The sequence below is a fragment of the Hypanus sabinus genome, chromosome 7 (genome assembly GCF_030144855.1).
Source record: "Hypanus sabinus isolate sHypSab1 chromosome 7, sHypSab1.hap1, whole genome shotgun sequence".
In the NCBI taxonomy this organism is placed as follows: domain Eukaryota; kingdom Metazoa; phylum Chordata; class Chondrichthyes; order Myliobatiformes; family Dasyatidae; genus Hypanus; species Hypanus sabinus.
In genome coordinates, this window is record NC_082712.1 from 139,790,730 (window position 1) to 139,862,818 (window position 72,089).

A 72,089-nucleotide genomic window follows, 5' to 3' on the forward strand; every position below is an offset into this window, starting at 1 on the left:
ATGGCCTACTCCTGCACCTACTTTCTATGTTTCTATGTGTCCTTTCCCCTTAACTTCCTTTATATTTTCTTCTTCCTTCTGACTACTTAACTGCTGCAATGCAATTGTTGGCCATATTAGTGGTAATAGGGGTTCAACCCTCATGATGGGAAACCTATGTACCATTCAGCAGCCCCACACTAATACTAGATTTTCTCTGTCCTATCCAACAGTCTTCATCCAGGAGCAGGAAGCTCTTACTTAGTTTCATCAATGATTTGACCTAACACACTTTATATTGTAACATGATAACCAAACCATTGTAACCACATCTACATTAAAATCATGAACAGTATTGGCATTAGATTTCCCTTGTCTTTGCACTGATACTCCTTGGTTTGTCATGGTGAAGCACCACAAAATGAGGGCATCATGACTCCAGTCTGGATGTAGTACTAATTTGTGTGGTATTCTGGGCTTGCTCAGGTCAGTTGTGCTCAAAGTAGTGGTCTCTGTTTGTTTTGTGATATATCCCCAGGATGACATAAGCTATTGTCAGAGCAACATGCCTGCAAAATCACGTGTTCATTCTACTTTCTACACTGGTGAAAGAGAAAGATACGTACTCTGCTCTCTTGGAATATAGCAACATCAGGTGAGGCAACAGTGAAAGCAAAAACTGTGGTGTCAAGGAGCTCAGCTTGTGAAAATTCATGTTCAAAGTGATATCAACTGCCACCAACAGACTCTGGTCTCAGTTCTACTCTGAAGTTGCATTTGTGGCTGGAGTACATGAAAGATTTCTTCCTAAAAATTGCTGAAGTTCAAAAGCCTCATATACAACTACACAATCCACAGAAATGATTTCTAAAGATCCTATGGATAAGGTCTTATACTGATATCCCTGCTCCCTCATATCTCCTCCTCTTACAGAATTTCTCCTGCCCTGCTTTCTGCCTGTTCACTCTCACGATCGTGATACATTTCACAAATATACTCTACTCAATGAGCAACTGAGTTATGCAAGAATAGAAATATCACATTTTCAAGGGCTCAAGGGAACAGTCAACACCTCTACAGAGAGAAACAGATAATGTTTCAGGTCAATGCTATCTGCTTTTATTTCAGATTTACAATACCTGCATTCTGCTTTTCAATTGCTTTATGCAGAAGTAGAAGTCAAGACAATGTCCTTGTGTACCAATCATGTGGATTTCAGCGTTGTCATTAATTCGAGTCAGCATCAATCCCTCATAGAATTACAAAAAGAATCAATGGGCAACAATCAGCAACTAAGCCTAAAGTAGTTGAATACCACTTTAAAAGACAATGTTTGGGAATTCTTCCCACTACTGAATGCATACTCAGCTGTGAGTATTAAAGAGATGGTGTTATCTGGAGCAAGGCCACTCAAATGTCAAATTTGCAATGCATGCCAATTGACATTATAACCTCCCTACATTGCTTACTTCCATTAAGAATTATACACTAATTACCAAATGACATTTGGCACTATTCCGGTTTGAAATGTGCACAGCCATTTTGAAGTCAACTTGGCTCCTCAAGACCCTGAAGAACTAACTTTCCTGAGCCAAATATTGCAGCCAGTATCTGAGAGAGCTATACAGCAAAATGCATCTTTGAAAATATACAGATCAGTGGTGAATTCTTGAAGTAGATGTATTTTGTTGTGAAAGAGCATGTGAACTTCTATTGTACTAGGATTTGATTAAAAGTATATTTGCTAGTTTCAACTTCAAAATTCAAAGTAAAATTTATTATCAGAGTACATACATGTTACCACATACAACCCTGAGTTTCTTTTGCTGCGGGCATACTTAGTAAATCTATAGAACAGTAACTGTAAACAGGATCTGCAAACTGTAAACATTAAGAACTGTGAACTATAGACTGCCGATAATAAATAAATAGCAATAACAAGATAAAAGAGTCCTTAACGAGTGTAGATATCCCCCTTTGTTCAGGAGGGGTAGTAACTCTACTTGACCCAGGTGGTGCACATCTTGAGGTGCCTGTACTTTCTACCTGATGGCAGCAGTGAAAAAAGAGGATGGCCTTGGTGGAGAGGATCTTTGACGATGGATGCTGCTTTTCTATGGCATTATTTCATGTAGATGGGCTCAACAATTGGGACCTACTGGACCAAATCCAATACCTTTTGAGGGATTTTGTGCTAATATTCTGTTGGTGTTGCCCTACCAGGTTATAAAGCAGTCAGTCAGCACATTTTCCACCACACATCTATAGACGTTTGCCAAGGTTTTTGATGACATGTCAAATCTCTGCAGACTCCTGAGGAAGCAAAAGCTCTGCCCTGCTTTCTTCCCAAGTATATTTATATGATGGTCCAGGACAGTTCCTCTGAAATAGTGACACTCGGGAATTTAAAGTTACCGACCCTCTCCACCTCTGATCTTCCAATGATTCCTAGCTCATGGACCTCTGGTTTCCCTTTCCTGACGTTAGTTCCTTGGTCTTATTGACATTGAATGAGAGGTTGTTGTTATTACAGCACTCAGCTATATTTTCAATTTCCCTCCTATATGTTGATTCATCATCACCTTTGATACAGCCCACAACAGTGGTGTCGTCAGCAAACTTGTATATGGTGTTGGAGCTGTATTAGCCACACAGTCATAGATTGTGGAGGAGATGTTTTGCCAATCCAAACTAACTTTTATGCACTGGCAGATGGAGTTCAACCCAGATAAGTGTGAAGTGGTTCATTTTGGTAGGTCAAATATGATGGCAGAATATAGTATTAATGGTAAGACTCTTGGCAGTGTGGAGGATCAGAGGGATCTTGGGGTCCAAGTTCATAGGATGCTCAAAGCAGCTGCGCAGGTTGACTTAGTGGTTAAGAAGGCGTATGGTGTATTGGCCTTCATCAATCATGGAATTGAATTTAGGAGATGAGAGGTAATATTACAGCTATATAGGACCCTGGTCAGACCCCACTTGGAGTACTGTGCTCAGTTCTTGTTGCCTCGCTACAGGAAGGATGTGGAAACCATAGAAAGGATGCAGAGGAGATTTACAAGGGTGTTGCCTGGATTGGGGAGCATGCATTATGAGAATAGGTTGAGTGAACTTGGCCTTTTCTCCTTGGAGCAACAGAGGATGAGAGGTGACCTGATAGAGGTGTACAAGGTAATGAGAGGAATTGATCGTGTGGATAGTCAGAGGCTTTTCCCAGGACTAATGGCTGCCACAAGAGAACACAGGTTTAAGGTGCTTAGGAGTAGGTACAGAGGAGATGTCAGGGGTAAGTTTTTTATGCAGAGAGTGATGAGTGCGTGGAATGGGCTCCAGTGGTGGTGGTGGATCCGCAATCAGTCCTTACCTTTACAATTGCTAGTACATCAGGTCCCTCAACATCCTTCCAATGACTTTCCAAAGCACACAAGCCTGTATTTTCCCACTCATCCTCGCTGCCCTTCTTAAATAAAGCACAACATTGGCTGCCTTCCCATTTTTCAGTCTCTCACCTGTGGCTAATGAAGGTACAAATTTCTCTAGGAAGGTCCCAGACATTCCCTTTGTTTTCTATAACATGCTGCAGGTTAGCTCTCATGCTTTATACACTTTTTTGTGCTTCAAGTCAGCCCTCCTGAGTAATCATGATGTGCTCCAAGATATCACTTCCTTCTCCAAACTTATTGGCTTGCGTGCCATTCTTGATGATAAATACAGACAACAAATATTCACTTAAAGCAAGACTTCACCCATTTCCTATGGCTCAACACAATCATTACCATACCGATCTTAGAGGGACCTAATCTTTTCCTGGCTACCCTCTTGTCCTTAATATACATATAAAATCTATGCTGTCTGCCAAGGATGTCTTATTTCTCCTTTTTTGTCCTCCTAATTTCATGATTTAGGGTACTCTTGCATCTTTTATCGTCTTCAAGGAACTTGGTTGATCCAGCTACATTTGCCTGACATACAGAATACCTCCTTATTTTGACAATACCTCAATATCTCTCGTCAGCCAAGGTTCCCTATCTTGTCACTCCAGCTCTTTATGCCAACAGGAACATGCTTGCCCTGAACTCTTCCTATTTCATTTTTAGAAGTCTCCCATTCAGCAGACATTGTTTTGCTTGAAAAAAACTTGTCTCAGTCAACTTCTGCAAATTCCCATCTAATGCCATTGAAATTAGCCCTCTCTTTATTTAGGACTTTAACTTAAGGGCTAGTCCTATCATTTTTCATAATAATATCGAAACATGCAGTATTATTGTCATTGGCCCCAAACTGGTCCCCCACTGACATATCTATCACTAAATGATAGTACACTAACATTTTACCTTGAAACACTGGTGGGTTTCTGTTCCTTTTGGCCATGCCTTTGTTGATAACTGCAAAAAGAGGTAATGCTGCATTCAGAACCAATAGTGATAATCATCCCATCTTTGAGGTTTATGGTGGTAACTCTCCCATGAACGCTCATGTAAAAGAAGTAGAGGTTTAGCACAGAGCTAGAACTGTTAATGAACTGATTCATTTACCACAGGAAGCAATACAACAGCTGACAGGAAATGAAAGTTTACAATAAAATTCACCAATGGATGAAGGCAGAGCTTAGAAGGTTATACATTACAATAATATGAACAAAACACTTCAAGTTCAAATTTTAATTAGTTTCTGAAAAAGTTAAACTTTAAATTTTAATGTTAGCTAAATAACTTCCTTTTATCTGTTTGCCATAGATGAGGTGACAGTTATTTCCACAATGCTGAATGTTCCTTGCCATGAATGAAACAGTGATGAGTTCATTCTCATTAAGACTTTTCACATAATTTTAATAAAGAATGTCTCATTGTTTGTCTTACTGTTTGGTTAAACTTCCCAATACTTACATTGTCTAAGCTAAACCATCATGACTGTAATATGGCCTCCATTCCTACTTTTCCCATTATTTGAGAAGCTCATCTTGCTCAACTCCTCTTGCCTCTTATTTTCACTTGACATTCTTCATCAGTTCATATCTTAATACTGAGCTTGGGAACCAAAATAAGCCGATTGACAATGAATGATAAAAACAATCTTAACAATCAATAAATCATAAAACAACTATGCCCATGAATTGAATTCAATCTGGCCAATATTAGATAGATAGATAGATAGATAGATAGATAGATAGATAGATACTTTATTCATCCCCAAGGGGAAATTCAACATTTTTCCAGTGTCCCATACACTTATTGTAGCAAAACTAATTACATACAGTATTTAACAGTATAAATATGATATGCATCTAAAATCACCCTCCCAAAAAGCAGTAATAAATAGCTTTTAAAAGTTCTTAAATAGCTTACTAAAGTGCATTGAGTGGTAACTTAAGCTCAGTCCTAACCCCGACACTTAACATGTCTTGCCCCTGGTGGTTGAATTGTAGAGCCGAATGGCGTTGGGGAGTAATGATCTCTTCATCCTGTCTGAGGAGCATTGCATTGACAGCAACCTGCCGCTGAAGCTGCTTCTCTGTCTCTGGATGGTGCTGTGCAGAGGATGTTCAGGGTTTTCCATGATTGACCGTAGCCTACTCAGCGCACTCCGCTCCGCCACCGATGTCATACTCTCTAGTTTTGTGCCCACGACAGAGCCCGCCTTCCTTACCAGCTTATTAAGACATGAGGCGTCCCTCTTCTTAATGCTGCCTCCCCAGCACGCCACCACAAAGAAGAGGGCGCTCTCCACAACTGACCGATAGAACATCTTCAGCATCTCACTACAAACATTGAATGATGCCAGCCTTCTGAGGAACTACAGTCGACTCTGTGCTTTCCTGCACAGGGCATCTGTGTTGGCAGTCCAGTCTAGCTTCTCGTCTAACTGCACTCCCAGATACTTGTAGGTCTTAACCTGCTCCACACATTCTCCATTAATGATCACTGGCTCCATATGAGGCCTAGGTCTCCTAAAGTCCACCACCATCTCCTTAGTCTTGGTGATGTTGAGACGCAGGTAGTTTGAGTTGCACCATATCACAAAGTCCTGTATCAGTTTCCTATACTCTTCCTCCTGACCATTCCTGACACACCCCACTATGGCCGTGTCATCAGCAAACTTCTGCACGTGGCAGGACTCCGAGTTATATTGGAAGACTGATGTGTACAGGGTGAACAGGACCGGAGAGAGCACGGTCCCCTGCGGCGCTCCTGTGCTGCTGACCACCGTGTCAGACCTACAGTCTCCCAACCGCACATACTGAGATCTGTCTGTCAAGTAGTCCGTTATCCAAGCCACCATGTGTGAGTCTACTCCCATCTCCGTTAGTTTGTGCCTTAAGATCCTGGGCTGGATGGTGTTAAAGGCACTAGAGAAGTCCAAGAATGTAATCCTCACAGCACCACTGAACCTGACCAGGTGAGAGAGGGATTTGTGCAGCAAGTACGTGATAGCATCCTCCACTCCCACCTTCTCCTGATACGCAAACTGAAGAGGATCCCGGGCGTGCCTGGTTTGTGGCCTCAGATTCTGCATTATCAGCCGCTCCATGGTCTTCATCACGTGCGACGTCAAAGCAACAGGTCTGAAGTCATTCATCTTATATTAGTTATAAGATAAAACTAAAAGAACTGAAGTTGTCCAATGGAGCTGTGAAAAAATAGCCCAAATATTTTATTCCTTTTTTTAATCTAAGTCCTAAATTACTCACCTCTCTGTGCTTTCTTTAGACTGTGCTTAATGAGAGAGGAACTAGCAAAGTGATTCAAGAGGCACTTAAACCTGATAAAATGGTCTATGTTTTCCATTAGTGTTTTGTTACTGAATCACCTTTAACAAAGTCCCGGCAAAACCTACTCTACCAGATACTTTGACCACTTTTCTATTATCCGTCTTGAAAAACATCAGGCAAATCCCCAAGAAATATAAGGACTAAAAGCATTTATGAATCACCTTCACTGTTGTTTTTATTTATTTTTGTTCAGTTTGAACGAAGCATGGTTTCCTCTGAATATAAAGGGTATGTAATTATGTGTTTTGTTTGCTCAGGAGAAGATCCTCAACATAAAGCAAGGATCATGGTATCTCCATCAAGTTCCATTTATAAGCACAATAAAAGCACATTTAGGTACTGTGGTCATCACAATTCAATTTGTGTTCTTAATGGCAGAACCTGTTTTTCAACTTGAGCTATTCTGTGATGTTAAATGAGAACCTGTGAATGTGCTTTTAAGTACTGGAGTGCACCATAGAATGAGCTGTGTTGAGCTAACATCAAACTGCTAATGATTTTAATGAGAGCGCCTTCTGGATTCATATTTTTTTCATAGAATACATCACACTAAAACAAAAATCAATGAGCAACATTAATTAGGGCTTTTTAAGATGCCTTCTATGGTTTTGTTTTGGTTAAACTGTGCCAGATGAAGAACGCTGTGTTTTATTTAATCTACATTATTTGACATTTAGATGAGAGAAAAGAAAGGGAAAATACTAACAAACGCAGGAACCGTTTTTGACAGCTCTTTGTCATGCAAGAGAGAAGAAAGGGGGCCAACTGTGAGATCCTACTTTGAAGCCCTGGAAATTTGTAATGAAAAATTTAAGATACAAGAGAGAAAAAGGACGAGCTATTCATTCGCCTCTGCATACATTAGCACTTGTAATTCAAAGGTTTGCTGTGTGTTTTTATAAATTCTACTCTAATAAATATCTTAGAGAATTGCTTTGATATTTCAAGATTGTCTGTGTAGCCTACATCTACTACCAATAAAACGGAAAAATATTCATCAGCCTCCATGCTTTAATGAGAAGGTCATTTCTCTCTAATTACCAAAGACAGTTAAACTAGATAATTTCAAAGGCATTGCTGAATATAGCAGCTATCGACAATGTAACTTGAACAGTTGTCTTTGCCTTCCTTACAGTTTGCATCAATGAGACTCTTGATTCTTTTCCACATCTGTTTGTCATTCAGAGTTCCAGTCAGTACTTCCAAAGCTTATTATTTTTGGGTGGGTAATATATAACTTGTCTGTCATATATTACAGAGTATATGGAGATAATTTCTATTATTTATGGTTTTTAAAATGCATTCTAAATGTTACTTAATTCTCCAAAGGTTTTGTTTTGTAGCACAATATGGAGAAATGTTTATTCCAAAAGCAATACTTGTCTGACAATGTGGTCTCAACATTTTATGGTAAACAGTCTGAGACTGATATGGAAACACATTTTACATTTGGAAAAACTTTGCAATGTTGTAGAATTGTTGATTAGAAAATAAATTTGCATTTTAGACCTTGCAACCAGACCTTAATTATTGAAATATAAACATACGTTTTTTAATTTGTTAAAATAGGTTAAAAGGCAGTTAAACAAGATGTTGCGTATTCACAGATGGGTATTCAAAAGCTAAAATTGAAACTTGCAGGAAAGAAAATTCTGAAATACAAACCGAAAATGTTGGGAAAAAAAACTTCATATACTAGGCAGACTGGATGGTGAGAGAATTGGAGTTAATGTTTCTGGTTGATTCATCAGAAAGTTTACCCACTTACTTCAACCAATATAATATGAACTGGTCTAATACTACACCCACTATTATACTTTTGAAATTCCATTATTTTCTTTTTAATTATTGTTCTAACATTTTCATACATCTTTATTGGAAATTCTGCTAATAATAAATTTTTGATTTGTAATTTTCAAATGGGCTATGCAAATATAGGTTCTTCATGGTCAACACTGAATTCAGAATCAGAATAAGGTTTATTATCACTGGTATATGTTGCAAAATTTGTTTGCTTTGTGGTGACAGTTCATACAATACATAATAATAAAAAATGAAAATACAATAAGAAATATAGTATTAAAATAAATTAAGTAGTGCTAAAAGAGAGTGGGAAAATTTTTTAGGTCCTGCACAATGGTCCATTGTCCATTCAGAAATCTGTTGGTGGAGGAGAAGTTGAACCTAAAATGTTGAGTGGGTGCCTTCAGGCTCCTGGACCACAACATTAATAGTGGCAATGAGAAGAGGGCACGTTCTGGGTGATGGAGGTCTTTGCTGTGTACTTGCATTTCCAGGCCTTTAACAAGATGCCACACATGAGGCTGCTTAACAAACTATGAGCCTATGGTATTATAGGAAAGATTTTAGCATGAATAAACCAGCGGCTGATTAGCAGGAGGCAAAGATTGGGAATAAAGGGAGCCTTTACTGATTGGCTGCTGGTGACAAGTGGTGTTCCAAAGGGGTCTGTGTTGGGACCGATTCTTTTTATGTTATATGTCAATGATTTGGATGGTGGAATAGCTGGCTTTGTTGAAAGGTTTGCAGATGGTATGAAGATAGATGGAGGTAGTTTTGAGGAAGTAGAGACACTACAGAAGGAATTAGACAGATTAGTAGAATGGACAAAGAAATGCAAAGTGGAATATGGTGTCAGGAAGTGTATGGTCATGCACATTGGTAGAAGAAATGAAAAGGCAGGCTATTTTCTAAATGGAGAGAAAATACAAAAAAAAAACTGAGGTGTAAAGGAACTTGGGAGTCTTTGTGCATGATTCCCTGAAGGTTAGTTTGCAGGTTGTGTCTGTGCTGAGGGAGGCAAATGCAATGTTAGCATTTATTTCATGAAAATGATTATAAAAGCAGAGATGTAATTTTGAGACTTCATAAAGCACTGGTGAGGCCTCAGTTGGAGCATTGTGAGAAGTTTTGGGCCCCTTAACTTATTTTTCAAACCTGTGTAGTTACCTCTCCATACCAGATGATGAAACAACCAGTTAGAATGGTTTCCACAGTACATCTATAGAAATTTGCACAAGTATTTGGAGTCATACCAAGGCTCCACAAGCTCCTAAAAACATACAGCTGCTGTCATACCTTCTTTGTAATTGCATCAATATGTGGATGTAGGAGAGATCTTCAGAGATGTTGAAACCCAGGTATTTGAAACTGCTTATCCTTTCCACTGCTGATATTTCGATGAGGACAGGTGTGTGTGCCTTTGACTTCCTTTCCTGAAGTCCACAATCAATTCTTTGGTCTTACAGACATGAAGTGCAAGGCCTCTGCTATGACACCACCCGACCAGCTGATCTATTTAACTTCTGTACACCTCCTTATCGCCATCTGAAATTCTGCCAGTAGCAGCTGTGTCATCAGCTAATTTATAGATGGCATTTGAGCTGTGTCTGATTGTGCACTCAAGGGTATGGAGAGAGTGGAGCAGTGGGCTAAGCACACATTCTTGAGGAGCTCCAGTGTCGATCATCAGCGAGGAGGAGATGTGATTTCCAATCCACACTGACTGATATCTTGGTGAGGAAGTTGCAGTTCAAGGTACAGAAGTCCAGGTTTTAGAGCTTGTTGATTAATACTGAAGGTATGATGGGGTTAAATGCTGAGCTGCAATTGACAAACAACAACTAGGTATTGCTACTGTCCAGCTGATCCAAGGCTGAGTGGAGAGCCAGTGAGATTGCATGCGCTGTAGATATATTGTGGCGACAGGAAAATTACCATAGTTTCAGGTCCCTCTTTGCTTAGGCAGGAGTTGATTCTGGCCATGAGCACCCTCTCAAAGCAATGCATCACAGTAGATGTATTGTAAGTGCAACTGGGCAACAGTCGTTGAGGCAGCTCACCCTGCCTGGCTTGGATACCAATATGATTATCACCCTTTTGAAGTAGGTTAGAACCTCCGACTGCAGCAGTGAGAGATTGAAGATATTCTTGAACCAAACCACCAGTTGTTTGGCACATGTTTTCAGTGCCCTACAGGTATACCATTAGGGCCTGATGCCTTGTGAGGACTCACCCTCTTGAAAGATGTTTTGATGTTGGCCTCCAAGACAGAGATCACAGGGTTATTAGATGCTGCAGGGATCTGCACAGGTGTAGCTTTATTCTCCATTTCAAAAAGTGCATAAAAAACATTGAGCTCATCTGGGAGTGAAGCATCACAGACATTCGTGGTATATGTTTTGCCTTGTACAAAGTAATGGCCTGCAAAGCCTGCCAAAGCTGAGAGGATCCAATTCTGTCTCTAACTTCAATTAGAATTTCTTTTGCTCTTAAATAGCTTTCCTTAGTACTTCTTGTAAAATTCTGGAACACTAGTTTTGAATACTGCAGATCTAGCTCTTAGCAGACTATAAATCACCTGGTTCATCCACAGCTTTTGATTTAAGAATGTCCGATATGTCATTGAAGGCACACACTCATCTGCACAGGTCTTGATGAAATTGGTGACAACTATGGCATATTCATTCAGATTCAAAGATGAATCCCTGAATATTGTCCAGTCCACTGACTCAAAACAGCCCTTTATGCACTCCTCCACCTTCCTTCACCATACCTGCTTGGTCCTTATCACTGCTGCAGATGGGTACACTGGGAAAACAACTGTAGTCAAGTGATTGGACTTTCCAAAATGCAGGTGTGGAATAGCCTGGGAAGCATTTTTGATGGTAATAAAACAGTGCATTGGCTCCTCTAGTTCCACAGATGATCTGTTGGTGGTAATTCTTCACACACTGCTTCATTCTGGCCTGTTTGAGAACCCCACAATGATAGGGAAGGCATCAGAGGGGGCAGTTTCTTGCCTGCTGATTACATTGCTCAGATTCTCTAGTGGCTGCCTGACGATGGCCAGATGTGGAATGTATATCACTACCAGGATGATGGCAGTAAACTCCCTTGACAGATAACATGGACTTCATTTGACCACTAGATATTCCAGGTTGGCTGAGCAGAACTGAAACAGAACTGTGATGTCTGTTCATCACAGTGATGGGCTTGATTGGCCAAGGTGTCTGTTTCCAGCCATATCTCTCTATAAGTCCATAAATCTCTAACTTCAAGGCAATTGATAATTAGTTTCATCTACAAAGTAAAACTTACTATGATCCTAGAATTATAATAGTTCATTTTTTTCTTTCCAGTTGGGAATCTAGATATATAATCTCATGAAGGAAAAGGTTGTGGACATTAGTGAAGCTGAACTAAATCATATATCTTCTTAACTAATCCTTTTCCTCCCATCCCTCCTCCTCCTTCACCCAAATTATTTTCAGATTTCTATTATACAGGTGATATGTGAATTCTTTGTGTGTGTCCACCACTCCTCATTCAGGTCCCCATCCTAAATAAGTCCAAGAACTGCAGCTATATTGTGCAGAGTAAATACATAGAGAAGTCACTGATAAATACGACAGGGGAACACTCAATTGGAAAGGTTCAGCCACCATCTGAGATAAAGTGGAGCAGAACTGCCAAATCCATCCAAGGAGAGGTACGTGGCATATGCCGAAGGATGAGAAAGGATAGTACAAACGTCAGTTGGACGGAGGCTAAAATTGCTTGAGTTCTGCTACAGAATCTCCATTGTAACTTAAGTGAAATAGCCAACAGAAGAAAGCAAAGTAATTTGCTGGGCGCATAAGAGATAGATATGGCAACTACTCTGCATGTGGCCGTAAGAAACCGCAGAGAGTTGTGGGCACAGCTCAGTACATCACCGGAGGTAACTTCCCCTCTCTGGACTCTGTCTTGGATACTTCTCGCTGTCTCAGTAAAGAGGCCAGCATAAAGCCCTCACCCACCCCTGCCCTGGAATTCACTCTTCTATCTCCCATTGGGAGGATAAAAAAAACTGAAAGCACATACCAGCAGGCTTTAGGACAGCTTCTATCCCTCTGTTATCAGACTCTTGCATGATAAGATGGACCTGTGGCCTGACAATCTACCTTGTTATGATCTTGAACTTTATCGTTTACCTTTGTTGTACCTTTTTAGGTGATTTTTACTTCATTCAGCTTTGTTATTCTTTTTACATTGTTCCAGCTCAATGTACTGTGTAATGATTTGATCTGTATAAACAGCATGGAAAGAAAGCTTTTTACTGTATCGTGGTACAGTGACAATAATAGATAATGGGATGAGAATGATAAATCATCTGTAATAATAGGATGTCAACTTTTAACATCAAAGAACATGATCTTGTACCAGCCTGGCACAGGCTTTGAGCAGACAGTGTGGAAGGATGGTTAAATTTTTCACACTGCCTGATCTAACCATAATGAATATTCTGATAACTGATTGCACTGCAGAACAAGCAGCAACCACTCAATACAAGTCTGCTGCATTGCAATCTCAGACCATTTCTATTTTGGCTGTGAATTAAAATGTGAAAGAGTGCTGAAGGATCTGATAGCCTGCCATTTTGAGGGTTGTTGTGATGCTGTGCTGGGGAATGGCTGTACAACCATGAAGCTCGAACCTGTTTCCTTCTGACTCCATTCTATAGAGAGCTGCAGTGAAGATCAGCAGCCTTCTAGCAGTCAGGCAACAATTATGGGGCCTCATTGCATCAGATGTCCAGCATAGGCAGAAAGTGTACAGGCAATACAGGAATGCACAGGGTTGATTAATTGACTTCACCAGCAAAAGGCATAACTGTGTTTATAAATTTAGCTTAGAATGCTGAGATAGTGCTATTTTTTAAAGTGCATTAAGCAGAAATTAATAGGTCAGCAACAGAGGGAAATTCAGGAACTATTATCCAATGGTGAATGGGTAACTGGGATCAGTTGAATCAGCCTGGATAAAGGCAGAACAGGCCAAAGGGCTCAACCTGAATTCCTCCTCCTTTCTTTTCCTTCTACTTTTGCCCTTACCTGCTGCACTTCTACAGCTATTTGGCATAAAACTACTGGCAAAGGGTTATGATGATAAAATAATAATATATACAATCGGCCCTCCTTATCCGCGAGTTCCACATCCGCAAATTCAACCAACCGCAAATCGAGAAAACCCAGAAGTGCTCTTCCAGCACTCGTCGTTGAGCATTGTTCGCCGCCTCATGTCTCGTTCATTCATTACTTTGTTCCTGTAGAAAAATGGCTCCTAAAAAGCAATTATGTGTTCAAAGCAATGGGATGGCTGGCTGGCTACGTAAAGCACTACAGCCTCAAGAACGTAAAGATCACAGGAGAATTGGCATCGGCACAGCGGCATTCCCAGAGGAGCTCAAGAAACTCAAAGAGAAAGGCTACCTTGCAAGATTTGTTTGATGATGCAAAGAAAAAGAAGAGACAGCTTCCTATAACAATGTTTCTAACTAAAGCATCTGCAATCCTGAAGTCTCGACATTCAACGTTTGAAGATCCTCAGCCCTCAACCTCCACAATTCCTGACTTTAGTATTATTGAGCCTCCGCCAAAGCGTCCTTATTCCCTAAACAAGACAGTGTAACAACTATTTAAATAGCATTTCCATTGTATTAGGTATTACAAGTTCTGTAATCGAGAGATGATTAAAAGTTTTACTCGTTGTTTGATCATTGTTCACCTCGCGTCTCATTCGTTCACTGCTTGTGTTGTGAGCGAGAGGAACATGTAGTTTTTTTTCTTGTCAATATTCCCTAAATATTACAGTACAACAACTATTCAAATAGCATTTCCATTGTATTAGGTATTACAAGTTCTGTAATCGAGAGATGATTAAAAGTTTTACTCATTGTTTGATCATTGTTCAACTCACGTCTCGTTTGTTCGCTGCTTGTGTTGTGAGCGAGAGGAACATGTAGTTTTTTTTGTCAATATTCCCTAAATATTGCAGTACAACAACTATTTACATAGCATTTACATTGTATTAGGTATTGTAAGTAATGTAGAGATGATTTAAAGTATACGGGAGGATGTGGGAAGTTATATGCAAATACTACACTATTTTATATAAGGGACTTGAGCATCCGCATTTTTCGGTATCTGCAGGAGGTCACGGAACCATGGTTGTGGATAAGGAGGGCCGACTGCCTGAGAACACACTGCTGCACAGTCCTGGGCTCCTTCAAAATGACCCAACTAGTAGAAGCATGGCTACAACACTGATTAGTCTTGCAGAACAAAAACACAAGATATTCTGCAGATTCTGGAAATCCAGAGCAACACAGGTTATGTATGTTTTTGATACAAGACAAATTTTGCGTGGGTAAAAAAACTAGTATATTTATTTGGACACTCTAGATATGATGGCTTCTAACTCCACACTTCGGCACATGCTTCTGGTCCACCCACATCTCTCCCAGTTCCTGGTGAAATGCCCGAACTGCACACCAGGAACTGAAGTTCTTTAAGATTTACACACATAATGACACAACACATACAAAATGCTACAGGAGCTCAGAAGGTTAAGCAGCATCTATGGAAAGTCGATGTTTTGAGACAATTCTTTATTCCTTTCTGTAGATGCTGCCTGACCTGCTGAGTTTCTCCAGCACTTTTTATGTGCTACAGTGATTGCAGAATCTTGCAATCATTGCAAACCTGTGTAATCATTTGGCCTCCTACCCTTTAACAAAACAGGATGAATTATGGTCATCTTGCCCTTACTAACAACCATTGTTGACATCAGTAGATACCAAGGCAGAGGAAGCTACAAATATTTTCAACTCCGGCGTAGAGAGAATTTGGCCCATAAAAATTTATAGGCATGGTGATCTTGAAATCCATTGACAATGCAAAATTCATCCTGCTTTGAGGTTCTATTGTGTCTGGTATACTATAGATGCCAAATCTTAGTGAAGATTTTCTGCTGGAGATGCCATATTTTTTCCTGCTGAATTTCAGGTAGAATAAGTAGTTGGGCAGATATGGTCCCCTCCCTAAAGACCTTCATCATCTTCTCTCTTCCAGACGTTTGTCCTGTTTTGGTTGTATTTCCTCTGCTCAATCACCCAGTTGTGTCATTTTCTAAGAGGAAAACATACCAATGCACCAGTGTTTGGTCCAACTGTTTTTATCTAAAAGCCTGAGGTCAGAAGAAATTCTTCACCACCTGTGATAACAACAACTTTAACCCACATAAAACTGATAGAATTGCACCAATAGCCAGAAGAAATAAGGTCAAGCTGAAGCTCAAAATCCTTTTAAATTGCTGAGTGAAGGTTAGGGGAAGTTGCAGTGAAGACGGTCCTGCAGCTGAATACATGTTCAGTTTTGAATGTTTATATGAACGACAGCTGGAGTGTTGAAATCACCTGGGTCAGTGATCATAGTAACTCACATCTGTACACTAATTTCTGCCACGATCTGCCCTCTTTTAGTTTGGGCTCACATGCCAGGGAAATACAAACAGATCCTACTGGGTGATACAGTGCTAAGGCTGGAAAAGATACGATTCTCTGGAAAAATATGACAGACAAAAAAGGAGTAAAGAAAGATAACTGACTAAATGCCCAAAGCGCAAGCCTATTATTATTATTGACACCTTTTTCGTCAGAAAAGTAACCACAGAACCATCGTACACATTCAAGGAGGCAGAGGTACTGAATCTGTTCTGGTTATCTCCAGAGGCTTCTCCCCAAACCAAAGATAAAAACAAAAGTGTTGACACAAGAAAATGAACGTTGTCAAGCTCCATCAGATAATTTCTGTTAAAATAACCTGATTTGCCCAAAACAAGAGAAGTTATAGAGTGCACACTGTATCTGCACTGTCCTGAACCATCACAATAATACCGCCTAAGGAGACTTTTCACTTCTTTACCAGAAAACACAAAGTCTAATTTGATGTAAATGACCAGGAGATCCAAGAGCTGATTAAATGCAAACACAAAGTATTCTTGGATTAGAACGGCCCAGCATCTCAATGGAAAAGAAAGAGATCTACAAAATTCTGAAAGGCAAGGTTCAACAATAAACTATAGAAGGTAGTGGTGGAGAGAGGGCAGATGTTCTAGTAACTTGAGGTGAATATCTGGAACTATCTGCCAGATGAACATTACAGTCTTTGAACATTCAAACATCAAAATCTTAAATTCAGGCCAGAGCTGATGGGCTACCAGATGGCAGTAATTCCTGTTCCCTGTTTGACTCCTATGGTATCTACTGCAGGCACATGAGGCTCTGGGCAAATATCACAAATCCTGTCTCTCCCAAATCCACCGACAAGATAGTTGAACCGATGTCAAAGTCCTTTCCCACATATTGGTTCTGATGGGTAGACTACATTGTTCACAAGCCTAACCTCAGACTGCTAAACCAGATACTCTAGCGTGAGCTCCAGCACAAAAAACTACCATAGTTGATTTATTTTGTAACTTACAGTAATTTTTATGTCGTGCACGGTACTGCTACCGTAAAACAACACATTTTACAACATAATCACAAAAGATCCTGCAGATGCTGGAAATCCTGAGCTACACACACACAAAATGCATAGACTCCTCTTCTGCCATGATGAAGATAGCTTCAGGTTGGAGGAACAACACCTCATATTTCATCTAGGCAGTCTCCAACCTGATGGCACGAATGTTAATTTCTCCATCTTCCGGTAATTGCTTTTCCCCTCCCCCCTTCTCTCTTCGTTTCCCCACTCTAGCCTCTCACGTGCCTATCTAAGTGTCTCTTAAATGTCCCCAATAAATCTTCCTCTACCACCATCTCTGGCAGCACATTCTGTGCACCTCTGAATAAACACTTTAGCAGTTCTGGACTTCTGACATGAGCTTCACCAGTTTGCACGAGCTATCTGATGGGATAACAGCAAGGACTCTGATGGAATGGTTAACATGAAGGCAGAGGCCATGGTTGTATTCCACAGAACCAAGTCACTGGTTTAGCAACATACAAGAGGTTGGAATGTTAGTTAAGAATGCAGTGAGCCTGTTGTCCTGCTATCCACAGCTACAATATAATCAAGCCAAGATTGCATTGCAGATGTTAAGCTTTCCAAACTCACATCCAGGCTGGCTACTGATGGCTGGATTCACACACATTGATAAGACTACGCAGCATTTCCAAATTGGAAAGAGAGTTCCAGGCTCCACACGAAGCCTGTTCCAGTTAGGATTGGGCATATTTCTTGATGTTTCTTGCAGGCTGTGAGTTCCCTAGCCATCCTACTTTTCTTACCTGCACCATAAAATTCTTATCTGAATTCACTGGAAATAACTTGACTGCGGATGTGTTAGCACTTAGGCTATGCTATCTTTCAACAAAGGCTGCAGACTAGTAGAGCCAGTGACTCACCGTTTTCAAACCTTGCATCTAATCTGCACAGAATATGCCTACCCTGTTTGAGTTACTGCCCCATTGGCTCCCAGACTGCTTCCTCCATGCTCCCCTCTTCCTCTCCAGCCTTTACATAAAAACTATAAAGAATTTTGATTACAATACACAGTGAAAGAAAATAGGGAATGCAAATTCAAAGCAGTGGCAAATAATTGCAAAAATATTCAAATCTATTTAAAGCTCCAAATAAATTTATTTATTTATTTATTTATGGGGGGGGGGGCATTTTCATCAACATTTTTAGAGTGTACATTAATAGTCCAACTATTCACTACTGCTTTTTCACCTTTCAGTGAGATGAATATTACTCAAAAGGAGTATCAGACCCCACCTTTCCGATAATTTGCATTCTATTTTGTTGCTTTGAAAGAATTCAGGCAACTGCACTGAAACTGCACTCAAACAAATATGATGTATGAAAAGGCAATAAAGAACATCTTGACCTTATTGCGCAGTGCGGCAAAGCATTCATTCAGAGATGTCTTTCTGAAACCAGAAGCCTTGATTTTTTTTTTGAACCTCAGCTTTAACTCAGTTGCAGCAAGATCAGTTCTTCCTCCACCTTTCCTGTTAATTCCTCATTACGAGTGTTAAGGGATGCATTTATTACCCAATCTGAAACTTGGATCAAGAAAATCTGTCTTGGCATATGTTTATGCAACTCACTCAGGTGGGCACAGTATACTTGAAGATCATCAACAGGTATTATTACTCTCTCTTCCAAATCAGAGAGGCTTAGAAACTGGAAAAAATAATGACAGCCAATGTTGTACTTAAATAGGGTTAACTTGGACAGGACAGAAATGTGGAGCTGACAGATTTGACTTTGATAAGATTCGTATCATTTCCTTGCAATTGAAAATTGATTTCATTAAATGTTGTGAATAACTCTGACAAATAAGCAATGTCATGCCTAATATTCTTGAGTTGAATATTGAATGAAGCATTCAAAACGTCGAGGTGTTATCACAATTTCAGAATGTGCATAGAAGTGTCTCAACCAGTTTCCTTTTGAGAACTGTCTGACTTCTATGTGCAACAGCAGGCGTTAAAACTGCCCGTCATTCTCAATAAAAAAGCTCTTAAAATTGTTGAGAGTTGAGAGCATGGGCTTGTTTTACTTACCGCTGTGAGAACAGTATTTAATTATTTGTGCAGCCGATGATTTAGGTTGTTTTTCTTTGACAAGTGTTGTCTGTGAATTACACAGTGAATGGTAAATACATTAGGTACAGACCTTTTTCAAAAAAGTTATAACCACACAGACATGTCCTGTCATTGATGGTGCCCTATTGTTGCACAAGCAAGGATATTGGTGAGCAGAATGTCTTTCTCTTTGAAAAATTGCCCAACAGTTTGAAATTTTGACTTCCTCTCTTTGTTTGTGTTTCTAGACCCCTTGAAAATAACAACTCTTGAGCCATGTTTTCATCATTTATGAAGTGAACATAACCAAGAAGTAAAGGTTTGTTGCCTGGGAAATTTGGCTCATGTAACTACAGAGCAAATTATGCTGTCCCAAGGTATGTTGCACAATGGTCTTCCACATCCTCAGACATTTCATCTATTCGTCTTTGAACAGAGTTGTTGGTGAGTAGAATCTGAGTGTGGGCCATGGTAGTGTAGTGGTTAGCATGACTCTTTTACAGCTGAGGAAGTCTGAGTTTGGAGTTCATTTCCGATGTCATGTGTAAGGAGTCTCTACGTATTCCTTGTGGAATATGTGGGTTTTTCCAGATGCACTGGTTTCCTCCCACATTCTGTACTGGTTATTAGGTTAACTGGCCATTGTAAATTGTCCTGTAATTAGGCTAGGGTTAAATTGTTGCTGGACAGTGCAGTTTGAAGAGCCTTAAAAGCCTATTCTGCACTGTATCTCAATAAATAAATAAATATATATATATATATATATCTGGTCTGGTTACTTCTGAAAAATCATACTCAGAACTTCCCTTGCTGCTGACAGAATCAGTTCTATTCCAAGTGTATGGGGCTTTCCAGAGTTGGCCAATGAGAAATGAAATATTGTATGAAGCACACAAACCATTACTGTTTTGTTGTGAAGTGCAGGCAAACATGTTTTTAAGTGTTTTCCATTTCTGAAAGTTTCCTCTAAGTGACTGATAATAAGCCAAGCTCTTCTTTGCTTTATCAGAGTGTATTCTCTTCAAATGTTTTTCGCAGAACAGACACATTGGCTGCTGTTGGTTACTTGGTACTAGTATAAATACACATTTCAGATAGTCCACACTATACTGTCTACACTTTTTCATTTGGTTCGCTTCTGCCACAGTCAATCACCTATTGTTTAAGTCCAATCTCAAGCACTGTGATCAATACAGGGGAAAGTTACAACATCATGTTAGCTCAGGCAAAACCTGACTGTCTGCCTGAAGGTAAAGTGGGGCAGCAATATCTTGGCTGTGATGTGGGCAAGAGAAATGTGGCCAAGGCCACTTGAAAGTGCATATTCTGAACTTTACCTCATTGAATGCCACACCCTAATCCATAGGAATTGTACTACTAACACTGAACTACAATAGTGAATGACAATAATGCACACAGGTAACATGATTTCTTTAGTCTAGATTTCTCATGATATGCCAAATACAAAAGTGTCACATTGCTTTCCAACAACTATAATGGGCTTGAAGCAAAGTCTAAGAGAACTGTGGGTTAGCAAGAGATATGGAGATCATTGTAATCAATTATGAAGCTCTGAGAATCAAATGCTTATAATAATTCATTTCTTAAAGTCAATCAAGTCAAGTCAAAATTATTGTTATTTAACTGTGTACATGTGGTAGTTGGCACCCGTCTGTCTTGAAGAACAATGGGTGATGATGGTGATCATCACAAGCCTGAGCAGAAGGTATGGAGATCCTGAGTCAGCAAGACCCCTCTCGGCCTCTCCAGTGTTGTCCAAAGGAAAGCTTATGAAGCAATACTTTTGGCACCAGCTTGGTTGCAAGAACTGCTGGAAGGTTGTTCAATGACATCCAGCTGCCTTAGGGGTTCAACTCTGGATTTACTCCTGTAGCCTTCGTCTCTCCTGAGGCTGCCCACATGTATATGTATAGAATGCATATTATCATATAATGTATATAGAACTGAGACAACTTTTCTTCAAGCCAGGGTGTAAAGCACAGCAGTGCACATAACACACATTACACATGATAACTTATGAAGGTGCAGATAAAATCTACAGATAAATCACACATAAGTAACAAAATACATTAATTTTAAGTATTGGAAGGTACAGAACAGATTAGTCAGTGACACGTTGAATATGATGCAGCTGCAAGCTCAGAAGCTTAATGGCCTGGGTGAAGAAAGTCTTTCTAATTCTGAACATTGTTTTTATGCATTGTAGTCTGAGGGTAGAATGTTGAAGAGGATGCTGGATGGATGGGTGGGATCCTTAGTAATACTAAGGACCCTTTAAATTTCATAATGCCTCAGCTGCCTCCCTTGCGACCAAACAGCCCCCATCATCCCCTTAGAAACTTCCACTGCCCCTGGAAGGGTGATTTAGTTTACTTTGGAAACCACTGATCTACAGATCCAGCAGTTGGGTTAGTGACTTTGACTCCCTCTTTGATACTTCTGATATCTGCATTGGGATATGCTCTTTGCTCTCAAAAATACAAAATATAGAAAGTAGGATCATGATGAGAGGAAGGGGGCAGATGAGAATGTTATTTATTTTTTATCTTTATTTAGAGATGCAGAGTGAAACAGGCCTTTCTATCCCAACGAGTCACACCGCCCCACAATCCACGAGCGTAATCACAGGATAATTTACAATGACCAATTAACCTACTAACCGGCTGGCTATTGAAAGGATTGTGGGATGACAGCAGATCGAGGCTTGAAATTGCAAATTAAAACAGAACAGACCATGCTCTTCATTCAGGGTATGTCTGTAGACACTATGACAACCACTTCAGTATGGCACTCACTTCTCTAGCGACTGAACTAATGGAGGTGAAACTGTCTACTGCTGAATTGTTTTATTGTGCGCCCTTGTGTGGCTCCTTGTAATACAAGGGAGAGGGAAAAGTGTTAGCATGTTAGCTTATGTGCGTTTTCTGGTTTAATGGCTGGGAGTGTCCGCAGACTATAAGATAAAGGGTTAGCATAAAAGGTTAAAAGGAAAAGCAGCAGACTGTCACCTTAATAAAAAGAGAAATATGAGCAGAGGGAATGTAATATTGTTATTCCTTTGTTTTAATATTGGTGTTGGCACAATCACATCAGGTTAGTTTCAATGATAATCCAGCTCCTCCACCTTTCTGGAATATAGAATGTTGTATGCATGAGCATTATTAATTCTGGCTCTTTAATACTACAGACCAATTCCATTTCACTTTCTCAAAAAACATACGGAATCCTGCAGTTTATAGGAAGATATCTAGTAAAGAATAAATCCTATCATCTTATCGTATTTCAAAACCCATGGTTTGGATCCAGACCTTGGCAGTTTCTGGAATGATCGTGAATAAAATTTCCTCAAGACTTTGTGTAATCTGCTGCAAGATCTAGTCATTGCACATACCATGTAAATCAATTCAAAATTGATTTAAAGTAAAATTTGTGTAATGCTAAAGTTAATTAAAAAATCATACAGCATAAATATTCATTAACCTTGTGTCAGACTTAAAAGCATGAAATGTAAAAGATTTATAGAAAAATTTGTTTTCATGTTATATATCAGATAACTACATCCCCCCTCCAATATAAATTTCTATATTAAGAATGTTACCTGCAATAGATATTTCACATCTGTTCAATACTTTCTGTTTTTATCAATATTGATGATCTGGTTCAAATAGAAATATACAGAATGATCAGAATTCAGGTGTTCTCCAATGATATAGAGAAGGCTTTTTATTTTAAACATTCTGCTTATTCCTTTATTTTCATTGTGTCTTCTCTGAGGAATCAGCTCAGTTTAGTGCTAAACAGAGTGATGCTGCAGAACATGATCTTCCCAAAGAGCCATGTGATGCTGTCCTACGAACAAACACAAAAATAGCTAATTTGTTCAATAACTCATTTTCTAAAACTTTCCATCCAGCCAAGAATTCACAAGCTTCTGCTTAGTGTTAGGATTAAAATTCTAAATAAATATGATAATTAAGTTGGATCTTCAATGTAGAGTATCTATATCTCTTTGTATTTTATCATTTGTATAATATTTAGAAGAGTTTCATGCTTTTTGCCAATCCTGTATTAGGTAATTCAAATCTAAATTGGGATACATCATAGTGCTACTTTTTTCAGATTTGAAGTTATTTTGTTTTAAAACTCATGACTGTTCTGTTTTACTGTAATGGAGAAGTGAAATTATCTTTCTTATTCATATAAGCATATTAAATGTTTCTTAAAAGCATTGTGCAGAATTGCATTGAACACTACTACATTAGTGCCAAAGTCTTAACATACTGTAAATGAGAAGTACTTTTGTTTAACATTTAAAAAAGATGAAGACAGGCTTACTAAAAGCATAAAATGCTGGAAACACTCAACAAGTCAGGCATCTGCAGAATGAGAAGCTGAGTTAGTATTTTTGCTCAATGATCCTTCATTAGCACTGGGAACAGTGAACAAGGCAAAAGAGGCCTAAGTAGAAAGCCCAACAGAGAGAGGAAGAGAACTTCCTCACAATACGTCCTGCACTGCTTATCAGAGGCTCTCTTAGTTGTGCTGTTGTGTTGCTGGTCTGCGCAACTGACTCAATCTTAAATCAAGTAATTAAATAAATCAGAAGTTTAGCAAAAACTAAACCCAGTAACAGTGACATAAAACCATTACTGTAAGGAAATAGAGTCTGCTCACCAATGTTGTTGATTTTTACATTACGCCACAGTTTGGGTAGATAATAATTCTGGCCTTGCCAGTGAGGTTCACATTATGTAAAAGAATCGAATTTAAGCAATTTGGCTGCTGTCATTGCCTGTATTAAGCAGCAACTACTCAAAAGTACCTTATAGGTTTTAAAATATAGTTAGGCAATCTGATGTAATAAGGAGTACTAAGTATTTAGGTTTGGGCCAGATATAGTCTGCTTTTATGAGTGAACTTTCCAAAGTCTAGCAGCACTGCTACCTAAAGGGGTTTAGCTGACCTTTGCTGCTTCTCAGATTATATTTTTTACAAGTTGGCTTTGTGTTTATCTATATGACATGCATCAGTGGTCATGAGACAGCATAATCTGATGTCTTCCCAATCTTTGTGGGGGACTTCAACCAGGCCAGCTTAAGGAAGTCTTTGACCAACCGCCACCAACATGTCATCAGTGGAACCAGAGGAGCCAACAAATTTGCCCACTATTACACCACCATCAAGAACACTTACCATACCATCCCACACCCGCACTTTGGCAAGTATGATCACTTGGCTACACTTCTGCTCTTGGCATGCAGGCAGAGACTGAGGACTGCAACACCAGTAGTGAGGACCATGAAAGTATGGTCAGGAGGGGGTGAAGCAATGCTTCCAGATCTGAATTAAATCAGTGTACTAGACAACAATCAGCACTGAATATAGTTGTCACCAGTGTGGATTGATGTGTGCCTTCGAGAACATACGGGACATACCCAAACCAGAAGCGATGGAGGAACCATGAGATTCACAGTCTGCTGTGGGTGAGATGTGTGGTGTTCAAGACCAGAATCAGAATCAGCCTTAATATCACCAGCACGTCATGAAATTTGTTTACTTAGCAGCAGCAATACATGCAATACATGATGCTAAAGAAAGAAAAATCAGTAAGTAAATCAATTACAGCAAGTATATATATTAAACAGTTAAAATAAAAATAGTGTAAAAACAGAAATAATATTTTTAAAAGTGAGGTAGTGTTCATGGATTCAATGTCCATTTAAGAATTGGATAGCAGAAGGGAAGAAATGTTCCTGAATTGCTGAGTCTGTGCCTTCAGGTTTCTGTATCTCCTTCCTGATGATACCATTGAGAAGAGGTCACACCCTGGGTGATGGGCATCCTTAATAATGGACTCTGCTTTTCTGAGGCACCACTCCTCAAAGATCTCTTGGATACTACAGAGGCTAGTACCCAAGATGGTGCTGACTAATTTTACAACTTTCTGTAGCTTCTTTTGATCCTGTGCAGTAGCATCCCCACCCCCCTTCCCCAAACCAGACAGTGATGCAACCTATCATACTACTCTCCATAGTACATCTGTAAAAGTTTTCAAGTGTTTTAGGTGACAAACCAAATCTCTTCAATAAGATTTCCTCTTAATAAAATGTAGCCGCTGTCTTGCCTTCTTTATAGATGCATTGAGATGTTGTGACCGGGTTAGATCTTCAGTGATCTTGACACCCAGGAACTTGAAATTGCTCACTCTCTCCATTTTTGAGCTATACCTATCAAATGCAGAGGGAAGAACACAACCTACATTAGGCAATATTAAGAATGAAAATTAATTCTGTGTTGTTAGAAATGGAATCTGAAGTATGTCGTTTTGCCAGTGTTTATAGGAGATAATTTCCTACAAAGCAAAACCTAACATCATAAATGGCTTTGCTGCTTCTTCCAGATGAGCGGAACACCTTTCATTCATACTTTGAAAGGGAGAATAAAACTGTACGAATCCCTGCAGCATTATTAGAGGAAGGATATTAGAGGCAGGTTTTCTACTCAGAGAGTGGTTGGTGCATGGAATGCACTACCTGTGTCAGTGGTGGAGGCAGATACACTAGTGAAACTTAAGAGACTACTAGACAAGTATATGGAGGAATTTAAGGTTGGGGGGGGTTATATAGGAGGCAGGGCCTAAGGGTCGGCACAACACTGTGGGCCGAAGGGCCTGTAATGTGTGTATGTTCTATCCGATGATCCTATCATATCTGTCTCAGAGGTCACTGTTCGAACATATTTCAAGAGGGTGAACCCTCATAAGGCATCAGGCATCATTAATGTACCTAGAAGGTCACTGAAAACTTGTGCCAACCAACTAGCTGATGTGTTCAAGAACATCTTCAATCTCTCACTTCTGCAGTCAGAGGATCCTCCTTGCGAACAACCAAATGTGGCAGGATGTTTGCTTAGCCCACTGCTCTACTCTCTACACACGCATGACTATGTGACTAACATACATAAATGCCATTTATATATTTGCCGATGACACAACAGTGGGTGGCAAAATCTCAGACAGTGATGTGGACGCATATAGGAGGGAGGTAGATCAGCTGGTTGAGTTGTGTTGCAGGAACAAGCTTGTCAGTAAGACCAAGAAATTGATTGTGGACTTCAGAAAGAGGAAATCAAGGGAACACGCACTAATCCTTGAGTGGGATGGGTGAGCAGCTTCAAGTTCATGAATGCCAGCATTCTTGAGGATTTATACTGGGCCCAACATACTGATACAATTATGAAGCAGGCACACCAGCGGCTATATTTCAATGGGAGTTTGAGGAGATTTGGTAAGTCACCAAAGGCTTGTGCAAATTTCTACAGATGTACCATAGAAAGCATTCTAACTGGTGGCAACACAGTCCAGTATGAAGAGGCCAATGTACAGGATCAGAAAAAGGTGCAGAGGTTTGTAAACTCCTCCAGCTCCTGCCTCCCCCACATCGAGGACAAAATGTGATGCCTCAAAAAGGCAGCACCTAGCACTAAGGACACCACCAATTAGGACAAACACGAGGAAATCTGCAGATGCTGGAAATTCAAGCAACACACACAAAGTGCTGGCAGAACACAGCAGGCCAGGCAGCATCCATAGGAAGAATTACAGTAAACATTTCAGGCCGAGACCTTTCATCCTGACGTCGACTGTACTTCTTCCTATGGATGCTGCCTGGCCTGTTGCGTTCCACCAGCATTTTGTGTGTGGTACTACTTAGAACATGCCTTCTTCTCATTGCTACCATTAAGCAGGTACAAGAGCATAAAGATACACACTCAATGTTTTAGGAACAACTTATTCCTCTCCGCCATCAGATTTCTGAAAGAAAATGAACTCATGAACACTACCTCATGATTTTTATGCTCTCTTTTTGCACTACTTACTTAATTATTAAATAATCAACTGAATTAATTAATTGAATTAAATATATATTTCTTATTATATTTTATAGTATATTTATCTATTGCTCTGCACTGCAGACACAAATAAACACATTCACAACATATGTCATGATAATAAACATGATTCTGATTCTGATTCAATTTTAATTTAACGTGAACATAAATTACTTTGAAATTACTATGAGAGAGCTGATTCAGACAAAAGGTTTCCTTTTTTAAAGATAGATTATATATCCAAGGTATGATTAAATGTAAGAGAAAAGAGACATAATATGGAAACACAACTGAATTAACTGATGCCAAGTTGTCCTTTTTCTTCAATTCTCATCTTCTGCTCACAGTCCCACAATGTGCTATGGTTCACACTTCCAAGCAGCATCTCTTATCACCACACGTAAAGGCACAACTCATTTGATAGAAATAAATGCAAGTTCTAAACTCTGATTTAGTCATGTTGATATGATGCTTCCACTCTCCAATAAGCACAGGGATATGAGAAGCTTTTCCAGTGCACCTTGCAATTTAGTAAATTGTCATCTGAACTTTAAAATAAGAACACAGGAGACTGGAACTGAAGTAGACTATTTGGCCCACTGAGCCATTCAGTAAGATCATGGCTGATCTGACCATCTCCACCTGCCTGCCTTTTCCCCATAACCCTTAATTCCTCTACTATGCAAAACTCTATCCAATCTTGTCTTAAATATATTTACAAAGGTAACTTCCACTGCTAATTGGGCAGAGAACACTGATTCACCACTCTCTGGGAAAAGCAGTTCTTCCTCATCTCCATCCTAAATTTACTCCCCCAAAACTTGACACTATGTCCCCTAGTTCTAGTCTCACCTACCCGTGGAAACAACTTTCCTGCCTCTATCTTATCTGATCCTTTCATAGTGTTATATATTTTTATAAGGCCTCCTCTCATTCTTTTGAATTCCAGCAGGTACTGTCCCAGACGACTCAATCACTCCTCATAGTCTAACCCCCTCATCTCTGGAATCAACCTGATGACTCTCCTTTGCACTGCCTCAAAACTAGTGCACCCTTCTTCAAGGAAGAACTCCAGATGTGGCGTCATCAGTACCCTGTACAATTGCAGCAAAACTTCCTTGCACTTAAATTCAATCACTCTAGCACTGAAGGCCAACATTCCATTTGCTACAACTGCAAACCAACCTTTTGCAATCCGTGCACAAACACGACTGTCCTTCTGCACAGTCGCATGCTGCAATCTTAAATCATTTAAATAATAATCCAATCTTCCATTTTTCCTTCCAAAGTGGATGACCTCATGTTTTTTTTACCAGTATTTTATTTCATCTGCCAGACCCTTGCCCTCCCATGTAACTTATCTCTAATTCTCTGCAGACTCTCTGGATCTTCTGCACAACTTCCTTTTCCACTCAATTTAATATCATCAGCTACACTAGATACACTACACTCAATCCTCTCTTCCAGATTGTTAATGTATGTCGTGAACAGTTTTGAGCCCAGCACCGACCCTTGCAGCTCACCTCTGATTGCCAACCAGAGAAACACCCGTGTATCCCAGCTCTCTACTTTCAATTAATTAATTCTCTATCCATGCTTATACGTCACTCCCAACTCTATGCATGCTTATCTTATGGATAAGTCTTTTATGTGGTACTTTATCAAATGCATTCTGAAAATCCAAGTAAATAATGTCCACCTGTTCCCCTCTATCCGGTGTGCTTGTTATATCCTCAGAGAACTCCAGTAAGTTTGTCAAACAGGACCTGCCTTTGCTGAATTCATTTCTTTCCAGATGCCTCACTATTTATTTCTTTCTTAATGATAGCTTCAAATGTTTTCCCAACTACAGATATTAAACTAACAAGCCTATAGTTACCTGTCTTTTGCCTACATCTTTTTTTGAACAGTGGCATGACATCTGCCTTCTTACAATCCACCGGGACCTGCCCAGAGTCCAGAGAATTTTGGTAAATTATCACCAAAGCCTGAACTATAACCTCTGCCATTTTTCTCAGTGCCCTGGGATGCATTCCATCAGGACCAGGGAATTTGTCTGTCTTCAGGCCCACCAGTTTGCTCAGCACTACCTCTTTATTGACAGCACAAGAAAGATGAAGATGCTAAATTCTACACCTCCAGTACACCATACTTTTTGTTTAGTGGCTGGAATATAGTACATATTTCATAGAATATTATATCCATACAGCCATCCAGCCCTATTGACATAATTATGTTAGCCACTCTAGGCCATTACTTCACAATAAATGAAACTGTTCTAAGATCCTCCAGCACAGCACAATCTTGCTGCTGGAATTTACAACTGTTACCATTAGCAAGTCTAAAATTTTGGACTTTAATGTTATTTATCTGGTGCCTCTTAAGAAACCAGTAAAGTTTTATGCACAAGACAGTACAATAATTTAACTCCAAAGAGATGGTTAAGTCATTAAATAATAAAACAAGAAAATATTGGAGATAATCAGCAGGGCAGGAAGCATCTGCAGAGAGAAAAGTAGGATTAACTTTCAGGTTGTTGATGTTTTGTTAATCCTGACCTACTAATTCTCTCAAAAGTATACTGTGATTTCAGATACTGAGCATCTGCATGTTTCACTTTCTAAATCATTTAGTGGTTGCTTCAACAATCAATAGATTTCAGTAAAAGGATGTTTATGGAGTACTGGCATGAGATTCCCTTTCATCTGTTCCTGTGAGGGAAATGAATATACAGGAATAGTGTGTGGCAGGCTTTTCTTGCAATATACCAGGTTGTGCAAGGGACATAAATGAAGAAGAACTGAAGGTATGATGGAGAGTGCATCTGTAAGTCATGGGGCAAACAAGGTGGCAGTAGAGATAAGAATATAACCTTAGAGAAGTGTGTAATTCATGTAAAAGATGCCATATGTAAAAGAAAGATCTGAAAGACAGGCAGAACTACCCTGCTAAGAAGATCAAGCCTTTCATTGAAAAGGATTCCTGGATTTCACAGAGATGGCAGTCACTGGCGTGTCTGCCTTCCTTCATAAACATGCTTAGTCAGTGTTCGACCCACAAGCCGGCTCTCTTTCAAGCTACATACTTCTGTCCAGGGGATGCCCAAGTCAGCACTTCAGAAATTGGTTGCTCTTCCATCCTTCTCACTGGATCTGCCAGAGGCAGTTTTTTTTTGGTGATAAGTATGTTCCTTTAATAAATAAAAATAGAGAATGCCAGAGATACAACACAAAATAAGCAATGTTTGTGATGGAGAAACAGGGCAACCATTTCAGGTCAGTGATTTTCATCAGAACTGAATCCAACAGTAGTTTTTATGTTTGGTGTTCCATCACAGTTTTGTCTCCACTCCAGTTATTTTTCTTTGTCCATCTACATCCATGTAGCATTCCCAAAATTCATTCAACAGGGCATCGGAGTTCTCATTCTTACGTATGTTTAATTATCTGAGACGGCAATGTTACATTTATACAGCATGTACTGTACATCCCTACATAGTTAGGTCACAATTAATAGCGGGGTCAGCACTTCATTATCGGAGGGTACGAAAGTGCTGCTGCACCACTACCTCAGCAGCACTCTGCACTTGCAATCCAGCGGTCAAGCATACATAACTTTCTTCAGACTGACAGCCTTGCCATTTCCACCATCTACCAGCTTCTATATCGAAATCGGCTTCCCCTGCATCCAGTGATGATGCCTCTCAAAGACCTCAGCAGTTTATCTGGTGGTCGAGGTAAACACCCAACACTGAGAATTTCAGAATCCATTTGCAGCAGACTTAAACATTCCTTTTTTTTTGAGCCCTCACCCTTGACTTATTCCCCAAAGATTTGTTCAGCCTGGAATTTGTTGGCCTTCAGTTCTATGTGGTCAACAGCAAAGATATTCTTCAGGTTGAAGCACTTCAGATACGCTGTGATAACATCTATGCTATTTCCAATAATCCAGAACAGGAGCTGTTTTATGTTCAGCACTTTGAAGCTCACCATAATCCCCTAGACCATTGAATAAATTCATGGGCAATGCTTTTTGGCAGGAAGATCCCCACAATCTTGGCATGGTTTTTTTCCTTCTGACTGATCCCCAGGGAATGTGTTGGTCATTGATCTACTAACGAGGCACATTGAAATCTGAACAACTAGTAAGGAAGCCTCATCATGAAAAATTCTTTGTGCTGTGATAGCTGATCTCTGGCAGCGCAGCAGACGTTTGTGATTGCTTTTGATGCTATGAGCGACAATGTGTAAAATCAGACAAGATTCTCAATCCTGATTGTTACCCAGAAGCCAAAGATCATTAACTGGAAGATACAGGAAATCAGAAATTAAAACAGAAAATTTTGGGAATGCTCATCAGGTTCCAATGAAAGGTCATTATCTTGAAACATTAACTTTCTTTCTCTCTGCAGATGCTGCCTGATCTGCCAAGTACTTCCAGATTAAGCTGTTTGTGTTACTCAGATGCTCAAATTCAAAATTTGCATGCAAATAATCTAAACACAGGATTAAGTTTGGCTGAGCTTTATTCTTCCTTCTATAGCTTGTTTTCAGTCATTCTCCAGATGTCCACTTGTCAAATAGAGATGGGTGACATACCATTTAGCTCAATTGCTGATGTGTTTACAGTAAAGCCCTTACAGGAACATGAATGTAGAGATGTATCTTGGGTTGCAAATTCATATTTCCCTGAGACCAAGAATACAAGTATATGGAGTAGTAAATAAGGTAGATGGATTACTTGTCCTCCTTAGTCAGGATGCTACGTATAAAATTCAGACAGTCATGTTGCAGCTGCATAATACTTTGGTCAGGCCTCATTTGTGTCCAATTCTTTGTGCAAAAACTAGACTGCTGGAAGTGCTCAATGGGTCAAGTGGCACCTGAGGAAGCAATGGCTCACATTTTGAGTGGGGCTAATGAAGGAGCTCAAACCAAAATGTCAACATTCACTTTGCCTCCATATATGCTACTTGAACTGCTGGGTATCTCCAGCAGATTTATTTGCTGCAGATTCCAGCATTCACAGCCTTGTTTACTTCCATTGTGTAGTGTACCTTTCTGATTACCAAATTACAGGAAGTATGAGGAGGCTTTGGAAAGGATGCAGAAGAGATTCACCAAGATGTTGTCTGGTACAGAGTGTGAGCTATCAGGAGAAGTTAGACAAACTTGGATTGCTTTCTCTAGCAAATAGGAGGCTAAGAGACAACCAGATAGAAGAAAAGAACAATTGATGGGAAGGGCAGGTCAAGGAAACACATAACAGTTCTCATCAAGGAACCAACAGTGGAATGGGTGAAAATTTCAGTTCCTGGATGTCAGTATCTTTGAAGATCTATCCTTAGCCCAGCATTTGGATGCAGTTATAAATAAAGCACAACAGTGGCTATACTTCATTGAGGAGACTCGGTACATCACCAAAGACTCTCGCAAATTTCTACAGATATGCCATGGAGAACATTCTAACTGGCTGTATCACTGTCTGGCATGGAGGGGTCACTGCACAGGATCAGAAAAAGCTGCAAAATGTTGCAAACTCAGCCAGCTCCATCATGGGCAGCAGCCTCCCCAGCATCGAGGATGTCTTCAAAAGTTGATGCCTCAAAAAGCCTGCATTCATCATTGAGGACCATCATCACACAAGACATGCCATCTTCTCATTGTTACCATCAAGTAGGAGGTACTGGAGCTTGAAAACACACACTCACATTTTAGGAACAGCATCCTCCCCTCTGCCATCAGATTTCTGAATGGACAAAGAAGTCATGTCAACTACCTCACTTTTTTTTCTTTGTTTGCTTTCTATTTACACTAGTTAGTTAATTTATTTTTATTTCTTATTATAATTTATAGTTTTTTAAATTCAGTATTACAATGTACTGCTGCTGCAAAACAGCAAATTTCCAATGGTATTAAACCTAATTCTGATTCTGAGATAGGAGAGATTTAGGATTGAAATGACAAATACTTGAGAGCAAAGCATTAAGCTGAGGGGTGAGAAGTTTAAATGAGATTTATGAGTGGAATTGTTTTTATTTTTACAGAGAGGGTGGTAGGTGCTTGGAATATACTACCAGGGAATTAATGGAAACAGATTTGACACCAACATTTAGACAGACGCAGGTAGCAAGTGGATGGCTAAAGATGATATGCAGACAGATGTGTAGGTAAACTGGCATCATGTTCAGCACAGATATCCCAGGCCAAAGGCTCTGCTTCTGTGTTGCAGTGTTCCATGCTCAAGCAAACTTTTGGGCAAAGACTCTCATTCACATTTGATATCTTACCAGAGTGAATTTATGTTCATGTCAGCAAAACTGAAACAGGGAGAACCTTTCAAATGTTAAGTGATTTGTTTATCAGATTTCTGGAATGTCAAACAAAAAACGCCATTTAGATTTACTCTCTGTAATCACTCATTTTGCAATAAGGTTTTATTATATGTTTACAATTTTTTTACTTAATTGTTTATATAAAGATGTTTGCCAAACCCTTTTAATGACTTCAGTAACTCCAAGTTCAGGCAAGTAAGAGTTTGTTGTCACAGTGACTCCTCTGTGGATACAGGTGGCTTTCTTTAACATAATTATTGGCACAATGCTTTGTGAAGAGGTTGGGACTGATGTCAAATGCAAAACTGCTGGCATTAAACATATTGCTTCTTTTACACCAACATGCATAATGATTGCTAAAGTTCATTGTGGTTCATTGTTATAACCCTGCTTGTTCCAGTCAAATTTTGTTTGAGATGGGGAAGAGTCAGATCACTGTGTGTTGCTAATGAAGAGATATCCAGTCATGAGCTGTTATTCACAATACACTATAATGTTCTCATTCAGTCCATGCCTTGCATGCGAATATCAGTGTTAATCAGATGCTCTGTGGCTCATTACTATTTGTGTTACTAATTGCCCTCCAAAGTCATTTACAACATCTGGCCATTTGTTTACAAAATTAATGAGAATTATCTCAAATTTATGATGAGCAATTTTGTAACTTCGCTATAGAGCATCTGTGAATTTTCCTTTTGTGTTATTCAACTTACCTTGAAACATTCTGTTTCCAATAATATGAACTTTGTTGGTCCATGTTGAGACACCTGAAGTAATGTTATTAACTAGTAAAGGCTCTGTAATCAACGTAAATGCCATACTTTAAATGAGCTAATACAAAATCAATCTTTTTTGTTACCTAGAATTTAAATTGGACGCCTATCTGTTTTCTGTTTCCACGCAATTGGAGGATCTCCCTACTCTCATCGAGTGCATTGAAACTGAAAATGCTCTAAACACCCTGCAGCTGAACTAGCATCTGGGAACAGAGAAACAGAGTTCATTAGAAATGGAACTGAGGGAACACTGACTATTGGACAGTGAAAACATGATTGGAGTTGGAAATTGTGAGAGAGATTGGGTCAGAGGAAATGAAGAGAGAAGGTTGTTGAAAATCATGATCTGTTGTAGTTTGTGATATTTGAGATATGAGAGGAAGGATAAAAGTCACCTACTGGATTACTAAACGTGGCAAAGAATAGCTTAGAGCTGTGGACTAAGACGGCATTGAATTAAAGCGAGTCAATGTTACTGTCAAGAGCATTTTTATCACTTGTCCTTTCACCTTTTCCCTCCACAACAATTTTGGGTGTAATGGTCCTTCTCAGGTGGAGCAGTGCACTTCTTGCAACTTACAGTCTCCTGTAGCACCTTCTTTCAATCTACTGTGTCACATTCAGTGTTAACAATGTGATGACCTTTGTTTTAGTGAAAGTAAGTGCAGTTTGTGTAATCACTTTGTGAAGAAACTGTATTCAGTCCTGAGCTTCACGTTCTCTGCCAAGTGAACTATTCATCCTGCTCCCACTCTGCCCTATTTGCCGGGTCTTCCAGCAGAGTTAAAACAAGACCAAACATATGCTTAAGAAATTTCATCTCATCTTTTGTCTAGGCAAGTTGAAGCCTTTTGGATTCAATATTGAATTCAATAATTTTGGTTATCTCGCTTTCAGTATCCATATTAGATAAGGTTAGCACTTTGCTCTGAGTTAGCACTTCCTCTCCACAGTCTGGTCTGTGGGAATGGTCTGCAGCTCTCCATCTCACACTCGATTTTCTGTGTTATCACTCTATAGCTGCCCTCGATTCTGAGCTATTAAGAACAAAAGACCATGTTCTTTCTCACTGATGGCCTCCATAAACCCCATTCCACATAAACTCATTTACAACATTTTCTCATGGCGATCTTGGCCTCACCTTTTCAAATCCCTTCCCTGTGTTTTGTCCACTTGCCCCAGCCCTAGCTCCACTTATTTACAGAAATGCAGTGAGTGCAGAGAAAGAAAATCTGAATTAATATTACAGATGGATTACTCTACAGTAGAACTGAGCAGTTGTGACACCAACAGAAAATGTGATTTACTTGAAATTGCTGAATTTGATATTGAGTTGTAAAGACTTCAACATGCTCAGACTGAAGATATAGTGCTGTCCCTCAGCCTTACTTTGTGGCTCATTGAAATAGTGCATGAGGCTATGAACAGATGTAATAATGGGTTGAGATTTAAAAGGAATAGTAAACATTGGTGACCCTGAACTTCAATTATCTGTTACTTTAATTGTCCATCCAATTTCCCCCAACCTTTCTGTTTCTAGGCCATCATGAAAGTTACAATAGCTCCTCATCTTCTATCTGGTTCAATATTAAATCCAAATAAAATAGTATCACCGACTTTTCTTGGCCAATTAGTCAGGACTTACATTCAAATGTTAGAAGTTCACCTTACCGATTTCAGTTCACATTACTGATTCAAGTTTCCTACCCATATCTCAGACTTTGTGCAAACTGCCAGCTGTTCACAACAGCCACACTGACTCAATACATGCTGTGCATTATTCTGGACATATTTTCCTTTCTTATAGTACAAGGACTGCAGGACTGTGATTTTGAGAGGATTGAACTGCTTCAAATTTGTTGCCTTTATAATCCAGCGTTAGTTAGAAGTTTGCCCTACCACCTAAAACTGTATGCACTTTCCCACTACTTCAGCTTTGATAGCCTTTTTAAAGTGGTAAACGCTGCTATTAATTGTGAAAGACATTGCTATCATCATACTTTCTGAGCACTTTCAAATTAGATCACACTTATTTAATCAGACTGCTTTGTAAGATTGTGACATTTGCTTTCCCTTCCAAAGGTTTGAAATCACAAAGAAGCAGAAGATTCAGATATCATTGGTGAATTAGATTCCAAGTGTTACCTTCCAAGGAACTGCTGTAGTCTTCAGTGAGGCACAAAACATCAGATCATATGTATTTAAATCACTTACTGTGCTGAATTATCCCATAACTATTTAACTATATGGAAAAGTGAGAGATTTCACATGAACCCTGACTTGCATTTTTTCATTCTGCTTAATTTACCAGTTCTCACATTCACTTCAGGTCATTGAGCAGATCCACTTGATTGCAAAGCAGTTAAATAAGAATTTCACAAGCTCCTATTTCTTGAAAAATGCTCAACATCATTCATTAATTTGAGGTAAGTCAACATTATTGTTATGGTACATTTATTCCACATACTCACAAAATCTGCCTGAATATGTTGTACACCAGACTTTATCAGATTCTTGTAACAATTGAGTTCCAGTCTTGTTGGAAGGTATCAGTTAATACAACCCTTATAAATAAGGGTTATAATATCAATACAAAAGATACTAGTGAAAAGGAATTGGGAAAACACAAACTGTTTTCATCTGTTGTTAAGGGTGACTCGTATTAGCCAGGCATTTGTGACCAAAGATTTATTAAAATCTGAGTATTACAAGAGATATAACGCTATAAGGAGATAACAAGATAATATATATATAGAAGCAGGATCAGAACATTCAAGTCCCTTGTAATATTCTGCCATTTAATTAGATCATGGATGGCCTCAGTGCCACTTTCCTGCACTAACTCAATAACCCATGATTCAAAGTTCAAAGTAAATTTCAAAATGAAGTTCAAAGTGAAAGAGTAAATGATTTCTTTAATATCAAAAATTCTATTTTTAAATGATTTTTGATGATCTAGCATCCACCTTATCAAATGCAAAAGAATTTAATATGTTTCAATCATATCTTCTCTCGTTTATGTAAACGCAAGATAATTCAGCACCAGTCTGCTTAAACACTGCTCATTGAACAAACTCACATCCCAGCAAGAAATCAATCAATCTTCTTTGCACACCCTCTATCACAAGGATTTCTTTTCTGAGGTAAGCAAACCAGGCCATTACACAGGTATGGTCCTTTATAGAATGGTGGAGGAAGCATGAAATATTGATTGTTGATTCCTGCAGAACCTCAAGACATCTTTACGCTTGTACAGCAATTCTGTTAGAATTTTTAAAAATTACAATTTATCTTCCCAATTGTGCCTGTACTGCAGCTCAATTTGAGTGATTCATGCCTAAGGGCATACACTTTCTTCTGAATGCCAATTACTTTCAACCATTCCCCATTTTTGGAAACACCACCTTTCTAAATTTTTTTAATCTTTTTTTATAACTTTGCATTTATCCACATTAAATCCTCATCCATTCATTTAGCTTGCCTCTATCTAAATAAAGCCTCTCTACGTCTTCCATGCTTGCACACAGATTTGTATCATGAGCAAACTTGGATAATATTACACCTGATTCCCCTCAGCTATATTGTTGTCACAGACTGTAAATAGCTGGGTCCAAACAGTAAAAATATCTCAATGTGAAAGTGACCCACCTATCCCTACTTCCTATTCGCTGTTTATCAATCACTTCTCAATCTACAATTACATTTAACTCCCAATCCCAGCAGTTCCAATTACAGTTATTAAACCTTTCTGTGGCTTCTTATTGCAGACTTCCTAAAAGTTTAAATACACAAATCCACTGGTTTCCTACTTAACTATTCTACTAACTACAATCTCACAGAATACAAACAGATTTTTCAAACATAATTTTTCTTCCATAAATTTACAAGTACATTGATTCTGCCCAGTAATACTATTATTTTCTAAACACCTGCTATCACTTCCTTAATAACAGATTCTCGCATGTACCAACCAATGAAGTTAGGTCAACAGATGTGTGGTTCCATATTTCCTCTATTCCTCCTTTTTTTTTTACATATGGCAGTTCAAGTAAAGGAAATTATGGAAATCCCAAACCATTTTCAAAAAATCTAGTATACAGAATAAAGATTTGCTCTACAAAATATATGTGAAGTAAATAAATAAAACAAAAAATTTTTCAACATGTATTTGTCGACACATGCACAGATAGAAAACACAGAGCAGATTGTACTATAGGAATGCAGCCCCTGTAAAACAGGGATCAACTATAGTGATGTTACCATTGCTAGCTTCCAGTCTGGGGGACAATTAAAGAACTAATAAAATTTTGCTATGAAGCTCAATACATTCTATTTCTCCATGGGAAGAAATTAGGAAGTCATGGAATTTAGGTTGTCAGGTCTGTTATGTTTTGCAACTCCAAAGCATAAAGTTAATTAAATGAGAGGGGAAAAAAAGAGCTGGAAGATGTGTGTCTTAGTTTTGTTTTTAGTTTAGTGAGACACTCACTCATGACATGGTGCCATGTGCTGAAGTATGAGATTCACGTTCTTTTACATATAACTCATAATGAATTATGTAAACAATAAAGAATGCTTAATCAAACAAGATATTTACAATATTATTCAAATATTAAAAATAAAACACTCCCTGCTGAGCTATAAATTCCAACTCTCTCTCTTTCTCACTGTCTATATGTGTGTGTGTGTGTGTGTGTGTGTGTGTGTGTGTGCGCGCGCGCGCGTTTGTGTGTATGTACAGTATATACTACAATTTAAATTGTTCCATTCAGGCCTAAAGATTTAATTGCTGTGAAAACTTTCTTACTTTCATGGGATAATGCCTTTCCAGATAAGTGGGAGGGAGTCACTCAGTTTGGCAGATAAGACAGGTGGCTGTGAAGTAATCTGGAACCTCCCCCATGGTGGTTTTAGGATTTGACTCTGTGACTGCAGGAGATGGCTCTGGTAGCTCTGGACTCATTTCTACTCCAACAATTGGCTCTGCTCTCCTCAGCTGATCAAAGCTGATGACATGAGTTGCAATCTACACTGTGTAGGGCAGTGGTCCACTTCTGTCCTTTCTCCTTCTAAGTACCCTCTTTTGATCACCACTGTGGTCTCTCGCCAGGAATCCTTGTCTAGAAGTGAGACATCCTGGACATTCTGTTTGAAGGGCCCTCAGTTTGTCTCTGCTGTTTTTCCTGCATACTCCATCTGAGATTGGGTTTGAGGAGATCCAAGTATGAATGCAAGGGTCAACCCAGCAATGCCACAGCTGGTTGTTGGTTGTGAAGTGTTCTGCATTGTGATAGGCAAAGAAGAAACTGGAAAGTTTCTGATTCAGTGTTAGTGTAGTTTTTTTCTGTCATTTATACCTGGGTGGTACAGTGCAGATGTAACATGTCTAATTCCACTCATTCTCAGGAATGTCTGAAGCTGTTTCACAACAAACTGGTCCATGTCACTGTTGAAGAGTTCTGGAACACCAGTCCTTAAGTAGAAGCTTCTCAGCACATCAGCAAAGTGCAAGGCTGTAGTGGAGGCTATTGCTGCATTCACTACTATTAAGAAATTTGTGCCTTTGAATGGTCCAGCAAAATTCACATGAATCCTCTGCCAGAGCAATGTAGTTAATTCCCAAAGATGGAAAGACACTTGGCATCTTCTGGACAAGTTGGCATCCTGAACAGTGCATGGTAAGCTGCTCGATCTGCTGATCTATCCCATTCTTCAAGCCAACACTTCTATTTTGACCATGCCTAGAAGACCAGCATGTAGTTTCTCCAACACTTTAGCTCTCAGTTTGGATGGTACAAAACCTTTCAATCCCCACTTAAAGCAACCTCCATCAAGGGCAAGTTCATCCCGGCACTGGTAAAAACAAGAAAGCTGGAATTTCTGCTGAACCTTCCAGACATCTGGGTGGCCATGTAGACCTGAGACAGTGTGGGGTCTTATTCGGTTTTCCTTTCAATCACCTTCACAGAGAGACTTTTGATTTGCATGATGGAGAAGGCGTCAAGAGGAGTGTCCTCATTTGTAAATTTTTCAAGTATTTCCTTTTCCAAGGGTAAACAAGACAATCTATCATCTTTTCTATGATTAGTTGTTCTCTTGAATTCAACATTGTACTTTTGTCCTCAAAGAAACAGAGCCCACCTCTGCATTTGTGCTGCTGCTGTTAGTGGAACACCCTACTGTGGGTTGAAAATGGGACCAGTGGTTGACGATCAGTAATGAGAGTAAACTGTCTCCCATGCAAGTACTGGTTGAAACATTTGACACTCCAAACCAAACTCAGAGCCTCTGTGTTAATCCATGCAGCTTTTTTTCTCTGCAGTGGTAAGGGAACATGATGCCAAGGCCATGCGACATTCACTTCCCTCACTCATATCATGTGACATGGCTGCTCCTCTCCATAAGTTGAGGCATCACAGGGAAGCTTCACTGGACAATGTGGATCATAATGTGTGAGTACAGTGTCTGGCATCACCATTTCTTTTGCCTTTTTGAAAGCCACCTCACACTACTTTATCAATTGCCATTTCTTACCCATGTGAAGGAATGAGTTCAAGGGGTGAAGCACAATGCCCAGGTTTCACAGGAACCTGTAACAGTAATTAACAAATCCTAATAAGGACTGTGAACATAACATGTTCTTTGCCCTAGGGGCAGCCACTACTTGAATTTTCTTAGCACACTTGTGTAATCCGTGTGCGTCAATGGCCCGATCACAGTAGGTGATGCTTGGTTTAAACAATTCACACCTGTTTCATCATGCTCTGAACCTGTAATCTTCTCATCATTTTTAACATTATCTTGAGATTTTGGAGATGTTCCTTGTCATCATCAAAGGTAAAAATGATGTCATCCAGGTAACAGTGAGGGCCTGGGTAGCCTTGCAACACCTGGTCTATTACTTTCTGCCTGAGTGCAGGTACAGAGTGTCACAACCATGGACTCTGCAACAGGATCAATATTCCCCCCACACCCCAGGCAGGCTGTGCAACAGATTTGGCAATTGTGTTTGTAAGTATGCATATTTCAGCTAGTTACTCTTTTGTTATGGTGGTATTTAACTCCCTTCTTTGTGCTGTCATACTTGTCAAGACTTGAGCAAAGCACTGCAACATTATGCCTCCTGCTTTCATTAGGCGTTATGTTGTGAGCTGCAATTTGCCTCGTGCAATGTGAGACCCTTTGTAGTGGAAAAGGCTAGCAACAAGGTCTTGAATAGGTTGCATCGACCAGCATCAATGAAGGTTCACCCAGTGTTCCATTTTTCTCAGGTCAAGCTGGCTGACCACTGGCTGGCTGAGCCCTTCTCCACTGGCTCCAGTCACACTAATTCTCACTTCTCCCTGCTAGGTGGATGATTCCATGGTTGATGCTGTGTGGCACCTCATGGTATCTCACCAGGTACGGGATAAGGTCCATTACCTTGTGGATTGAGAAGGGTAAGGACCTGAACAACGTTCTTGGATACCGGCAAAGGACATATTGGACAAGCCTTGCTTCCAGGACTTCTGGTGGGCACAAGTCTGTGATGCCTCAGGCTACGATCGCACTACACTAGATAAATCTGTAACCGAAGCTTTCTTTCTTTGTTTTTACCCTCCGTCCACACTAAAATGGCATTTTCGTCCCCCGAAACCGGAGCTTTTCAGAAACGCTTTCCAGGGTGGGAATTTTAGGAAACACTGCCGGGCAGATCAGTGTGGACAGGGTAACCAGAGAAATCCGAAAACGCTGTCAGACTGCAGCGCGCATATGCAAGATGGCGGCACGACGCAGCAGCGCAGCGGCCACTTTGGAATGAATATCTGCAATCTGTCAAGTAGGATGCCGTGTACAATCCTGATTTGATGGAGACGGACATGTGAAGCACGGAGAAACATCTGGTGAAACATTTGAAATGCCTGTTTCGCTGCCGCTGCTACTGTGCGATTGGAAAAATTTCTTGGAGGAAGGCCCTGAATCCTTGGCTTTGCCTGTTGCTTGGCGGCCAGTGCCGGCGTTGAAGCATTCAGCAGAGATGGTGCTCGGTGCTCGGTGTCGGAGGGCTTGTCGGAGGCTCGAAGTTTTCGGACGGACTCGGAGTTGGCTGTGGTCGGGGCTCCCTGAGTGCTGTATCGGCAAGCTGTGGCGCTGGAGGTTCATGGCAGGGGGAGTTTTTCTTCCTTCTACCGTCTGCGTGAGATGATGGGCTGTCAGGACTGTGAGACTTTCTTTTAAACCGTGCCATGGACTGCTCTTTATCAGATTATAGTATTGCTTTGCACTGTTGAAACTATGTGTTATAATTATGTGGTCTTTGTCAGTTAGTCTTTTCTCAATTATGGTATTGTCTGCACTGTTGAAACTGTATGTCAAGTATAACTATATGTAACCATGTGGTTTTGTGTAGGTCTTGTAGCTTTAGGTTTGTCTGATGTGTACAATGTCCTGGGTATGTTACTCAAAATGGCCTCTTTGGTTTGTTACAAGTAGGAATGTTTCTTTGTCGGATAAGTGTTTCTCTAGCCGTTGTTTCACTTTAGAATGGCTGATATGGTAATTGTATTCATTTGTTAATCAATGGGGAATGTCATTGTGTCTTGTGATGCTGGGAACTTGGGGGAGGGGTTTTCGCGGGTTTTTTGGTGAGAGGCCGAGGAAGACACTGAAGAAGGTGGACGTGTGCTGGACTGCTCGTAAGACCACCGGGGTGGTCCCAGGTGCGACGGCCGGATGGGTCGATTGGTTCGTTGATTGAGCTCCAACGAGTGCACTAAACAGACTGAACTTTGATAAGTGGCGCCTTTTGTTTTTTTTCCTTGTGTATATATATTGTATTGCTTACTACTCTTTTTAATTTTAGTAAACTCTTTAAAGTGTATTTCATAACGGTATTTGTTGTGGATTTGATACTGTTGGCGGGCTCGAGGCGTAAACTCGATTCTCACAGCACCTGCGTGTACGGGAGGTGGGTTGGAGAGTGGCTGGATCCCCTTTTTCCCCTAGACATATACCAGCCTGTTGGGAAAGTGTTACATTTGTGGGGTGCTCGTCCCGGATTGGATTGTCAGGGGCTGTGGAATCGCGAAGGCGGCAGAGCGGAGATGGACAGAGACAAGTTTGTTTGTTGGTGCCAGTTTGAAGGTGTACCAGTACAGTACGCATGCGTAGTGAGCGGAGTGGATTTTCGAGTTTCGGGAGACGCGATAGTGCGGGGTTTAAGTTCGGTGAAGGGTAATGGGCAGGTAGAATTGGTAGCGAGACGGTGTGGTAAAGAGGTGGAGTCTAGCTGGGTGTTGGTTCGTACGAGTGCTGAAGTCAGGACGGTGGGACTGCCGGCGACGGTCAGTGTACCGGGGGAGGAGGGGCTGTGGGGGCTCCACTTCTACAAGGATGAGGCTGAGGAGACATCGGAGGAGGAGCTAGAGCCAGAGGTGGACCCCAGAGAGGTGGCTGGCACTAGTAAAGGGAGGTGGGAGGAGGGAGTCGTGACTAAGCCCCACTCCCCAGGTAGGGTGGAAGTCTCGGAGCTGGCAGCCGCACTTAACTCCCTGGTGGGGGTGGCTGAGAGGCCACGGCTGAAGCTGGGGGTGTTCTCCGGAGCCAAGCCTACTCCGGATGGGGAGGTGGACTATGAGACCTGGATCGAGCATACGTCTTTGATGTTAGAGGAGTGGCCAGGCTCAGAGAAGGAGAAGAGGCAGCGATTGCTGGGAAGTTTGAGGGGTTTAGCAGCCAAAACCGTCCGGGAGTTGAAAGCTGAGAAGCCTGGGGCCTCAGTGGAGGACAGCCTAGAAGTTTTGGAGGGAGCGTTTGGGTTGTCAGGGGAACCCTGGCTGCTTTTAGCAGAGTTTCAACGCCTGGAACAATGGAGAGGGGAAAAGCTCTCTGAGTACATATTTAGGATGGAGGGGATGCTCTCGGGGCTGCGGCGCCGAGGGGTAGTGAAGGCGATTGACTTGGCTAGCGTGAGGATGAGTCAGCTATTCAGTGGGTCTCTGGAGGAGGACAAGGTGGCGTGGACTATCCGGCAAGCTTATAGGAAAGGTCCCCCTCCATCCTTCGGGCAACTGATTAGAGAGGTGCGAGAGGAAGAGAGAGCGTTGGGGCGGAAAAGGGGCACGGGCCTACGGGAGCAATCCTCAGCGATACAGGAAGTGGTGGCTGAGTGGAGGAATGACAATCCCCCGGGGAGTAGGGAACCCCCTTTGGAGGGGAGGGACAGGGGAGGTACCTACTCTCAGGGGCGATCAGTGCAGTGGATTGGGAGCAGGAGCCGTCCTGGGAGAGGAGGGGCGGCCGGCAGTGTGTGCTATAGCTGTGGAGAGGAGGGTCACTTTAGGTGGGATTGTGAGAGACAAGGACTCCCGCGGAGGACAAGCCCCCCTATGACTAAAAAGGGAGAGGTGTCGGGAAACTTAGGAGAGGCTCAGTGAGGGAACGGACTGGAGCCTCTGGAAGAACACGTTCCCAGAGATCAGCCGGAAGACCACCGGGTGCCCACGCCTCTGTTCCGGATGGGCTGGTAGGACCCCGTGCCAGTGTGGGTCTACGGATAGAGGGAATTTACGCAAAAGCCGTTCTTGATACGGGATCGCAGGTGACCTTATTGTACCGGTCTTTCTACAATCAACATCTAAAGCATTTGCCCGTATCACCATTTGACGCCCTGCAGATTTGGGGTGTGAGCGAGGGTGACTACCCGTACGATGGGTACCTATCGGTGAGATTGGAGTTCTCGGAGGGCGACGTGGGAGTGTCGGAAGCTATTGAGACGTTGGTGTTGGTGTGTCCTGACCCGGTGGAAACCGGTGGTGCTGCCCTCCTGGTGGGGACTAACTCCCCAGTTGTGCGACGGCTCCTGGGAGCTTGTAAGGAGAAAGGGGGGGAAGACTTTCTGGAGACCCTCTCGGTGCATCCAGTGTTTCGAGCAGTGTTCGCAGAAGGGGTTGCCTCCCAAGGGCTGGACCCGGAGTGTAAACGAGGGACGGTGTGGTGTACGCAGGCGAGGCCCAAGGTGATCCGACCCGGGGAGGTAGCCCTAGTGATGGGGACCCCCAGATTCCCAGGAGTGCCGACGGGAGAAGCCCTGTTAGTAGACGCCCCAGACGATCTTGAAGGGGAGACACGATTTCCGGCGGGGGCGCTGGTGAGGCCCGAAGTGCGGAGACCAGGGGTGGTACATGCGAGGCGTATAGCTATAAGTGTCAGGAACACCACGGCAAGAGAAATCACCTTTAAGAGGGGAATGCCGCTGGCACATCTGTTCCCGGTGACGGTAATGTCCAGCGCACCAGTGCGGACCCTTAACGGGGAGGGATCAGAGCATCGAAGGGAGCTGACCGCTGAAGCCTTTAACTTCGGGGATTCCCCAGTGTCGCCGGAGTGGAAACGCAGGCTAGTGGAGAAGATGCTGAAGATGGAAGCTGCTTTTTCTCGGGGCGAGTTTGATGTTGGCTGCTCCAAAAGCACTCGCCACACCATCCGGGTGACGGAGGACACCCCGTTCCGAGAGAGATCCCGGCGGCTGGCTCCGGCAGATGTTGAGGACGTGCGACAGCACTTGTGCAAGTTGAAGGAGGCCGGAATCATAGCTGAGTCTCGAAGTCCTTATGCGTCCCCAATAGTGGTGGCACGGAAGAAGAATGGGCGAGTGCGCATGTGTGTTGACTACAGGACGTTGAATCGGCGAACTGTCCCTGATCAATATACTGTCCCAAGAGTCGAGGATGCATTGGCCTGCCTGAGCGGTGCGAAGTGGTTCAGTGTGCTGGATTTAAGAAGTGGGTATTACCAGATCCCGATGAGTGCGGCCGATAAAGAGAAGACCGCTTTTATCTGCCCGCTGGGGTTCTTTCAGTTCGAACGAATGCCCCAAGGCATATCCGGAGCCCCAGCCACCTTCCAGAGGCTCATGGAGAGAACTGTGGGGGATATGAATCTGTTGGAGGTGCTGGTGTACCTGGACGATTTGATAGTGTTTGGATCGACTTTGGAGGAACATGAGGAGAGACTGTTGAAGGTGTTGGGCCGGCTTAATGAAGAAGGGTTGAAGCTTTCCCTGGACAAATACCAGTTCTGCAAGTCGTCGGTTAACTACCTTGGCCATATCATTTCGCGAGAGGGAGTGGCTACTGATCCAACCAAGATAGAGGCTGTGACCACCTGGCCGAGACCCCAGAAAGTGGGTGCTCTGCACTCATTTTTGGGGTTCTGTGGGTATTACCGGCGATTTGTGAAAGGATACGCCAAAGTGTGTCACCCGTTAACTCAGCTGTTGTGTGGCTATCCCCCGGTGGGGAAGAAGAGGACGGGGAGCCAGAGGCAGGATGCTGGAGGATACTGGAACCCGGCGGAACCTTTTGGCTCGAGATGGGATGATCAATGTGAAGAGGCGTTCCGATCTTTGAAAAGGGCACTGACCCAGGCCCCGGTGTTGGCTTTTGCCGATCCCCAGAAGCCATATGTGCTGCACACGGATGCCAGCCGAGAGGGTCTCGGGGCTGTTCTGTACCAGGAGCATGGCAAAGCATTGAGGCCGGTAGCCTTTGTCAGCCGAAGCTTGTCGCCATCGGAGAGAAACTATCCCACTCACAAGTTGGAGTTCCTGGCGCTGAAGTGGGCGGTGGTGGACAAGCTGGGCGATTACCTTTACGGAGCCAAGTTTGAGGTGAGAACGGATAACAATCCTCTCACTTATATTTTGACTTCGGCGAAGCTGGATGCCACAGGACATCGGTGGCTGGCGGCATTGTCGGTATATGATTTCAGCCTGAGGTACCGCCCCGGAAGCAAGAATATCGATGTGGATGCATTGTCTCGTCGGGAGCCGGGGGAGGAGGAGAGGGACGAGGAGTGGGAGAGTGTCCCTGCCCCTGGAGTGAAGGCGATGTGTCAGTTTGTTATCACCGTGAAGGCCGAGGGAAGAGGGAGGCTGGAACGAGCCGTGGACCATTTGGGGGTTTTTGACGACGCCATACCCCTAGTTTACTGTGACCTGACCGCTCTGGGGACTAAACAGTTGCCGGAACTGAGTCCGGGGGAAGTGGCAACTGCTCAGCAAAATGACCCGGGCATTGGCACAGTGTGGAGAGCAGTCGAGAAGGGGGATGGGGCGTTGGCTGAGAAGGCGAAACACCCATACGTGCCTCTGTTGTTGAAGGAGTGGTCTCGGTTGAAGTTAAAGAACAAAATCTTGTACCGGGTAACGACGCCTCCGGACCAACCCCGCTGTTGGCAACTGGTCCTGCCGGAGGAGTATCGCCAGACTGTACTCCAGGCCTTACATGATGATTCTGGACATTTGGGGGTGGAAAAGACATATGGATTACTCAAAGACCGGTTCTACTGGCCCCGGATGAGGGGGGACGTCGAAGAATACTGTAGGGGATGCCGTCGTTGCATCCAGAGGAAGACCCTGCCAGCGTTGGCGGCTCCACTGTCGCACTTGCAGAGTGCGGGACCTCTGGACCTGGTATGTATGGATTTCCTGTCGATTGAGCCTGACACCAGCAACACCGCGAATGTATTAGTCATCACCGATCATTACACTCGCTATGCTCAGGCATTTCCCACCAAGGATCAGAAGGCGACGACAGTGGCGAAAGTGTTATGGGAGAAGTACTTTGTGCATTACGGCCTTCCCAGGCGAATCCATAGTGATCAGGGGCGGGACTTTGAGAGCCGCCTTATCCAGGAATTACTGACTATGCTTGGGGTTGAGAAATCCAGGACTACCCCTTACCACCCACAGGGAGATCCTCAGCCAGAGAGATTCAACAGGACCCTGTTGGATATGCTCGGGACGCTGGAGATTGGGCAGAAAAGCAGGTGGAGTCGTCATATTGGACAATTGGTTCACTGTTACAATTGTACTCGCAATGAGGCTACAGGGTATTCACCCTATTATCTGATGTTTGGGCGGGAAGCGAGGTTGCCCATTGACGTGTGTTTTGGAGGTGGAGTGGGTGAATTTCCCGGGAAGTCCCATCTAAAGTACGTGTCCGACATGAAGAGGGAGTTACAGCGGGTGTACGAGTTGGCCGAGGCAGCGGCTACCAAACAAAATCAAACAAGATGCGGTATGATCGAAAGGTGAAGTTTGTACAATTATTACTGGGCGACCGGGTCCTTTTATGGAATTTGGGACTCCCTGGTAAGCACAAGTTGGCAGATCGATGGGCGGCCAGCCCCTATGTAATAGAGAGCCAGATGCTGAACCTGCCAGTTTACCGGGTGAAACCCGAGGATGGAAAAGGGCCTATCAAGGTACTCCATAGGAATCACCTGCTGCCACTGGGTCAAGCGGTGCAGGTGGATAAGGAGCCCGAGTGGGAGGTTACGCCCAGTACAAGGACTCTGCAAGGGAGCGGAGAACGGGAAGAGCCCGCTGCTGAAGAGCGGGGACGGGTCCCTCACTCGAGAATGGCTACCGATTCAGAGGAGGACGACTCAGATGAGTGGGTCCTGTTCCCATTCGCTGGTGCTCCAGTACCAGGAGAGGAGGCTCCTGGCCCTTCCCATACTGAATTGGGTGAGAGGAGGGAAGGTCTTGAGGGTCAGATGGAGAGGCAGCCTACCTTGGTGGGAGAGAGGGTGGAATCTGAGCGTGAGCCGGAGAGATCTCGGGTGAGGGAGGACCCCTGTGAGGAAGGGGGTGCGGGTCTGTCAGGTAGACCTGGGGTGTCCGAGACAGTGGGTTCGCAGGTGACGAGGGAGCCCAGTGGGGCAGAAGGGGTATGGAGATCTCAGAGGATTAGGCGCCCCCCGGAGCGGTTGACATATGTGGTACCGGGAGAACCGAGTGTGATTTCTACTGCTCTGGGTAGTTATGTCATTGCCTTCTGCACCTGGGTTGGGTTTTGTGTGTTGCAAGAAGCTTTGGGGACCTCTAGTAATGCCATGAGGGCATGACATTTGCTGGTGGGGAGAGAATGTACAATGTCCTGGGTATGATACTCAAAATGGCCTCTTTGGTTTGTTACAAGTAGGAATGTTTCTTTGTCGGATAAGTGTTTCTCTAGCCGTTGTTTCACTTTAGAATGGCTGATATGGTAATTGTATTCATTTGTTAATCAATGGGGAATGTCATTGTGTCTTGTGATGCTGGGAACTTGGGGGAGGGGTTTTCGCGGGTTTTTTGGTGAGAGGCCGAGGAAGACACTGAAGAAGGTGGACGTGTGCTGGACTGCTCGTAAGACCACCGGGGTGGTCCCAGGTGCGACGGCCGGATGGGTCGATTGGTTCGTTGATTGAGCTCCAACGAGTGCACTAAACAGACTGAACTTTGATAAGTGGCGCCTTTTGTTTTTTTTCCTTGTGTATATATATTGTATTGCTTACTACTCTTTTTAATTTTAGTAAACTCTTTAAAGTGTATTTCATAACGGTATTTGTTGTGGATTTGATACTGTTGGCGGGCTCGAGGCGTAAACTCGATTCTCACAGCACCTGCGTGTACGGGAGGTGGGTTGGAGAGTGGCTGGATCCCCTTTTTCCCCTAGACATATACCAGCCTGTTGGGAAAGTGTTACAGATGGGTTTGTAGTTCCTTTCCAGGGAACGTGCTAAGATGGTAGCACAATATCGATATGCAGAAGTCTCTCCGGACTCTGGATTGGGGATTACCAAACGTTATGTGGTTTTTCTTGTGTGGTCTGTTTTGTGCTTTTTCGTGATATCATTCCAGAGAATGTAGTCTCTGCATTGTATTTGTGGTTTACAAATGACAATAAACTGAATCTGAATATTTCATTGTTTTTTTGAATGTGACCTAACAATTTCAGAACAGACGGCAATGAGACTGAAGCCAGTAGAGTTAGAAATGTATTCACCAAATACTTCGACCCATAACTCACTGAATAAATAAGTATACTCACTTTGCCCTGTTTTCTGTCCTTGCTCGTATGAAGATGGTTTACTTATTTATGCAAGTACTTCTCTGACAATAGATGTGTAACAGCCTAAAGTAACATTGTATGGAAATACAAGATAACACTGATGCAGACATTAAAACATTTATACATTTAACAAGGTGCTTGATTAATGCAACAGAGTTAGTCAGTTTTTCAATGTTTGTCATCAGCCAGGTCATACTGTCGGTTGCCTCCGTACGCTCCAGTATTTTTTTTTACTTTTAAGTTCTCCTGCGCGAGAGTCAACAGCTGTCCGTCATTTAAAGTTTTTCTAGTCTGTAACTACTCAAACGCGCACTTTTACGGCAAGATTCAACACCAAACATGTCACTTGTTTTCAGTAGATGTGTCCTACACATGTGCAGGAGGAGGAGATTCACCAAAATCTTCGTTTCAATGTGGATAGAGATATTTTCAAAAATGCATAGCGTGGACGCCTATCGTTTTTACGCGAAACCTGCATTTTCAAAATTATCCGGTCTAGTGTGGATGTAGCCTCAGGAGCTGCACTTAGGGAGGTGGGCCCCGTCACACCCACAGACTTTGCTGCAGGGTCTTTGCAGCCCTGCAAGTGGGCTATGCAGCTGATTCATCAATTGCACTCGTGAATATGCACATTTCAGTTAATTACTGTTTTGTTATGGCAGTATTTAACTTCCTTCATTTCATTGTAGTGCTTGTCAAGATTTGAACAAAGCACATCAACGTTACACTGCCTGCTTACACTTGGCCTCATCTGAAGAAAGTGGATTACTGATTCAAATGATGCTGAAGAAAACTAGTATTCATTTTATATTTAGATATCATTTTCCGCTGTGGCATTGGCATCAAGTTTTCCATTTGGGAGTTTTAGTTTTGGCCTTGGGAAGAATTCCTTCAGTCTCCATGTAACTAAGCTTACTGGCTTCATTATTACAGATGCTATATGGAGCTGGTCATTCTGTCTATTTGGCTGTGTCATTTTCATTTAGCGCTATTTTACTCTTGATATGTTTGAGTTTTCCAATACCATCAGAACACTGCCGTGGCATCATCCAGTTCCTTTCCTAATTTACTCTCGGTTGACTCTGTTGCAGAGGATGTGACATGAAAATAGTGGATGGATCTCCAATCAAGTTCTAATTATCTCAGGAAAAAAAGTGCCCATGATGCTGGCCCTCTTGTTTTGACCACATACAAGCCAAATGTGACTTGTTGATTGTTGTATTTCACTGTTATGAATGTCATTCCCACAAGAGTTTTTGTTTCTCCAGTACAAGTTCTTATTTGGATATCTGCAGGATTCATTTCAGTATCTTTGAAATGCCATTTTGTGGAATGACTGAAACAGCTGAGCCAGTATCCAATTCTATTTTAATTAATTTTTCATTCACTTCTGGTGTAAGTCATATTGCTTGCTAATTTTCACATGTAAATCTTAAGGCTACACAGTCCTGCGTCATTTTCATCATTATCAGATTATTCATCAACAGCATGCAGGTTAATCCTCTTTTTGAAACTGTAACTTGACTCTATCTTTTTTTCTTCCATGGGAGTCAATTTCTTTTTATATGCCCAGCGTCCTTTTTGCACGTCCTACTTTGTTACATTTTCTGCAAGTTTCACCTTTAAATCTGCAGCAATGGTAACACAATTTGTTCAGCCAGGGTATTTTCTGATTGGACGTTGCAATTTTTTTCATGTTTGCTTCCATTCCTGACTGCTACTCAATTGCATCGCTATCTGCTGTTTCCATTGATACAGCTATTTAAACTGATTTTTTTAAAAAAGTTGGTTCACTTTTTTGTAAAAATCAACAAACTAAACAATTTCTCAGTGCATCATCACAATATGCTCAATTCACTCAGTATGGAAGGTTAGTTAAGAAGGTTCAGTCGTTAGGTATTAATGCTGGAGTAATAAAATGGATTCAACAGTGGCTAGATGGGAGATGCCAGAGAGTAGTGGTGGATAATTGTTTATCGGGATGGAGGCCAGTGACTAGCGGGGTGCCTCAGGGATCTGTTTTGGGCCCAATGTTGTTTGTAATATACATAAATGATCTGGATGAAGGGGTGGTAAATTGGATTAGTAAGTATGCCGATGATACTAAGGTAGGAGGTGTTGTGGATAATGAGGTGGATTTTCAAAGCTTGAAGAGAAATTTATGCCGGTTAGAAGAATGGGCTGAATGTTGGCAGATGGAGTTTAGTGCCGAGAAGTGTGAGGTTCTACATTTTGGCAGGAATAATCCAAATAGAACATACAGAGTAAATGGCAGGGCATTGAGGAATGCAGACGAACAGAGAGATCTAGGAATAACAGTGCTTAGTTCCCTGAAGGTGGAGTCTCATGTAGATAGGGTGGTGAAGAAGTCTTTTGGAACGCTGGCCTTTATAAATCAGAGCATTGAGTACAGAAGTTGGGATGTAATGTTAAAATTGTACAAGGCATTGGTAAGGCCAAATTTGGAATATTGTGTACAGTTCTGGTCACCGAATTATAGGAAAGATATCAATAAATTAGAGAGTGTGCAGAGACGATTTACTAGGATGTTACCTGGGTTTCAGCACTTAAGTTACAGAGAAAGGTTGAACGAGTTAGGTCTCTATTCATTGGAGTGTAGAAGGTTGAGGGGGGATTTGATCGAGGTATTTAAAATTTTGAGAGGGATAGATAGAGTTGACGTGAATAGGCTGTTTCCATTGAGAGTAGGGGAGATTCAAACGAAAGGACATGATTTGAGGTTTAGGGGGCAAAAGTTTAAGGGAAACCCAAGGGGGTATTTCTTTACTCAGAGAGTGATAGCTGTGTGGAATGAGCTTCATGTAGAAGTAGTAGAGGCCAGTCCAGTTGTGTCATTTAAGGTAAAATTGGATAGGTATATGGACAGGAAAGGAGTGGAGGGTTATGGGCTGAGTGCAGGTAGGTGGGACTAGGTGAGATTAAGAGTTCGGCACGGACTAGGAGGGCCGAGATGGCCTGTTTCCGTGCTGTGATTGTTATATGGTTATATGGTTATACAATATCTAGTTATCTCTTGTGCAGTCAAATGTGTCTATCAATGTTGATAAATGTGAGGTCATGCATTTTGGAAAGAAAAATGAAAGAGCAGATTATTAATTAAATGGTAAAAGAATGCAGCATGCTGTTGTGCAGAGGGACTTGGGAGTGCTTGTGCATGAATCGGAAAAGGGTGGTTTGCAGGTGCAGCAGGCTATCAAAAAGGCACATGGAATGCTGGCCTTCATTGCTAGCGGGATTGAACTTAAGAGCAGGAAGGTTATGCTGCAACTGTATAGGGTACTGTTGAGGCCATATTTGGAGCACTGCAAGCATTTCTGGTCTCCTTATTCGAAAAAGGATATACTGGCTTTGGCAGTAGTGCAGAGGAGGTTCACCAGCTTAATTCCAGAAATGAGAGTGCTTGACTATGAGGAGAGATTAGGTCGTCTGAGACTGTACTCAATGGAATTCAGAAGAATGAGAGGAGATCCTATAGAAACATATAAAATTATGAAACAGATAGATAAGATAGAGGCACAAAAGTTGATCCACTGGTAGGTGAGACTGGAACAAGGAGCATAGCCTCAAAATTCCAGGCAGCAAATTTAGGATGGAGATGAGGAGGAAATGCTTTTCCCAAGAATGGTGAATCTATGGAATTCTCTGCCCAATGAAGCACTGGAGGCTACATCAGTAAATATATTCAAGACAAGGTTGGATAGATTTTTTGCATAGTAGGGGATTAAGAGTCATGGGGAAAAGGCAGTTAGGTGGAGATGAGTCCATGTCCAGATCAGCCATGATCTTATTGAATGGCGGAACAGGCTTGATGGGCCAGGTGGCCTACTTCTGTTCCTATTTCTTACATCTTATGTTCTTATCTTTCCAATGTAGTCAGCCATTCTTGCATTTTTAACATTTATGATTACTATCACCTGGTAACCACAGTTTATGAACCCATAAATTTTTCCATTTCCTGCCTTTCTTTTAACACGGCCATCTCTGTCCCCTCCCAAAGAAGCATATGCTGTGTTTTTTTTTGTTCGATCATTTCTTACTGTGCTTTTTTAAAAACTTGAACATCTCACTGCGCTTCAACAGGTAGGTAATTGTTGTGAGTTCATTTAAAGCTTCTTTATCACTTTTTTTAATCTTTTGTAACTCAAAAACATTAAAAAAAATTGAATGAACAGAAAAATGAAGCCGAGAGATGCGTGACTTAATTTTGTTTCTAATTTAGCAAGATGTGCACTTCTGATGTGGTGGCATGATGACGTATGCCGTTCACATACTTATGCATATAGCCGGTACTGAATTATATGAAAAAAAGAATGCTTAAACAAACAATATATTCAAATCAAGCAACACACACAAAATGCTGGTGGAACACATCAGGCCAGGCAGCATCTGCAGGAAGAAATCCAGCATCTGCTGATTTCCTTGTGTTTGCATATATTCAAATCAAATCACATGAAGATTAATTATCATTCAACCATACATAGATGTAGCCAAACAAAACGGTAAATTTAGAATATTATTGACATATTAAATACACAAGGCCCTAAGGACTTCAGACAGACATACTTTATTGATCCCGAGGGAAATTGGGTTTCGTTACAGCCGCACCAACCAAGAATAGTGAAGAAATATAGCAATATAAAACCATAAATAATTAAATAATAATAAGTTAATCATGCCAAGTGGAAATAAGTCCAGGACCAGCCTATTGGCACAGGGTGTCTGACATTCCAATGGAGAAGTTGTAAAGTTTAATGGCCACAGGTAGGAATGACTTCCTATGATGCTCCGTGTTACATCTCGGTGGAATGAGTCTCTGGCTGAATGTACTCCTGTGCCTATCCAGTACATTATGGAGTGGATGGGAGTCATTGTCCAAGATGGCATGCAACTTGGACAGCATCCTCTTTTCAGACACCACCATCATTGAGTCCAGTTCCACCCCCACAACATCACTGGCCTTATGAATGAGTTTGTTGATTCTGTTGGTGTCTGCTACCCTCAGCCTGCTGCCCCAGCACACAACAGCAAACATGTTATCACTGGACACCACAGACTCGTAGAACATCCTCAGCATCATCTGGCAGATGTTAAAGGACCTCAGTCTCCTCAGGAAATAGAGACGGCTCTGACCCTTCTTGTAGACAGCCTCAGTGTTCTTTGACCAGTCCAGTTTATTGTCCATTCATATCCCCAGGTATTTGTAATCCTCCACTATGTCCACACTGACCCCTTGGATGGAAGCAGGGGTCACTGGTGCCTTAGCCCTCCTCAGGTCCACCACCAGCTCCTTAGTCTTTTTCACATTCAGCTGCAGATGATTCTGCTTGCACCATGTGACAAAGTTCCCCACCGTAGCCCTGTACTCAGCCTCATCTCCCTTGCTGATGCATTCAACTATGGCAGAGTCATCAGAAAACTTCTGAAGATGGCAAGACTCTGGGTTGTAGTTGAAGTCCGAGGTGTAGCTGGTGAAGAGGAAGGGAGACAGGACAGTCCCCTGTGGAGCCCCAGTGCTCAATTCAAATATATTCCGCTAATACATTTTGTTTTTACAAATCCAAATTTCTCTGACCTTTTCATTCATTCTGGAGCTATTGTTTTCCACATTTGCTGGGAGATTTTTTGTATCTTCTTCCACGAAGATGGACAGAAAACATTTATTTAATTTCTTACTCCCTTGTTCCTTTGTGTATACTTTCATATCTTAATTTATGAAGGACCTATGCTAACTTTTATTAACTTATCCTTTTTATACACTTCTGGAAGGTTTTGTGGTTTATTTTACATTTCTTAATAAGTTAAACTTGTATTCTGCTTTCATTTTAGTTATCAATTCCTTTGCTGAGTTTTGATGTTTTTCCAGACATCATCCTACTGCTTGTTTTCGTAACATTATGAACCTTTTCCTTTGTTCTAATGTGGATTTTAATTTCCCTTACTAACCATGTATGAAGTGGTTTTCACTTTGGTATTTTGTGCCTAAATGAATTCCATTTTGTTATGATTTATGTTCCAATTCTTTACCACTTGACTGCCATACCTTTTAAAATAGTTCCCCAATCTACCATAATGACCGTACAGCTTTGACATTTGCTTCTCTTAGATTTAAGATTCTGGTTTTAGATTGAACTAAATCACTTGCACTCTTTATATACAATTCGGGCAGAGAATCATGGTGTAACTGTGAGTTCCACAAAGTTTATGATTTTTCTTCATGCAGAAACACAATGTGAGCCAATCCAATTTCTAGCCAGTTATTCATGAAACATCTATGGTCTCTATTCATTCATATGTGCAAGCTGGCAATAACAAAAAACAATAGTTAGCTGTTTTAGATGTGTGGTCAGGGGATACTTCAGGTGGCACGGGTGAGAAGAAAAGTCCTACAGTGACGGAGAGGAGGCAAAACGACATGTATTAAATTGCACTGGAAGTCGCAGTCTGAACTCTGCATGTAGACGGCTCAGACCCAAGGGTCATTCGTCCATTGGCCTGAGGCAAAAACACCCATTCAGCAGCCTTCTGAGTGACCAAGAAACCCTCTTCAGGGATAGCGCTGCTTGCTCCGGATGGAAATGGGCCCAGAAAAGGTGGTCCAAAAAAAGTTTGCCTCACCACCACCTGGTGTGATTCACTGCAGCCAATGGGCATCTCACTCAAGTGAGATGAAGGAGGAAATTAAATCAAAGAAGACAACAATCAAGAAGAAAAATCGCTTGCTGGAATGTATGCACAATGCAGAACTCTACAGAAGGTGACTGACCCCAAAGCCACTCAGAGCCTGTGGCATGAGAACTCGCTCAGCCGGACATTGACATTGCTGCTGTTAGCGAAGTACATTATGCAGGTCAAGGATCTTTGATAGAGCATGGTGCAGGCTACGCTCTCTTCTGGTCAGGCAGAAGCAGCAAGGGGAACAGGCTCTCAGGGGTGGGCTTTATGATCAAAACCACCATCAATAAGCTTCAAAGCCTACCAGTCAGACACTCAGATCGACCTATGTCCCGGCAACCCCCACTGCAAGACATCCAAATTGTCGCCCTTGGAATCATCTATGCCCCCACACAGCAAGTACAAGTACAGCCTGCTATCAGAGATGTTCTGTGGGAGGGGGTGGTGGTGCTGTATTCCCTCCTATTGGAAACATGTAAGGCCAACAAGATCTTCGTTCCACGCAACTTCAATGCCAGAGTGGGTAGAGATGTAGAGGTATGGTCAGGAGTCTTAGGTCATCATGGTGTCAGAAACTGCAATGACATTGGGAGGATACTCCTGGAGCTCTGCATAGAATTAGGCCTAGTTATAACAAATACACTGTTTCAACAGAAGGCCAGCTTCAAGACAACCTGGAGACACCACCGATTCAAAACCTGGCATCTCCTGGACTACATCCTAGTGAGCCAAAAGGATGTGTCAAAAGTTCTACACACCAGGGTCATGCTGTGTGCAGACTAGTTTGCAGATCACAGACTGGTCAGGGCAAAAATCAGACTGGCTATCAAGCCAGCAATAAGGAAAAGGGGACCATGGTCTAAGAGGCTCCAGGTCTCTGAAATGCATTCCAGAACAAACTAAGGGAGAAACCAGACAGCAAAGACACTCCAATGGCAGAGTCCGACACGGGAAAAAGAATGGGGTCACTTGAAGACCACCATCCACGGAACTGTTGTCGAGGTCGTTAAGTACTCCACAAGAAGAAACAAGGAATGGTTTGATCAAAACAACCTTCAAATCCAGAACCTGCTGCAGAAGAAACATTCATAGAAACATAGAAAATAGGTGCAGGAGTAGGCCATTCGGCCCTTCGAGCCTGCATCGCCATTCAGTATAATCATGGCTGATCATCCAACTCAGAACCCTGTACCTGCTTTCTCTCCATACCCCCCGATCCCTTTAGCCACTAGGGCCATATCTAACTTCCTCTTAAATATAGCCAAATGAATCGGCCTCAACTGTTTCCTGTGGCAGAGAATTCCACAGGTTCACCACTCTCTGTGTGAAGAAGTTTTTCCTCATTTCGGTCCTAAAGGGCTTCGCCTTTTTCCATAAACTGTGACCCCTTGTTCTGGACTTCCCCAACATCGGAAACAATCTTCCTGCATCAAGCAGGAACATTCCTTTAATCAAGCATTGATTCAAACAACATTCTTTCCATCAAGCAGTGCTGTCTGGACCAGATGACCAAGTGGCCAAGGCAGAATACAGAACTGCATGCAGCACCCTCTAAACCAAACTGAGACAGTTGGTGGACTGCCCTAGGAGAATGAATGCAGCATTATGCCCACACTTGCGACGCTCAAGCCTTCTACAAATCATTGCATGTAGGGCATCGTCCGACTTGTCAGATTCAAGCTCCCTAACCTTCATTCAATAGCTTCATCCTGCTGACAGACAAGGGAGCAATCATGAGGCGATGGACAGAGCACTACAAGATCCTTCTCAAGGATGATCATCAAGTACAAGAAGCCTCCATTGAAATAATCCCCAGAATGAGGTTAGGACTAAGCCTGATGACCCACCAACTCTGGATGAGGTCAAAGCTGCTGTTTCCATGTTGAAATGCCATAAAGCCCTAGGCATTAATGAGATCCCAGCAGAAGCAAACAATTTGGGCAGAGACATTTTCCTGAGTGAACTCACAAACCTGGAAAAAAGGTTCAGTCTCAAATGACTTACGCTATACAAGAATAAAGGGCAGAAGTCTGATTGCTCAAACTACAGAGGCATTGCACTGCTGTCCACCAGTGGGAAGATTCTCGCCTGAATTCTTTTAGACAGAATCATCTCACCATGGTCAAAGGCAACCTCACGAAGAGTCAGTGTGGATTCAGAGTGAACAGAGGCACATCCAACATGATCTTCATCCTGTGCCAGATCCAGGAGAAGTGATGTGAACAGATCATGGGACTGTACACAACGTTCATTGACCTGACCAAGGCCTTTGATACAGTCAGCTGCGATAGTTTCTGGAAGATTCTGACTGATTTTGGTTTTGGTTGTCCCCCAAAATTCCTTACCATCCTGCTGCAGCTCTATGTAGGCCAAAGCGGTCAGGTTAAACACAACGGCAACCTGTCTGACCCATTCCCCCATCAGTGGCAGCATGAAACAAGGAGGTGCTTTGGAACCATTGTTGTTTGCCACCTTCTCTAGCATGATGCTATGGGAAGCAAAAGAGACCAGCTGGGAGAGCATCTACCTTCGGTTCTGCACCAACGGAAATACCTTCAACCTCCGCTGCCTTCTTAATCAAACAAAAGCAATGCAACAGCCCATTCTCCCACTACTATATGCAGATACCTGTGCTCTTCTCACACACCACAGGCTGCAGTGAAGAAAATAATGACCCTCCAACAGAGGTTCTTTGCCACATTTACAACCCAGCTCGACCACCACTGATGATCGCCCTCTCATCACGGTCGAGCAGTTCACTTATCTGGACAGCGTCACCTCCAGTGATGCTATAGTAGTAAGGGATGTTGACAATCGACTCGCCAGAGCCAGCAGTATCTTCAGGCGCCTGTGGAGACGTGTGTGGAAGAACCTCCAGCTTTATCTGTCCACAAAAATCCAGGTGTACAAGGCTGCCATCATCAGAACACTGCTGTATTGCCCAAAGAAGGCTCAGCTTCCAAGCTTTGAAGCTACTTTGCTGTTCAAACTGCTCCACTGGCCAGGCCACGTGTCTCGCATGGACAACTGAGGTTACCGAAAGCAGTTCTCTACGGAGAACTCTCTCAGAGCAAGAGAGATTGTGATGCCCCACACAAGGGGTACAAAGACCGACTTAAGCGGCAGCTGTCTCAGGCAAATATCAAGGTCAACGAGTGGCAGCAGCTGGCTTGTGGCAGAGACTGCTGGAGAAATCGATCCACCGGCCAGACGAGAACTTTGAGGAATCCAGAAGAGCGTCTACAGAAGAGAAGAGGGAATATGGGAAAGATCATACTTCCCAAGTGTCCGTGTCCCAGCTGTTCCTGTGTCCTTACCATTCCAGAATTTGTAGATCCAGAATTGACAACTAGAGTCACCAACGACCGTGTTGTCACTCCTGAGGATTCTTCTTCCATCCTGATCTTCGCAAGCGAAGAACCAGATAAATGTGAACTAGAATACCACAGAATTCTCGGTTATCCTTCATAACTGGTAGGGCTGATGTCTCAAACCTTCATAGATTCTATCCTAACCTATGACACTGTCAGTGTGGAGGTTGCACGTTCTCCCTATAACTTGGATATCCAGGTTTCCTCCCACATCCCAACAAACTGCTCACTGGTTCGTTAAATTGGCCATTGTAAACTGCCCATGATTTATAACTGAAGGATAAAATTGGGGGGAGTTAATAGCGACGGAAAAAAAATAAAATGGGATAAAAATAGTTTAGCAGAAATAGGTGCTTGATGGTCTTTGATGCCAAAGAACTCATTTCTGTGCCTAAATCTATTTCCATGATTCTATAAATAGTGTCATACAATCATTACTATTTACTCAAACCAGTGTCACTTATTTTCTTCAAGATATATGCAATAAAGCAATGTTATGGCTTTGGCACTAAGAAATCAAAATAATTCTGCTGATTAGGAATAAAGTAACAATATAATGAAACATAATGATTTTTAATCATGGTTTGTCAACTGCAGACAACAATAATTCTGTAAAAACAAGCAACTTCAGTATCAGAGTAAATATTGAAAATACACAGAAGAACAGCCAGCAGATTGAAAATGAAAGGTATTATCATGAAATATTTATCCTCAGAATTGACATTGGTACTTGACTGTGAGCTGTGACTTAATAGCTTGATTAAAGAGTTCAGAATCTGGGAATGAAATTCAAGCAGAGTAAATGTCAAATGATCACTTGGCTTTCAGAAGCTTGCTATTTATGTATCACTGCGAACAACAACTTGTGTTCCTATAGTGCAGTTATTATAGATAACATTTCAAACACTTCAATTAGGCATAAACTGAAATAAGTTGCAACCTGGGCCAAGAAATTGACATTAGCAAAGGTGAAACAGAAAATACCACATGTAGGAAGACCCAAATCAATGAAAGAGTGTAAGAAACACTAAACAGGTTAGGCAGGACAAAGGAAAAGGGAAACAGAGTTATCCTTGTGATAGTATAATATGCATCATTCAGTTATGGAAAATCTTCAGTTTGATCCTTATTTTGTACTGAGAGGAGTACAATGCATAGGAGCTTGGATCGATGCCTCTTGGTATTGGGAAGGTTTATTTCAATCTTCTAATCAAACTGAAAATATAGCCAATGCTTAAATGCTTGACCTGATTTAACACTGAACTGCAGAAATACTGAAGGTAATGGCATCTATTTCCAGCAGTAGTAAATACAGGATAATTTGGCTTTGTCTCAGACTAGAAGCATGATTATTACCAAATTTATTCACAGATGGACTACAGAAAGTCTCTAAGGTGTTTTTTTTTAGTTTATTCTGTAATTTATGTATCTTGGCTTCTCAGCCAAGGATTTATAGCCAACAACTCAGACAAGTAAGTTTAACATTTCTTTGTTTACATGTGTCTTTTATAAGTTCAGTTCACAGTTTGGTAAATAATGCACATTTTTCTGTCTGGTAATCCTGAAATTTCTGTTGGAGCTCCAAGTTTCATTACTAAAATCCACTGACTGAGAAAATTAGAAATAAATTGAGCATGTTTTTCTTTTAAAATTACTGTTCATTTTGCTAAAGGAAATCGAGAAGCATATGTGATAAACAAAACAGAGATAGACTTCTCTTTAAAGACTGTAATCAGATTATTTTGTCAGGGCAAACAATTAAGATCAAATATAAATGATGGCTGCTGAATTGGATAAGGGACTGAGCAGCACTCTATATTGAATTTTAAAATAAACAATTAAGATGTTTAAAATATTACTTTAAAATATTGATCATGTGATACTATATTCCCCTTTCTTTTGCTTTTAGATTTTAGTTAATGGATTCAAATATTAGGGAAAGAACAATGTGCCATTGCTTCCATGTTGTGCAAGTGCCAGGCTTCTCTACCCCTTTGAACAATGCTGCACAAAGGAAGCGATTAGGCTCTTCGTGGCTGCGTCTAACTTTGTGAAAGAGCCCTGCGATTATCCACACTCCCCTGTGTTTTCCAAACACCTCTGCAATATTTTTTTTCAATACCTCCATTGAAATAATTGGTAAGAGAGTTTGAGGAGCATGTTAAGTATCTTTGCATTAGCATATAGTTCACTTTATTAGATTTGAGATTTCTTTTCTTTTAGTTCTGTTATAAGGAAGTTGTCGTGTTTTTACACTTTTTTAAATTGACATTAAATTACTTCCAGCTCAAAGCCAGTGGAAAGAAACTATCTATCAATCTCAGCATAAGGAACAGTTGCTCAGTTCAGTGGTGCAGACACTGTTAATAACGCTGATGGCCATGAGTTATGGAGGAAATAGATCTTGTCAGTATATATAACTACTAACCATTGAAGCAACGAATTTGGTCACAGAATCAAATGAATTCTTCCCAGAAGTGCAGCATCGGGACCCCTTTTTCCACTTAGAACAAACATCATTCCCAATAGCTGGGGGCGGGCATTACTTCAGCTTTAAGTGCCCAGCACTAGGCTCCAGTGTTGTCTTCAGTCCATGCAGAATAAAGACATAAATTTATATTCTGCTTCTTGCCTTTGAGCTGTGGGGATAGGTTCTTCCCATTGGTGAGACCTTCTATTCCTGCAAGCTAATGCTGGATGGTTTCCGATTTGTGGTTGTTGGAGTTTACTTAAAGCTTAAGACCTTTCAGTAACCTGACCTAATCAGATAAGCTTTTAGCAACATTCAGTAACATTTTTTAATGGATGTAGGAATTTGGAATTGTGTTTTTCCCTTTAGTACAACTTATTTATAACAAATTTAGGTCTCAAGGGGCTGGAGAAGATGCCTTCACTTAAGCAGCACAAGCATAAAAACTACTGGTTATATCCCTATGAGCCGATTAATATAAGGTCATGAAAATATTTGTGTTTTTCGGAGAGTGAATGAATGCTTTGAACAGGTACAGTACTTGTAAAGTTTGCTTTTTATGCAACAATTTTCAAAGAGAGATTCTTGGGTGCCGCAGCAACATAGCGGTTGTTATAGCTCAAGGCGTTGGAGTTTGGAGTTTAATTCTGGTGTCGTCTGCAAGGAGTCTCTGTATGTCCTCCCCATGGAATGCATGAGTTTTTCCCATGTGCTCTGGCATCTACTCATAGTCCAAAGACATACCAGGTAGATTAATTGGTTATTGTAAATCATCCCATGACTAGGTAGGGTTAAAGTGTGGTTGATGGGGTAGCAAGACTCGAAGGGCTGGAAGGGCCTACTCTGTGCTGAATCACTAAATAAAATAAATAAGTAAACAACAGCATAGATGGATTGAATGAGCATAAGTGAAGGAGGATCAGACTGGTACAGCTGACACTTAAGAGGTATTTGCAAGCTAAGTTGTTGTATTCACATTGTATTCTGTGACTTCCTGCTGTTCTGAGTATAAGGGGAAGAATCAGTGTCTACAATGTGGACAACTGAAGTATACAAACTCATTCCATACAAAGAGTTTTACATATAATTACAGAGACCACATACAGTGAATCTAATACCATTAGTCTATGACCTGTGCGGATAACCAGGAAACCTTATGTTCGAAAATGAACACCATCTTTGTCAATGCTTCATTTTTCAGTTGACAAGAAAACTTAAAATCATTAGAATAAGCTGTTTTCTTCATTGTCCAATAGGAATTCACTCTTCCTTTTGGATTGCTTTGATAGATTATTTCTGTTTGTACAGTTTGCAGAAGCCTTTTTAAAATGAAGTTTACTGTCTAGCCGTGCTGATCTAAACCCTGGTGGCATGAATCCACAACTCAGAAAGCAAGTAATGAAACTGAATACAATAATGATTTACTGAGTGGAAATTAAAGCTACTAGATTGTTTTAAAATCCCAAATGGTTCACTAATGGCTTTCAGTGAAGGGAATCTGCCAGCCTTAACCAACTTGTGCTTGTACATCCCTCCAGCGAATACCCCATGTTTGGCTCCCAGTACTCCAAGAGCTCAGAGTAACTGGGAATGTGAAATAAACATCAGCATAATAAGTCCAAAATCAAAAATAACAAAAAATAACTTATCAAAAAGTATACTGAATTTGTAGTATCCAATATAGAGTGAGCTGGAGTGAAGGAGAAGGGGAGAAGGTCAAAAGTGAGAGATGGTTTTCCACAAGGATCAGTACTGGGACTGGTGGCTGGGTGTCAAAAATTACTAAATACAACTGAACTATTTTGCAGAAACAACAAAGTTGCAAGTGCAGATGATGAATGCAGCAAAATATAAGAGACTTGAAATGCAAATCAAAGGGCAAAATTCATTTTTGATTATCCTGAGATGTTCCTTTTTTGTTAGAAGCTACAGCATGCTACACAAGTTTTAAACACTTGTCCACATTGAATAAAACAGCAAAAAGGACATGGCTCAAAAATACTGAAATAACTAAAATATAACGCTTTTGAAAATCCAAAAAAAGAAGTGATTTTTTTTTCTATGCTAAAGGTGTATCAAATCTTGAACAGACTACATTTTGGGTATAGTGCGCAATTTTGAAACAAGAACAGAAAATGTTGGAAGAACTCTGCCTAGCAAACAGCACCTGTGATGAGAAGCAGTTAATGTTTCGTGTCAGAGATCCACAAAACTGGGGGGGAGGGGAGGTGAAGGGGTTACAATATGGTGCTTGCAGGACTTTTTGTCAATTCTTCATAATTTCATTGATGTTCCTCATTGCTTACCTCAAATCTGTGTCCTCCAGATTTCAACATTTGAGTTTATGAAATCATCCCTTCATTTACTTGACCTACATCTTGATGATCTAATTCTATAAAATCACTCCCCAAGCCTTCTGTGTCCAAGCCTGTCTCTCCATCTAACAACATTTCCTCGTCCCCAGAACAAGTCTAGACAATCTTTTCTTAATTTCTTCAATGGCCTTCACATTATTCCTATAGTTCAGCTGAGATCTGAATGTATTTCTCCAATTGTTGTCATAACTTAATCAATTTTAAAACCTGTGACTATTTTTGAGGTTTGTGTTCAAAATTCATGAAAATAATGTTAATAAACTTGCAGTAATGTTGAATCAAGGTACAAAACCTGTTTAATGTTTAAGGAGAGCCCCTAAGCAAGCACCCTAATCCTAACAAACAAGAGAAAATCCACAGATGCTGGAAATCCAAGCAACACACGCAAAATGCTGGATTGGCATCAATGAAAAAGAGTACAGTTGATGTTTCTGGCTGAACCCTTCAGTAGGTCTGGAAAGTTCTCAGACCAAAACTTCGACTGTACTGTACTCTTTTCTATAGGTGCTGCCCGGCCTACTAAGTTCCTCCAGCATTTTGCATGTGTAACCTAATTCATAACCCTTACTCAAAATTACACATCCATGCTCCCAACATACCTGTACTCTAATATTGAAACAAAACTGCTGGAAGAATTTAGGCATCTGTGAAAAAAAGAAATCAATTAACCTCTTTGGATCGGTGACCTTCTTCAGAATTTTTACACAGATACTGGCTGAGTATTTCCAGCAAGTCTGCTTTTGTTTCAGGTTCCATCATCTTCAATTTTATTTATCTTGCAAGTTTGACCTAGTCCTGAGAGTTCAAGGACAAAGCACATTTGAAGAATAAGCAGAATGTTGGTTGGATTCAATTATGGAATCTTGTATGAAAAGAAAATTATCTAATTTTTGGAAATAGAAATGGTAAAAGTAGCACCAAACAGAATGTTAGAAGTTTCACTGAGCTGTGCAGTTATCAACACCGAGTTTCCCATTGCTTATCTAATTTTTATCACAGCAACAACCAGCATTTATATATTGTAAAACACGTGCATGACAAAATATATAAAGGCATTGCATGGGATAATTACCAAATAAAATATGACACACAACAGCATGCTGAGATGAATGATCAAAAGCTTTATCAAATTGTTATGCTCTAAGAAGCTTTATAAAGGACAGTGAGGTAGAATGGTGGGGAGGTACTTTGGAGGGATGTGGAGTGTGGAGGTAAATTCCAGAATCCCCGGTTAAGGCAGCTGAAACTACTCCTCTTACCAGTATAGTAATTAAAATTATAATTCATACAAAATCACTTTATAGAAGTCTGTCTGAGAATTTGGGAGGTGATAAGCAGAAAAGGTAAAGTGCTGAAGAAGAAGGAATATGATAGGAGAAGAGAGTGGACATAGGAGAAAGGGAAGGAGGTCATAGTCATAGAAAAGTATAGCACAAAAACAGCCATTCAGTTCACCTAGTAGTGCCAAACCATTTAAACTGCCTAGTCCCATCGACATTCACTGGGACCATAGACCTCCATATCCCTACCATTCATGTACCTATCCAGCTTCTCTTAACCCTTAAATACCGTTCGGGTCAGATTTGAACCACTTTGACATTTGACAGCAGTAAAAACACCAAAATTTGATGACTTTTCCTAAAGTTAACCAAAATGCGCAAAAATTAAAATATTTTAAAATTTTATGCGTTTGTACAGGCGCTACAAATTTTTGTACATTGAGGCTGTTCCAGGTCAGATTTGACCCGTATCTATTGAAATGGAGTTTAGAACTCTGAAACATTAATTAAGGATCAATCACTCATTTATTAATGCCAGATAGGCTATTTATATTCTAAATAGATCTGTGGTTCAAAATTTGGTCTAGACTCTTGTTCTGAGGGGATTCTTGGACCGGGTCAGAATTGACCCTGACCATACTGTGAAGGTATAGAGTATGAACAGGTTGCCTGGGTTAAATGCTGGAATTAAGCTCAAACGCAGCACTTGCACTGGCAGCTCATTCCACATCCTCTCTACACTGAGTTTTCCCTCATGTTCCCCTTATACTCTTCTCCTTTCACCCTTAGCCCATGTCCTCCATTTGTAGTCCCACCCAACCTCAATGGAAAAATCCTGCTTGGATTTATCCTATCTGCAGCCTTCATAATTGTGTATACTTCCATCAAACCTCTCCTCAATCTTTTACATTCCAAGGGATAAAATCCTAACCTATTCAATCTTTCCTTATAACTCAGGACCTCCAGTTGCAGCAACACCCTTGTAAATTTTCTTTATACTCTTTCAACCTTATGTGCACCTTTCTTGTAGGTAGGTAACCAAAACTGCACACAGTACTCCAAGTTAGACCTCACCAAAGACTTATACAACATTGCATAACAACCCACCCCTATAAACGGCGATGAGGTGAAGATCAGTGAGGGGAGCAGAAGAAGTAACAGCAGTTTCACTTAGGCATGTAGTTGAAGATTTAAAAGGCACACTTTACGGCAGTTTTCAGAGATAAACTAGGCCAATCAGATAATAGGATTCATTAGAAAGAGTGAATAAAGATAAGGCAGGGGCAAGTGGAGGGATATTGTTTGAGTGGGCCACTGCTAGAGTGGCTTTGGCTCATCAGAATTCAGTCAGATCAGGCTTGGATGATTCTTCTTCTCTTTCTTCTTCCTCATCTGTTAGTGCAATGAGAATGGCTACAGGGGCTGAGTTGTGCACTGTGTGTGAGACGTGGGAATTCTGGGAGACCTCCAATGATCCGGATAACCACACCTGCACGAGGTGTACTGAGCTTCAGCTACTCAGGAAACATGTTAAAGAACCGGAGCTGCAGCTTAACGGCCTTTGGCTCATACGGGATAACGAGGAACCGATAGGAAGGAGCTACAGTGTGGTAGACACCTCTAGGTTGCAGGAGGAAAGTAGCGGCTGACTATCAGGAAAAGGAAGGGAAATGGGAAGCCAATGCAGAGTACCCCTGTGGTCATTCTCCTCAATTATAAAAATACCACTTTGGACACTATTGAGGGGGAGCCACAGTGACTGGGTCTCTGGCACTGAGTCTGGTGCTGTGGCTCAGAAGAGAAGTGAGGTGAAGAGGACTGCAGTACTGATAGAGGAATAGTTAGAGGAATAGACTCTGTGTACATGATAGGGACATCCAGATGGTGTGTTGCTTCCTAGGTGCCAGGGTCAGGAATGCTTGGACTGGGTCAAAGGGTGAGGGTGAGCAGCCAGAGTCTTGCTACATATTTGGCACCAATGACATAGGTAGGAAAAGTGAGAAGGCCCTGAAGAGAGATTTTAGGAAGCCAGGTAGAATGTTCGGGTAGTAATTTCTGGATTGCTGCCCATGCCACGCCCCAGTGAGTATAAGAAAAGGATAACCTGGCAGATTAATGTGTGGCTGAGGAACCAGTGCAGGGGGCAGGGATAAAGCTTTCTGGATTATTAAGATCGCCTCTGGGGAATGTACAACTTGTATAAAAGGGACAAGTTACACCTAACTAATATCCCTGCGGGCAGGTTTGCTAGAGTTGTCCAGAAGGGTTTAAGCTGATTTGGCAGGGGAATGGGAAGCAGAATGAAAGGGCTGATAATGGGTTAGTTGGTCTACAAACAGTGGCAGTCTGTAATGAGACTGCTAGCAAAGAGAGCCTGATGATAGGGCAAAATTGAGTCAACAGGATTAGATGCAATATAAAAGGGGGGCAAAAACAAAAAGTGATGGATGCTGGACCGAAGGTGTGATATTTAAATGCATGGAGTATACAGAATAAGGAAGATGAACTTGTCACACAGTTGCAGATTGGCATGTATGATGTTTTGAACATCACACTGAATCATGGCTGAAAGAAGATTATAGCTGGGAGCTAAAAGTCCGAGGATACACACTGGATTGAAAGGACAGGCAGGTAGACAGAGTGGATGGGTTGGATTTGTTGGTAAAAGATGAAATCAAATCATTAGAAAGAGGAAACATAGGATTGGAAGGTGTTGAATTGTTGGTACATCTAAGAAATTGCAAGGGTAGAAGACCCTGATGGAAGTTATATACAGACTTCTGAACAATAGCAAATATGTGGTCTACAGATTATGATCAGAGATAGAAAATACATGTCAAAAGGGCAATGTTACGAATATTATGGGGGATTTTAATATGCAGGTAGGTTGGGAAAATCAAGTTGATACTGGATACCAGGAGGGGAAGTTTATAGAATGCCATCAAGATGGCTTTTTAGAGCAGCTCCTGGCTGAGACCAATAGTGGATCAGCTATGCTGGATTGGGTGTTGTACAATGAACTGGAATTGATTAGAGAGCTTAAGGTAAAGGTATCGTTGGGAGACAGTGATCATAGTATGATATAATTCACCTTGCGATTTGAGAAGGAAAAGCTAAAGTTAGATGTATCTCTATTAAAGTGGAGTAAAGGGAATTACAGAGGTAAGAGAGAGGAGCAGACAAAAATTGATTGGAAGGGAACACTAGCAGGGATGATGCCAGAGCTGCAATAGCTGGAGTTTCTGGGAGCAATTAGGAAAGCACAGGATAGACAGATCCCAAAGAAGAAGTAGTATTCTAAAGGCAGAATGACACAACTGTGGCTGACAAGCAAAGTCAAAGCCAACATAAAATCCAAAGAGAGGGCATATAATTGAGCAAAAAATTGCCGGGAAGTTAGAGGATTAGAAAGTTTTTTAAAAACCAACTGAAGGCAACTAAAAATATCATCAAGAAGGAAAAGATGGAATATGAAGGTAAGGCATCCAATAACATTAAAGAGGATACCCTAGGCTTCTTCAGATACATTATGTGTAAAAGAGAGGTGAAAACAGATATCAGGCTGCTGGAAAATGATGCTAGAGAGTTAGCAATAGGGGACAAGGAAATGGTAGATGAACTGAATAAATATGTTGCATCAGTCTTCACTGTGGGAGACACTAGAAGTACAGTGAAATTTTAACAAAGTCAGGGGGCTGAAGTGAGTGAAGTAACCATTACTAGGAAAAAGGTGCTTGGAAAATTGATAGGTTTGAAGGTAGATAAGTCACCTGGACCAAATGGTCCATAACCCAAGGTTCTGAAGAGTGGCTGAAGGGATTGTGAAGGCATTAGTAATGATCTTTCAAGAACCCTTGCAAATGTCACTCCACTCTTCAAGAAGGAAAGAGGCAAAAGAAAAGAAATGATAGGCCAGTTAGTCTAACCTCAGTGATTGGAAAGATTTTGGAGTCGATTATTAAGGATATGGTTTCAGGATACTTGGAGGCACATATTAAAATAGGCTGGTTAGCACGGTTTCCTTAAGGGAAAATCTCACTTGACTAATCCGTTGGAATTCTTTGAAGAAATAACAAGCAGGATTGATAAAGGAGAATCAGTGGATGCTGTGTACTTGGATTTTCATGAGGCTATTGACAAGGTGCCATACAAGAGGCTTTTTAACAATTGAAGAGTCCATGGTATTACAGGAAAGATACCAGCATGGATAGAGCATTGGCTGATTGGCAGGAGGCAAAGCATGGGAATAAAGAGAGCCTTTTCTAGTTGGTTGCTGGTGACAAGGTGTTCCACAGTGGTCTGTGTTTGGACAGCTTCTTTTTGCACTATATGTAAATAACTTGGTGATGTAATTGATGGCCTTGGGGCCAAGTTTGTGGTCAATACTAAAATAGGTAGAGGGGTAGATAGTGCAGTGGAAGCAGAGAGGTTGCAGAAGGAATTAGACAGGTTAGGAGAATGGGCAAAGAAGTGGCAGATGGAATACAGTTTCAGGAAATGTATGGTCACACACTTTGATAGAAAAAATAAAAACGTAGACTATTTTCTAAATGGAGAGAAATTTCAAAAACCTGAGGCACAAAAGGGTCTTGGAATTCTTCATGCATTATTCCCTAAAGGTTAATTTTTAGTTGAATTGGTGGTGAGGAAGGCAAATGTGACGTGATGTTAGCATTCATTTTGAGAGGACTAGAACGTAAAAGCAAGGATGTAATGTTGAGACTTCATAAGGCACTGGTGAGGCCTCACTTGGAGTATTGTGAGCAGTTGTAGGCCCCTTACCTAAGAAAGGATGTGCTGACATTGGAAAGGGTTCAAAAAAGGTTCATGAAAGTGTTATCATATGAGGAACATTTGATGGCTCTGAGCCTGTACTCACTGGAATTCAGAAAAATGAGGAAGGATCTTATTGAAATCTTTGAATATTGATAGACCTATATTGAGTAGACATGGAGAGGACATTGCCTATAATGGGGAAGTCTAAGACCAGAAAACATAACTTCAGAATAGAGGGGTTTCCATTTAGAAAGGAAATGAGGAATAATTTCTTTAGCTAGGGGTTGGCAGATCTGTGGAATTAATTGCCATAGCCGGTTGTGGAGGCCAAGTCATTGGGTATATTTAAAACAGAGGTTGATAGATTTTTGATTGGTCAGGGCATGAAGGGATATGGAAATGGACCAGCCATAATGAATGGTGGAGCAGACTCTTGATGGGCTAAATAGCCTAATTCATTTACTGTATCTTATGCTTTATGGTCTTATGGGCAAGTGAGAAGAAGGGAAGGGGTAAGAGGGTATCATGAATGGAGAATGGAAAGCGAGAAAGGAAAGGAGAGGGTGAAATTATTATAAGCTAGATAATCTATATATATGCCACCAGGTTGGAGGCTACCCAGCCAGAATACAAGGTATTTCTTACCCAACTTGAGAGTGGCCTTATTGTGGCAGTAGAGGAGGCCACGGACTTGTCAGAATGGGAATGGGAAGCAGAATTAAAATGGATGGTTACAGTGAAATCCTGTGTTTTGGCAGATGAATTGTAGGTGCACAAAGAAGCGGTGTATTATCACCTCCCAGTTTCTCACCTCATCCCCCTTCCTCTATCCAATCACCTTCCCCCCCCCTCCCCACAACATGGCTTCAGCTATCACTAATTTGTACCTCTCTCCTTCCCCAGCTCCTTACTCAGATTTCTTTTCCCTTCTTGTCCAGTGCGGAAGAAGTATCCTGTTCCAGAACATCAAATGATTATTCCCTTCCACCTATTCCACACGACCTGCTGAGTTCCTCCAGAATTTTGCATGTTCCTCTG